The sequence below is a fragment of the Lissotriton vulgaris genome, chromosome 11 (genome assembly GCF_964263255.1).
Source record: "Lissotriton vulgaris chromosome 11, aLisVul1.2, whole genome shotgun sequence".
NCBI lineage: Eukaryota > Metazoa > Chordata > Amphibia > Caudata > Salamandridae > Lissotriton > Lissotriton vulgaris.
Window position 1 is genome coordinate 265028624 of NC_141699.1, and position 72089 is coordinate 265100712.

Genomic DNA, 72089 nt, shown 5'->3' on the forward strand with positions numbered 1-72089 from the left:
TCGACGCACTCTTAAATAAAGTTCACATTGTTAGTTCAATGATAGTCTTAACAGGTATTTGTAGAAATTTCAATTGTTTTTATTTTCTTTAGTTCATTTTATACCTTCATAAAACGTTTCAAAGACATACGTTCATAGTCATTCTGCCCAATGCATTTCGGGCTTTAGCCCTTCGTCAGGGGACTTGAAAGTCCTGCAAAATAATACAAGAGCATGTGGTTCCGGGTTTCTAATGTTAGCGTAAAACGTAAATTACCATGTCATTCGGTCATGCAAACCTTATTCTGTTGTAACAACAAGTGGTTCAGGGAGATGGTATCAGAAAGACGGCATGGTTTAAAGAAAATGACCCATGTGTTTCACGGTTCGTGCCAGGTAGGTGAGTGGGTTGGTAAAGCTTCAATTGTGAATATTCATAAAAAAACGGGTTCTCGTGATTGATACCGTGACTTCGCAAGTAAAGTGAAACAGCATGCGTGCCGTACGTGTACGATATGGGTGAGTTACCGCTTCTCTAGGAATGTGCAACATGCAAGGGTGGGATAGTTATTGCGTTTTATTTCTGACCTGAAAAGAACGTTTTCTCCATGCGTTAAGTGGAGCTGTACGGAGAGAAGTATAACAATGTTGAAGTATAACAATATTACAGTTAGCGTTCTCCACTATACTTAGTGAAATTGTTTGTGCAAAGTCGAGCGGTCTGTTAGAGCTTACCGTTGAATGTGTGAATGTAGGCGTGGGTCTCAAACTCTCTCGGGGTCGGTGAAAAGGTGGTTCCGGGACGGCCTATGTATATGTGTGTCGGATTGGTGCTGAGTTAGTCACGTGTATGCCGATGTTAGTAACGTGAATCGTGATTCGCGGATCAGGCGTCTCGTAGCGTCGACGATGATTGGTGGTTGCTAGGCAACAAATAGGTTTACGCGTGTGTGTCTGGGGTGAACGGAAATGTGAACCCGGTGTAAATGTATGTAATGGTTCGGTCATTTTCAAAACAAAATATGGATCAAAATAAATAAACAATGAAGTTAACAAGTTAGCAGTTACAATTTAGACACAAAGGTATAGCACTGTACAATTGCTGATTTATCGTGAATACGAAATTTCAGAACTTGAGAATCTTTAAAGGTAACAACTAAATTCTAAGCGTTCATTAAGTCCCTTGGGTTGGACTGTATTTAAACGGTCTATCCAGTGTAATTCACGTCTAAGCAGGTATTGGGTATTGTCTCTACCTGGTAATGCAGAGATTATCTCTAGGATACAAAATTTCAGTTGGCTGGGATTGTGATTCAATTCGTTGAAATGTGTGGCCACTGTTGATTTGGTAGTTTTGGTGCGTATGTTACTTTTGTGCTCTGTGAGTCTTGTTTTGATTTTTCTGAATGTTTGGCCCACGTAGGACAAGCCACATGGGCATTTCAAATGTAAATGAGGTTGGAACTGTCACATGTCCCATTTACTCTAAGTTTGATTTTGGTTCCTCTGGTTGGATGGTTTATTTCGTTCCCTTTAATAATTGCATTACAATTTCCGCAATTGTGACAGGGCAATGTGCCCTTGAATTCTTTGATGGGTGATGTTGTCCTCGGTTTCAATCGTTCTTTGATATTTTTAGTTCTTTCGTACGCAAAGATTGGTTGCTGTGAAAAAAGTCCCTTAAAGTCTTCTTCCACTTCCAGCAGTGACCAGTGTTTTAAGATCACTTTTTTGATTTGGTAACTTCTGGTGGAGTATTTGGAGATAAAGACATTCTTTCTTTTGTCCTCCCTGACTGTTGATTTCAACAATTGTTCTCTGTTTAGAACCTGTACTCTGTTGGCCGCCAGTACCAATGTTTTCTCGGGATATCCTCGGTTTTTTAATTTAGTCAAGGTTACAGTTTCCTGTTCATGATATGTGCTTTCAGATGATGCGATTCTTTTAATGCGAAGCAATTGTGAGAATGGTAGATGTCTTTTTAAAGAGGGTTGATTGAAACTGTGAAAGTGAAGGAGATTGTTTCTATCCGTAGGTTTTTGATATACGGTTGTTTGAATGTTGCCGTGATTATTGGTCACTAGTACGTCCAAGAATGATATTTGTGTTTCACTTAGGTTGTGAGTAAATTGAATGCGTTCGTTAACAGAATTGAGTTCTTGAATGGCTGTCTCCAATTCGGTATTTGATCCCCTCCATAAGATGAAGATATCATCGATGTATCATTTGTATGTGATGAGGTTGTCTTTCCATTTTTGTTGACTTAGGATGTGGTCTGTTTCGAACTGGTGCATGAAGATGTTAGCATAGGCCGGTGCTGCACAATTGCCCATGGAAGTTCCTGAGTTTTGACTGTAGAATTTGTTGTCCCATTGGAAATAGCTGTGATACAGTGTGAAATGCATTAATTTTAGGAGTACCAATTTCAAATTTTCATCTTTGTCACTGTTGATTAGTGTTGTTTCCAAAGCTGATAGTCCAAGGTTATGTGGAATGGAAGTGTAAAGGGCCTTTACATCAATTGTGCACAAGATCATGTTGGGGGTAAATGCTGCTTTCTGTTCTTCCAAAATGTTCAAAAAGTGTGTTGTGTCCTTCACGTAGGTCGGTATCTTCTGAACTAGTGGTTGTAGTTGTTTGTCGATGAATTTTCCAATTGGTTCATGAATGGAATTGACGGTGGAAAGTATCGGACGGAATGGGGGTTGGTTGGGTGTTTGTGGATTTTTGGGATCATGTACAGATATGGTATGGATGGATGGATGTGACTTGATTAGAAATTCCTTATCTTTGTTGGTGAAAACGTCATTCTCAATTGCTTCTTCCACGATTTTGGTGAGGATTCTGATGAATTCTTTTGTGGGATCCCCTCCCATTTTCATGTAGGTGTTTTTGTCGTTCACATGTTCATTTACGTTCCTTGTGTAGAAATCTGTATCCATGATTATGAGCGCTCCACCCTTGTCTGCCTGTTTTATGGTTATGTCCTTGTTGGTTGCCAATTTTTGTAAAGCCTGTCTTTCTTTCTGTGTCATGTTGTTGGATTTGCTTTGTTGTGATTTGTAAATCCTTATTATGTCTTTATTTACCACTTTCTCAAAGGCATCTAAAACTTTGTGACTAATGGAGGTACGTATTTGTTGGGGTTTCTCAGTCCCATGAGATTGTCTGGCTTGTTTTCTTCTTCCATAGAGGATTTTTCAATGACATTTGTGAAGAAGTGTTTTAATCGTAAGCTTCTCATGAATTTGTATATGTTCACTTGTACTTCTAATAACTTAGGATGGTATGTAGGAACAAACGAGGTCCCTTTTTGTAAAGTTTTTGTTTGGAACAGTGAGATTTGGTGTTTCGAGATGTTAATTATGAGATTCTCTGACTCCTCGTGTTCTTGGCTACTGATTCTGTGGAGGGTCCCGCTCTTCCTTCTGCTCTTGCTCCTCCTGGTTCTTCTTGTAATCCCCGGCCTCTTTCTAAAAAAGGAACGGCGGATGGTTGTTTGGAGTGTCTTTCTATGCTTCTGTCATCTTGTATTGTTCTTTCGTCTCTTCTGTCATCTTCTTGTGACCTTTCATTTCTTCTATCACCTTGTGTTGGTCTCTCACTTCTTTGATATGTTGGACCTCTCCTCTGTTGTTGTGAGTCATCTGATGATGTTTCATCTGTTGATTTATATGTTGTGGGTCTTTGTTGACGTCGTCAAGCATAAATGTCAGCCCAATTATAGACTTCACCTGTGAGGTAACCTGTGGTGTCCCTTTTGAACTTTTGAAGTTTGCGATCATTGATTTCTTTCGTGTATGTATCAAGTTGAATGTTGATATCTTTGAAAGCCTCATCCCATTCTTCTTTTGTCATCATTTTGTTTAGTTCGTCTTTGAGTAATAGCGCGTCTTTATTCAGGTCTTCTATGAGTTTGGATAGCTCTTCTATTATTAGCAATATGAGGTCTAACGAGCACTTGTTTAGACTGGCGAACCACTTTTCTGTAAATCTCGCATTGTTTTTGCACAAGGTGGATTTGAGTGATATCCTGAGGCCACGAGGGATACTTTGGGCTTTATGATACTTTATAAGAGTACTAGCGTGTAGTTTTTGGTTTATGATTCTTTTAGACATGTATATCAATTGTTTTATGTTGGCTTGGGTGGAACCTGTGCTGGTGGTGGCGGTGTCTTCATCCTCTTGTATTAGTGCATAAATTCTTTCTGAGTCCTCTGCTGTGAATGCTAAGGGTTCCGCTCTTTGATCGGTTGTGTATGCGATATCTTCGTATTGCATGTTTGTGATTTGATGTTCGATGGTTGGTGCTGATACGACTTTTGGCACAGTTGGGAACTATATGACTTGTTGTGGTAGTCGAAATCGCACTCAATGTACTTATTGGTAAACACGGTTCATCCTAGTGGGTGGTGCAGTCGAAGTGAAGCTCACTGTGCTCTGAGCTGAATAACATCCAAGGTGCGGCACTTCCCTCAGGAGTGTAGTCTCCTCCACGCACTCTTAAACAAAGTTCACGTTGTTAGTTCAATGATAGTCTTAACAGGTATTTGTAGAAATTTCAATTGTTTTGATTTTCTTTAGTTCATTTTATTCCTTCATAAAACGTTGCAAAGACATACGTTCATAGTCATTCTGCCCAATGCAATGCACCTGTTAAGACTATCATTGAACTTTATTTAAGAGTGCGTCGAGGAGACGACACTCCTGAGGGAAGTGCCGCACCTTGGATGTTATTCAGCTCAGAGCACAGTGAGCTTCACTTCGACTGCACCACCCACAAGGATGAACCGTGTTTACCAATAAGTACATTCAGTGCGATTTCGACTACCACAACAAGTCATATAGTTCCCAACTGTGCCAAAAGTCGTATCAGCACCAACCATCTAACATCAAATCACAAACATGCAATCCGAAGATATCGCATTCACAACCGATCAAAGAGCGGAAACCTTAGCATTCACAGCAGAGGACTCAGAAAGAATTTATGCACTAATACAAGAGGATGAAGACACCGCCACCACCAGCACAGGTTCCACCCAAGCCAACATAAAACAATTTATATACATGTCTAAAAGAATCATAAACCAAAAACTACACGCTAGTACTCTTATAAAGTATCATAAAGCCCAACGTATCCCTCGTGGCCTCAGGATATCACTCAAATCCACCTTGTGCAAAAACAACGCGAGATTTACAGAAAAGTGGTTCGCCATACTAAACAAGTGCTCGTTAGACCTCATATTGCTAATAATAGAAGAGCTATCCAAACTCATAGAAGACCTGAATAAAGAAGCGCTATTACTCAAAGACGAACTAAACAAAATGATGACAAAAGAAGAATGGGATGAGGCTTTCAAAGATATCAACATTCAACTTGATACATACACGAAAGAAATCAATGATCGCAAACTTCGAAAGTTCAAAAGGGACACCACAGATTACCGCACAGGTGAAGTCTATAATTGTGCTGACATTTATGCTCGACCACGTCAACAAAGACCCACAACATATAAATCAACAGATGAAACATCATCAGATGACTCACAACAACAGAGGAGAGGTCCAACATATCAAAGAAGTGAGAGACCAACACAAGGTGATAGAAGAAATGAAAGGTCACAAGAAGATGACAGAAGAGACAAAAGAACAATACAAGATGACAGAAGCACAGAAAGACACTCCAAACAACCATCCGCGGTTCCTTTTTTAGAAAGAGGCCGGGGATTACAAGAAGAACCAGGAGGAGCAAGAGCAGAAGGTAGAGCGGGACCCTCCACAGAATCAGTAGCCAAGAACACGAGGAGTCGGAGAATCTCATAATTAACATCTCGAAACACCAAATCTCACCGTTCCAAACAAAAACTTTACAAAAAGGGACCTCGTTTGTTCCTACATACCATCCTAATTTATTAGAAGTACAAGTGAACATATTCAAATTCATGAGAAGCTTACGATTAAAACACTTCTTCACAAATGTCATTGAAAAACCCTCTATGGAAGAAGAAAACAAGCCAGACAATCTCATGGGACTGAGAAACCCCAACAAATACGTACCTCCCATTAGTCACAAAGTTTTAGATGCCTTAGAGAAAGTGGTAAATAAAGACATAATAAGGATTTACAAATTACAACAAAGCAAATCCATCAACATGACACAGAAAGAAAGACAGGCTTTACAATATTTGGCAACCAACAAGGACATAACCATAACACAGGCAGACAAGGGCGGAGCGCTCATAATTATGGATACAGATTTCTACACAAGAAACGTAAATGAATATGTGAACGACAAAAACACCTACATGAAAATGGGAGGGGATCCCACAAAAGAATTCATCAGAATCCTCACCAAAATCGTGGAAGAAGCAATTGAGAATGACGTTTTCACCAACAAAGATAAGGAATTTCTAATCAAGTCACATCCATCCATCCATACCATATCTGTACATGATCCCAAAAATCCACAAACACCCAACCAACCCCCCATTCCGTCCGATAGTTTCCACCGTCAATTCCATTCATGAACCAATTGGAAAATTCATCGACAAACAACTACAACCATTAGTTCAGAAGATACCGACCTACGTGAAGGACACAACACACTTTTTGAACATTTTGGAAGAACAGAAAGCAGCATTTACCCCCAACATGATCTTGTGCACAATTGATGTAAAGGCCCTTTACACTTCCATTCCACATAACCTTGGACTATCAGCTTTGGAAACAACACTAATCAACAGTGACAGAGAAGAACATTTGAAATTGGTACTCCTAAAATTAATGCATTTCACACTGTATCACAGCTATTTCCAATGGGACAACGAATTCTACAGTCAAAACTCAGGAACTTCCATGGGCAATTGTGCAGCACCGGCCTACGCTAACATCTTCATGCACCAGTTCGAAACAGACCACATCCTAAGTCAACAAAAATGGAAAGACAACCTCATCACATACAAATGATACATCGATGATATCTTCATCTTATGGAGGGGATCAAATACCGAATTGGAGACAGCCATTCAAGAACTCAATTCTGTTAACGAACGGATTCAATTTACTCACAACCTAAGTGAAACACAAATATCATTCTTGGACGTACTAGTGACCAATAATCACGGCAACATTCAAACAACTGTATATCAAAAACCTACGGATAGAAACAATCTCCTTCACTTTCACAGTTTCCATCAACCCTCTTTAAAAATACATCTACTATTCTCACAATTGCTTCGCATTAAAAGAATCGCATCATCTGAAAGCACATATCATGAACAGGAAACTGTAACCTTGAATAAATTCAAAAAACGAGGATATCCCGAGAAAACATTGGTACAGGCGGCCAACAGAGTACAGGTCCTAAACAGAGAACAATTGTTGAAATCAACAGTCGGGGAGGACAAAAGAAAGACGGTCTTTATCTCCAAATACTCCACCAGAAGTTACCAAATCAAAAAAGTGATCTTAAAACACTGGTCACTGCTGGAAGTGGAAGAAGACTTTAAGGGACTTTTTTCACAGCAACCAATCTTTGCGTACGAAAGAACTAAAAATATCAAAGAACTATTGAAACCGAGGACAACATCACCCATCAAAGAATTCAAGGGCACATTGCCCTGTCACAATTGCGGAAATTGTAATGCAATTATTAAAGGGAACGAAATAAACCATCCAACCAGAGGAACCAAAATCAAACTTAGAGTAAATGGGACATGTGACAGTTCCAACCTCATTTACATTTGAAATGCCCATGTGGCTTGTCCTACGTGGGCCAAACATCCAGAAAAATCAAAACAAGACTCACAGAGAACAAAAGTAACATACGCACCGAAACTACCAAATCAACAGTGGCCACACATTTCAACGAATTGAATCACAATCCCAGCCAACTGAAATTTTGTATCCTAGAGATAATCTCTGCATTACCAGGTAGAGACAATACCCAATACCTGCTTAGACGTGAATTACACTGGATAGACCGTTTAAATACAGTCCAACCCAAGGGACTTAATGAACGCTTAGAATTTAGTTGTTACCTTTAAAGATTCGCAAGTTCTGAAATTTCGTATTCACGATAAATCAGCAATTGTACAGTGCTATACCTTTGTGTCTAAATTGTAACCGCTAACTTGTTAACTTCATTGTTTATTTATTTTGTTTTGAAAATGACCGAACCATTACATACATTTACACCGGGTTCACATTCCCGTTCACCCCAGACACACACGCGTAAACCTATTTGTTGCCTAGCAACCACCAATCATCGTCGACTCTACGAGACGCCAGAGCCGCGAATCACCATTCACGTTACTAACACCGGCATACACGTGACTAACTCAGCACCAATCCGACCCACATATACATAGGCCGTCCCGGAACCACCTTTTCACCGACCCCGAGAGAGTTTGAGACCCACGCCTACATTCACACGTTCAACTGTAAGCTCTAACAGACCGCTCGACTTTGCACAAACAATTTCACTAAGCATAGTGGAGAACGCTAACTGTAATATTGTTATACTTCAACATTGTTATACTTCTCTCCGTACAGCTCCACTTAACGCATGGAGAAAACGTTCTTTTAAGGTCAGAAACAAATGTCATAACTATCCCACCCTTGCATGTTGCACATTCCTAGAGAAGCGGTAACTCACCCATATTGTACACGTACGGCATGCATGCTGTTTCACTTTAGTTGTGAAGTCACGGTATCAATCACAAGAACCCGTTTTTTAATGAATATTCACAATTGAAGCTTTACCAATCTGTACACTTATCTTCCTTTTCTGCTCCTTGCACTTCACTTTCCTGCGGTGTCCCCCAAGGTTCTGCTTTATCGCCCCTTCTGTTCAATCTTTATATGCAGCCTCTGTTGGTCTCCCTCCGTCACTCTTCTGTTACCACTTTTAATTATGCAGATGATCTGCAACTTATTTTCCCTATCCACTCCTCTCCTCTCTCCTGCTCTAAATTCCAAACCACCATGCTCTCCATCTACGAGTGGATGAACTTCAGCCAGCTGAAGCTCAATCCTAGCAAGACAGAGCTGGTCCTGATCGGTGGGCCTTCACATCCTTGGACTTCCAACTTCTGGCCCCCTGCCCTCGGCCCCCCCCCCTGCCCAGTTGACTCCGTGAAGAGCCTAGGTGTCGTCATCTCCAGCGACCTCTCGATGCGGCCGCATATCAATGCTGTTACCTCGGCCTGCTTTTTCCACCTCCGCAGGATCGGTAAGATCCGAAGGTACCTCTCTCCAGAGGCTCTTATTCTTGTCATCTTGGCCCTGGTTACCTCACGTTTAGACTATGCCAACTGTCTATACGTGGGGATCCCAGCTTACCATCTTCAACGGCTTCAACTGGTGCAAAACCAGGCAGCCAGATTATTCTTCCAGCAACCCAAACATCAACATGTCTCCCCGCTGTTAAAAACCTTGCACTGGCTCCCGGTTGCGCAACGCTGCATTTTCAAACTTGCTTGCACTGTTTTTAAATCTCTTTTTGTTTCTGCTCCAGCTTTCATTTCTTTCTGCCTTCACCCTTATGTTCCCCCTCGACACCTCAGATCCTCTGCCCACAACCTGTTGGTCACTCCCAGGTTTAGACGCAAGAAGCACGGCGGTGCTGCTTTTTCCTTTCTTGCCCCATCCACTTGGAACTCCCTTCCCCTCCCTATTCGTCTCATCTCTGACTACCCCTCCTTCCGTAAATTTTTAAAAACTCACTTGTTTCGTCTTGCTCACGGCTAGCTGCCTACACCCCCCCACGCCATAGCCCACTGTCTTTGAGCGCCAAGAAACCAATTGGTGTATGTGCGCGGTATTAAATTCTTATTAACATAACATAACATAACATACCAACCCACTCACCTACCTGGCACGAACCGTGAAACACATGGGTCATTTTCTTTAAATCATGCCGTCTTTCTGATACCATCTCCCTGAACCACTTGTTGTTACCCCAGAATAAGGTTTGCGTGACCGAATGACATGGTAATTTACGTTTTACGCTAACATTAGAAACCCGGAACCACATGCTCTTGTATTATTTTGCAGGACTTTCAAGTCCCCTGACGAAGGGCTAAAGCCCGAAATGCATTGGGCAGAATGACTATGAACGTATGTCTTTGAAACGTTTTATGAAGGAATAAAATGAACTAAAGAAAATAAAAACTATAGAAATTTCTACAAATACCTGTTAAGACTGTCATTGAACTAACAATGTGAACTTTATTTAAGAGTGCGTCGAGGAGACGACACTCCTGAGGGAAGTGCCGCACCTTGGAAGAACGTGAAAGTAATCAAGACCCCACAACAATACCAAAATGGGACACCGACATAAGATGGATCTCAAGAACTATAAACAACAGGGGAACAGATTGACGACTTAGAGGGAAAAGAGAAAGATCAGTCATAATGGGGTCTCTACGGATATGCTCCTGGAATGTGAATGGCCTGGCAAGCAAACTGTTGGATGCGGATTTCATTGAATATATAAGGGACTTCGACATCGTGGCTCTACAAGAGACCTGGCTGAGAGAACCCCCACACTTGCAAGGATTTCTGCGCTTCTATATAAGTGCACTGGCTGAGGCAAAATACGGCCATTTACAGGGGGGCTTGGCCACATATGTTGCATGTGGAATCAATCTCAATGTCCACGATCTAGGCTTTTCTTCATCTGCAGGTCTTGCTTTAAACTTAAACTGCCCGGGTTCAATACTAGCAACGGACCTCAACATCAGAATAATTAATGTCTATATCCAACCTAAGCGAAAAGGTAAATTAATATAAGAAATGTGCAAGTTGGTAGAAAAGTATATTATTGAAGGACCATCGGCGGAGCTCATTCTTACAGGTGATCTAAACCTAAATCTAATGGGGTCCTCTGCGGACACTGAAATGTCAATACAAAACACAATCTGGAACATCCCAACGTAAGGGGAGCCACCTTCTAGCAAGCAAACAAAAGCAGGACTGTCGGCCTTGGAAGAACTGGAACACTTACATTTAAGAGCACTAAATGCTAGATCAAGAGGAGACAATCCCCCTGTAGCAACATACTGCTCATCCAGGAACAATACTATTCTGGATTACACTTTTGTCTCCCTGGACCTTTTTCAATATATTACTCTATTTCGTTTAGGGGACAAAGGGGATAGTGATCACCGGCCACAGGAAATTGAGTTTAGAACAACAGTCCAAGTGTTTGAGCACTGCCGGACCACCGAAGGTGCAGACTATACTATTAATCTTAAAAGAATCAAATTTGGGGCAGAGGCACATTGCAGAATGGTTGGAGTAGCTAAGGAGCACTTTGAACGGAGAGCCGGATCAGATGAAGTCAAAAAGTGGGAAAGCTTCACCAAAACCATGGCAGCTTATACTACGATCATTAAGCAAAAAACCCTAACAAAGAACTGGTGTAGTGAAATCGATATCTCAACTTGCGCTGAAAGAAATAAGGCACATCAAGAGAGTTATCTACCGCATATTGAGACAGCTACGGTGGAACCCCCAAGATTTAACACTACAAAACTCATTACGAAGGCAAAAGGCTCAGTTAAAAAAAATAAAAAAGGATGCAAAAAGAGACCAAGAGAATGCAATGTGGGCAAAACTATATGCTGATATAAAGCAAAACAACAGCGCACATTTTTGGAGAACCATAAACAGTTTTGTCCATCCAAATAACCAGGGAACTACCTCTAACATTTCTGAGGCAGTCTGGTCAAAATATCTCGGGTTTCACTTCCATGAAGCTATGGAGTCAGGAATAAAAGGGGAATACTCCTCGGGTACTTCCCACAATGCTTTTCTCAGTGCTGCACATGCAGGAATTACCCTGATCATACAAAACAAAACTAATAATGATAGCTTAACTGCCAATACTTCAACTATTCGAACTATGATCATAAAAAAGCAAATAGGCAAGGGAAGGAGGGAAGGGGCCCCTGGCCCAAATGGCATACCGCCTGTGCTTTATAAGCAAGAGCCAACTTTTTGGGCAGAAGGATTAGAACCACTGTTTTGGGAAATAAGGATGACAAATATTCTGCCAGAGTCATGGAGGGGATCCATCATTGCACCAATCCACAAGGCAGGGGATAGGTCAGAGCCGCAGAACTATCGGTTAGTGTCATTATAGGATAATGAGGCAAAATGTTTTGAGGGAACACTCCTGGAAGAACTACAGGCCTGGGCAGAAGCAAAATCTATCATCCCCTTGAATAAGACTGGTTTTGCAAAGAATGTAAATGTACCACAAATATAATAACAATGGCAATGCTTTTCGACAGAGGGGAAACGACTGGGAGCTCCCAACATTTGTGCTTTATTGACTATAAAGCAGCTTTCGACCATGTAAAACGCAACAGATTGTGGTCCAAACTTTACAACTGGGGGCTCCCCAACCCCTTCTAAACCTCCTGATAAGCCTGCATACTAACACCTGGGTCCAGATTAAGCTGGGCGATGGAACACACTTGTCGAGATGCATTCTAACGGACAAAGGGCTTAAGCAAGGTTGCGTTCTGGCCCCCACACTTTTCAACCTGTTTGTAGCTGACCTTGTACTGAGACTAAACGCCTGCAACTCGCACGCCCCAAAACTGGGAGATATCTTAGTACCGTGTCTCCTATATGCAGACGATATAGTCTTGATCAGTAAAACGAGAGTAGGCCTTCAACATCTTATAAATGCAACTCATGATTATTCAAAGGAAAATGGCCTAACAATAAATCTCAACAAAACTAAAACCATCACTGTGAGTAAAAAAAGGGAAAAGTCCTCAACTTGGTACTGGGGTAATACCCGTATAGAGAGTACCACAGAATACAAATATCTGGGTGTAAAGATAGATAAAGGAGGTCAATTCCTTGCACAAAGAAACAGTATCAGGTGTAAAGGTATTGCTTTGGCAATCTCTTTAAAAACTTTGAACTCCAAATTAACTGGCCCGTCGATTCTGCCTATAGTCGAGGTGATTGGTGCAAAGTTATTGCCTGCAATAACTTATGGAAGTGAAGCCCAGAAAGGAAGAGATGCCAAATTACTGGACTCCACAGTTACAAACACGATTAGTATTATATTTGGACTGCCCAAATACATGTCCCCCTCGCAAATAAGGCTTCAGTTTGGTATCCAGAAGCAATCACTGGCAAGACATGGGGCATATATCATAACGTGGGACAAAATACGAAGAGCCGCTCCAGGGACATTAAATGCACAGCTGTGGAAAGAGATAAGCAGATATATTACCTTACCTGCAGCGAAATATCTCAAAGAAGGACTAAAAAAACTGGGACTGAACCAGCTGTGGGAAACTCCCACTAGCCCCGGTATACTCAAGAAATTAACCTGGAAATCGGTCAAATATCTATTGTGGTTAGAGGATAAAGATTCACTTGCAAAAAGGTCTCACGGCTGGATGACTTTGAATACGTACTGTGAGCCAGCAGTCCAGAAGTACTTTAACACAGGTTACGCCAAGCATACAAAAAATAGGTTTATGAAGTTTAGACTTGGCTTGTTGCCCGGTACTCAACATTCTCCTCCCTGGCTGAAGGAGAAGGCGGACCCTACATGCGGCCTATGTGGGTTAGCATCAGAAGACCTGTTGCATCTATTATGCTCCTGTAAACAACTCTCGCAAGAACGTCAACAAATATTAAAAGCAAAATTCAACCAGCAGGGAATTTGAACAAGGAGACAAGCAGTTCTGGCATGCCTTGCTCCAAGTGATCCTCAACTAAACTGTGCCCTGGTAAAAATTTTGACAGCATGCACTAAGAAATTGCCTGAAATTAAAAATACTGACTGAAAACAAACTTTTAATATTTATCTATGCATTTATAAACAAACTATTATATCCAAGAATTACTGTGGTGTAAATAATTGCGATATGCATTTCAGGATATAACCTGCCTGATCAAGTGTTTGCCTATATCCGAACTTTTAATGTACAGTCTTTTTAATAGAATGTTTTACCTTTTTATAATTATGGAGATTTTATGGGTTTGTAATGAAATGTTTTTGTGTTGCAATGGTTTTAACAAACTATGCAAAAATAAATAAACTTGAAACTTGAAACCTCTTCCTTGTCAGAGGAGAAAAAGCAGCTGAGTATCATCAGCGTAAAATATAACTTTTGCCCCCAAGGCTTCTGCAATCTGGGCAAGAGGAGTGATGTACACGTTAAATAGTGTTGGGCGCAGAGCTGAGCCCTGGGTAACTCCCACTGTCAACTCAGATGCTTTGAGGAGAAAGGGGGAATCCAAACCTGTTGCCTCCTGCCTCCCAGAGGCAAGTTAGTCTAAGACTTGACCCCTTTTGCCGATGTTTGAAGACGCGCTAGAAGTCTGGAGTGCAGGACCAAATCAAAGGCTGCTGATAGATCTAAGAAAATCAGCACTGCCTTCCCCCAAGCGTATAAGGTGCCTTTGATGTATTCTGTTACCTCCATTAGTGCTGTCTCTGTACTAAAGTGGAGTCTAAAGCCCGACTGGCTTGAATGGAGCAGGTTGTTGGTTTCCAAGTAAAAAGAAAGCTGCTGATTAACCTGTTTTCCAGTACTGTAGACAGGGCCGCTAATAAAGAAATCAGTCTATAATTAGACTGGATTCCTGGTCCACCAACGGGTTCTATGGGAGGGCCAGAAGTTTGCAGAGTAGAGTGGAGTGGCTTTATGTTGCGTGGAGTGGCATGCTCTAAAGTACTTCAACACCTCATGAGGTGTAGTAAGTGCCATATAAATGCAATTACCCTTGAGTGGAATGGGCTGGCATTGTGTGTAGTGGAGTGGCATTGTGTGTAGTGGTATTGTGTGGAGAGGAGTGGCATTGTGTGGGATTTAGTGAAGGGGAATTGAGTGGAGTGGCATTATGTGGCGTGGAAGGAAGTTGCATAGTGTAGCGTGGAAGAGGCATTGAATGGGATGGTATTGAATGGAGTGGAGTTTTCACATGAAACACTTGTCGGGCTTGTCCTCTCCTGAACCGAAGTCCAGTATGTAGTGGGGAGGAGCGCACGGTCTATAAAGGGGCATGCTGCACCACAGTAAGCTGCTAGCCGTTCTTGTCTTTTCAGCCCGCAGCTTCCTACCGTCGCGACACACCTCCCTGATTTCCGGTTTCTCTCGTGGTCATCGGCTTCCTCCGTTGGTGTCTCTCATCAGGTCGGGCGTCTTACGAAGGCATTGGCTACTGCATCTCTGGTGTTCATTCACTTCACAAACAAAAGCTGCACACGAAGTTGTTTGGGTAACTCGCTAGAGTGCTTATGAATATATGTATATTGTGAACAGTAAATATCAGTACGCATCTGACTCGTGCCTGCACTGCAGCTCATGTGTGCCCTGAAGGTAAATGTGTGGCTATTCTTATCTGTCGGAGCACAAAGGATACAAGACAATACAAGATACATTTAAGTACTGGGCATTTTAGCCTTATATGTTTCTGAGCTCTGTGTGTGCCTAATCTGTTACAAGGTATAGAAAAAGGGGTAGAACCAAACCAGCCACTGGGACCTGAGTATAGAACAGCACAATAGGGAAGTAGTCCCAGTAAAACAATCCTGAACTCGCACACACACTTAAAACACAATCGGCATTAACACGCTAGTATTCCATAATTGGTAGACCAATGTTATTTAATCACATTGAACAGATGGTCATATATCAATGGAGAATACAAATTTGTACCAAACAAGTGCTCCCCCAGAATGAGCATGGATAACCTGTCGGCTGGAATTCCACACCTTTCAGGAAATTAGATCTGCCCGGTCACTGCCTCTGGCTGTTGCTGCTGGCGGAGGACGTAGAGTCCTCACCGCCAGGGAGGTGTAGATGGTTGAAGGAGCACCAAAGGGAATAGTAGGCACAGGATGGTTGACTGGCAATGCTGGCTGGCAAGTAGCCATTTGGCGGGATGCTGGTGCTAGAGCCGATGGCCAGGCTCATGTGTATATAGTCCCCGCAGGGTAGCCTGGGATCACCATCTTCAAGGACAGTTGTGCACCGCAGCCAAGGGGGAGCAACTGTCATGAGAAGATAACACCATATAGCCGCAGGCATTGGAGTGGGATGGCGAGCTATCGGGATCGGTTACAAGGCATTCATGCTGGTGGGGTTCATCGGCATGTAATCACCGGCTGGGGGGGCACCACCCCTGGTCGTTATGAGCACATATCCGTCATACCACGAGCTCCATCGGGTAACAGTGTGGGGGCCGGAAGACAGGCAGACAGCAGAGCTGTATCACAGAAGTGTAGCCCTCGGTGCAGGTCAGGCACAGGGGTCGCTGTTGGCCGGTGGGACTCTGCGCCCCATGCAGATATAGGTTAGCCCGTAGGCAGGCTGAGTGTGGTGGAGGGGGCTCAGTGTCAAGCTGAGAATGGAGCCCTCTTGCTGGGGCTGAATCCCATAGTGAACAACATTACTCTGTAGAAAAAAAAGCGCGACACCCGTCACAAGAGTGAAAGTGTTTTTGAATACAAGCCACGCCGTGCACGACAAGAGAAAGACGCGTCGCCATATTTTAAGAAAAGTAGTTCTCTGCTCTGCCAAAAACGGGAGTTACGTTCCATTAAGTGAACCACTTAGGACGCTGCAACCAAGACACTGCATTGAATCAATTACAAGCAGCAGGCGGGATTCAGGTCTTCCAGACAGCGCATGCGCGCTGCCTAGGCTCGACCTAAAAATAGGACATAGTTTTATCTGTAAAACAACATCAAACAAAAAAAATCCAATATAACCTGAGATATGATTTTTTAAAGAATAAACACTTTCTAGCACTTAGTTATCTTATGGAGTTTATTTCCCAAAGTTGTTCCAAATGTTTCCAAACTTCTGGAACTGTGGGACTGCTTCCTAAAGTTCCTCTTGAGGGTCCAAAGGGTCCAAAACACATTCCATGGGTCTGAAAGCTCCAGGATGGTCCTGGAAAGTTTGGGACCACAATTCCCACAATGCACCTGGCCAAAACCCTTCAAAATTCACTTGATGCACTCCTGGCAGAGGACTCTTGGTGGAGTTGACCCAGGTAAGCTCTGTTAACCTGTAGCTTACACAGAGCCCACTCTTTATTACTCTTGAAACAAGGTACATCCAAAGGGCTGTAGTTCCAGATGATACAGCAGGCGCAGTCAGTCAGAATGCAGGGCCTGATGGTGCAAAGTTTCCAGCTTGGCATTCCTTCTTCTCTCAGTTTTAAGCAGGAGAGCCTCAGCTCTGCCCCTCTCAGGGGGCAGGGGTGCTGCTACTGCTCGAACAGCCAGGTCTTGAGGAGTCTCCTGAAGGCCAGCAGGACCTGGGTCTGTCGTAGGGGGATGGGGAGGGTGTTTCAGGTTTTTGCGGCGAGGTGGTAGAACGATCTGCCACCGGCGGTTGCTCGATGGATGCAGGGGACGGTGGCAAGGGAAAGGTCAGTGGAGCAAAGCTGGCGGTTCGGGGTGTAGAAGGTGAGTCATTCATTGAGGTACGCTGGCCCGGTGTTGTGGAGAGCTTTGTGAGTGTGGGTGAGGAGCTTGAAGGTGATCCTCTTGTTGACGGGGAGGCAGTGTAGGTCTTTCAGGGGGGCTGTGATGTGGCTGTGGCGGGGGTTGTCGAGAATGAGGCGTGCGGAGGCGTTCTGTATGCGTTGTGGTCGTTTCTGGAGTTTGGCTGATGTTCCTGCGTAGAGAAGGTTGCCGTAGTCCAGTCTGGGCCTGGGCCTGGGTGACTTACCTTCTGGTACAGGTAGGGATCCATCTGTACATTCAGAGGGTTTTGAAGCAGGAGGAAGAGACAGCGTTCACTGGCTGGGTCAATAATAATGAGGAATCCAGGATGACTCCCAGGTTGCGTGCGTGGTTAGTGGGCGTCAGTGCAGCTCCCCAGTGCGGCCGGCATCAAAGAGTCATCCCAGGCGGAGGGGGTGGACCCGATGATGAGGACCTCCGTCTTGTCCGAGTTCAGTTTCAGGTGGTTGATCATCATCCAATCGGGGATGGCCTTAATTTCTTCTTGGAGGTTGGAATTGGAGCCGATGTTGTGGTCGTGCGATCTGGCGATGTTGGCGAGTGGTAAAGAAGGGGCAAAATTGCACCGGGCTCAGTCATTAGCTTTAAGTTTTCTCTCTCTAATACAACAGGCACAAAACCTGGTGCAATTTTGCCCCTTCTTTACCCCAAGTGTCGTTTCCTTGCCAGGGTTCATCCCATGAGGCAGGGGCCCCTTTCTTTCAAAAAATGATGTTGGCGAGTGGTGCCATGTAGATGTTGAAGAGTGTCAGGCTGAGGGACGATCCTTGGCGTACGCCGCAGATGATCTTGATGTCTTTAGAGTGGAATGGAGGGAGACAGCCACTCTGAGTTCTGCTGGTGAGGAAGGAGGTGGTCCAGTCCAGTGCTTTGCCATGGATCACTGCGTTGTGGAGGCGTGTGCGTAGAGTGTGGTGGCAGACAGTGTCGAAGGCGGCCGAGAGGTCCAGGAGGATGAGGGCGCAGTTTCTCCGTTGTCCATCATGGCCCTGATGTCATCGGTTGCGGTGATGAGGGCTGTTTCGGTGCTGTGGTTGCTGCGGAAGCCGGATTGGGACAGGTCCAGGATGTTGTTCTTTTCGAGGAAGGAGGTCAGTTGCCTGTTGACGATCTTCTTGATGACTTTCGTCAGGAATGGGAGGAGGGAGATGGGCTGGAAGTTCTTGAGGTCCTTTGGGTCAGCTTTGGGCTTTTTGAGTAGGGCGTTGATCTCCGTGTGCTTCCAGCTCTCCGGGAAGGTGGCGGTCTCGAAGGAGCTGTTGATGATTTTGCGGAGATAGGGTGCGATAGTGGAGCTTGCTTTGCTGAAGATGTGGTGCGGGCAGGGGTTGGATGGTAAACCAGAGTGGATGGTGTTCATGATTTTGATGGTCAATGTTGATGTGGCTGGGGGGCGGTGAGTCTGGGTGTCTGTGTCAGTCAGGGAGGCCTGGTTGCTGAAGCTGTCATGGATGTCTGCGATCTTGCTGTGGAAGAAGGTGGCTAGGGAGTCGCAGAGGTCTTGTGATGGCGGGATGTCCTTGGAGTTAGAGCTGGGGTTGGAGAGTTCCTTCACAATGTTCTCTGATCACTAGCGCCGAGACACCCGTATGGGTATTTGCGCGCTTTAAAAATAGCAAAAAATAAATAAAATAAATAAATAAACAATGTTGAAGAGCTCTTTGCTGTTGTGTGTATTGTTGTAAATGCGCTCTTTCAAGGATGTCCTTTTGGCGTTACGGATGAGTTAGTGGTGTCTGCGGATGGCGCTCTTGTAGGCTGTGTTGCTGTCTGGTGTCTGTTCGTGGTGCTACTTCTTCTCAGGCCTACAGCAAGTCTGCTTAGATGCCTGGAGGTCAGCGGTGAACCAGATGGCTTTTCTGTCAGATCGTCTGTTCGAGGGTTTCTTGATCGAGGCGAGTGTTGGCGCAGTCGTCAATCCATTGCCTGAGGTTAAGGATGGCGGAGTCGGTGTTGGTAATGTCCGTTGGTGGGTTTCGGATGAGGGTGGTGACTAGCTGGTCTTCGTGACTTTGCTCCAGCTGCGATGGGGGGGGGGGCGTTGTGTGTGGTGGTGCATGGTGGGCTTCTCAAAGGTGAAGTGGACGCAGCAGTGTTTGGTCCAGTGGAGTTCGGTGGTGTGGCTGAAGGTGACATGGCTGCTGGCTGAGAAGATGGGGTTCGAGCGTGTGTTCAGCAGAGTGGGTGGGAGTCGTGACAAGCTGTTTAAGTCCAAGGCTGGCAAGGTTGTTGAGCAGGGTGGTGGAGTTGCTGTCGTTGGTGTTCTCGAGGTGGACGTTCAGGTCTCCGAGGAGGATGTAGTCCGTGGACGCAAGGACGTGCGTGCTGACGAAGTCGGCGATGGAGTCGCTGAACAGTGGCCGGGGACCAGGTGGTCTGTAGATGAGGGTTCCACTGGGGGTGGTGTTGGGGTCGGTGTGGATCTGGAAGTGCAGGTGTTCGGCAGTGATAAGCGAGTCGTCGATGCTGGTCGAGATTCTGAGGGTGTTTCTGTGGACGATGGTGATTCCTCCTCCTGTTCCGTTGGTGCAGTCCCTGTGGGTGAACTTGTAGCCATCAGGGATGGCTATGGCGATGTCGGGTGCCGAGGAGGGGTTCATCCAGGTCTCCGTCAGGAAGGCGATGTCTGGGAGGTGTAGTCTAGTAGGTCCCAGAGTTCGATGGCGTGTTTGGGGGTGGAGCGGGTGTTGAGTAGAAGGCATCGGAGGCTGTTGCAACCTACCCCGGTGGGCGTGGTGGTGGGTTGGAGGCTGGTGTAGCGGCAGTTCCAGCAGAAGGGTAAGAGGGCCTGCTTCGGGGTGGCCTAGAAGCAGGTGTGTGATCGGCCGGCATTGAGTACATGGAGGCTGCTGGCGTTGTAGTGGTGTCGGGTGTCGTGGTGTACGCAGGGGCCAGGGGGTCTGGCGCTGGTCACGGTCTGGGCGCGGATGGGCGCAGATGGGTTTGCCTTAGGCGCGGCTGCACAGCGGCCGCCATTATTAGGGGAGGTGGGAGAGAGGAGCAACTGGGAGGCGGGAGGACGAATGGGCAAGCAGGGGGGCGGGGCCTCAGGGGACTCATCGGTGGTAAAAAATGGGCGAAAATAACGGACGCACAGAGAGCAAAAGGGCACCAGCGGGGGCAAGGTGAGGGGCACAAAAGGCAAAGGCAAGAGGGACACAGAGGCCAAAAGGGGGCAGAAACAGGAGACAACAAAAATCAACAAAATAACAATTTACAGTGAATAACACAACTCAGGCAGAGGGGCCTAGAGCCTACGGCGGTGGCAGAGAGCAGAGGGACACAGGCACACAGGTGGTGCTGTGTGGCGTGGGGAAGCAACCTACCTAAAATGCATGGCCATTTCCTCCAAAGTGTGGCACTATGGTATCCCCGAAAACACTATTCTTCTCAAATTCAATATGGCTGAATTCTCAGCAGTTAGGCAAGAGCTAGCAAAACCAACTTCCAAGATGACTAATTTCCACTGCTCCCCTCCCTCCTTCAGCTGCAAATTCCTTCCTTAAGCCTGCCATCTGCTGGGTTCAGAGTGGAGGGGGTAAATGGACCTTGCTGTCTCTTTTTACCTTTGAAGGTGGTGCTTTACAACCCCCCCTGCTCTGACATTGCTGTGGAGCAGGGTCCTCTTACAAAAGATAGCCTTTTCTTCCTGGGTGCTACTTATGACTTCAATAAAGCAGTCTGGCTAATCCATTTAACTCTGACCAATCAAGACAGGCCACTAGAAGGCTGAATTTCGGCTCACAGATAATAAAGTCTTATAACTTCTTCTCTGTACATTTTAGGATAAATTCAACAACAGCATATTGTTGGATTTATCAATACCATTCTACCAAGTCATTAAATGATATTTTTCGGTTGTCCATTGTGGTAGTTATGAATTCATAAACTATTGTAATGTTGTAATGTTAACGTTTGTGGCTAGGGATCTACAATGGGGAAAATTAAATGTCCAATTTCTCCAACACCTAGGCCTACAAAACTGCTTTTATAAGGACCCTGCTTATGGTACACCTAGGGGAGACTTTAGGGGTTGAGAATTTACAAATATAATGTAGATCCGTAGCACAAAAGTAGATTATGGGAAGCACTTTACTACAATGACGGAAATGAAATGAAATGTGCAATTTCTCTATCACCAGGGCATATAAAACTCCTTTTATAAGGGTTCTACTTATAAGTACCTGACCCTCCACCCCCGGGACTCCTAGGGGAGACCCTGGGGGTACCTAATCTGCAGAAATGTTGTAGTTTTTCAATTTGTAAGTACCCCCAACACCAAAGCCGAGTTTGGTCACAATTTACATTTAAAAGCAGTTCTGCAACACAGGGCTACTTCCAAAATGTCCCCAGGCTCACAGCAGTGCACACATGCAAGTGCAGAAAGGGCTGCTGGCCTCTAAACTATCATGCTGTATTATATACTAGATATTTAAAGGTAGTTTTAACCCACCTGCCCTATTATGTACTAGGGATTTATAGAGGAGGCCATGCCAAACATAAGGGTACTTTAACCCATAATGTACCTGAGTGTGTGAGGTGTTTTCACTGTATTTTAGGTGTTTTCATCATAGCACTTGCCCTGGGCCTAGTTAGGCAGAGCCCAGGGACAGTCAGAGTCTTTCTCCATAAAAAATACTTTATTGTTCAATTAATAAAAATCATTACAATGGCAATCGTCAATGCATTGATTCACACACTCGGTTAAAAGGAGAGATATATATCAATAAATACATAAAATTAAGAAAGTCTCTAAAATAATATCGATTTTAAAATCCATACTACTTGTGTTAAGCTGGATTTGCGGGTGGCATGACTTACTGCAAACCTTAATCCCTTGGTTGGTTCTCAATTTGGGGACAATAATAAGCAGGGGTGCACCACAATAAAGAAATGTGCAAACTAAATCTCAAGTTTGTACACAGGAAATATCAAAAATCACATTCAAAACGATTTTTTTCCAAAAAAGACTTTTCTTTATTCACTCCAAATGTCAAAGGACACAGCCGACGCGTTTCGTCCCTAAGGGGACTTCTTCAGGGCAAAATTAGTCGTGGAGGCTCCTTGATTGAGATGGTATTTACTTTGTGGATGAAAAGAAGCAAGGACGATAACTGGATTATATGCAGTCTCAGGGTATAAGTGGTTGATCTTTTATAATGAACAGGGGGACCCAATTCCTTTGGGAAATACATCCATGAGTAGATTTAAAAATTCGGATGCGCGTTTGTAGCATCCAAAGAAGCCAATTCGTGATCAACCACTTATACCCTGAGACTGCATATAATCCAGTTATCGTCCTTGCTTCTTTTCATCCACAAAGTAAATACCATCTCAATCAAGGAGCCTCCACGACTAATTTTGCCCTGAAGAAGTCCCCTTAGGGACGAAACGCGTCGGCTGTGTCCTTTGACATTTGGAGTGAATAAAGAAAAGTCTTTTTTGGAAAAAAATAGTTTTGAATGTGATTTTTGATATTTCTTGTGTACAAACTTGAGATTTAGTTTGCACATTTCTTTATTGTGGTGCACCTTTGCTTAAAAATCCAATTTGTATTCCAAGTTCTGTATAGAACTGCCATTGTGATGGTGGGTGGTTTTCAGTGTGCACACTGTTCCCTTCTTCGTACATAAAGGGAAAATACTAATTTGACTATTGTGGTCAGAGGCTCCGCTAAAGAAGGTTCCACCATCCGACTTGCTTCTTTGGACAATAATAAGCAATTGAGCTTCAATATGATTACCAATGAAAAAACACAAGTGACTGTTTATGAGAATCCTATTAGCCATTCCCCTGGCTTTGTCAAAACATTTTATAAATAGGAGAAAACAATACAAAAAATAGAAGTGCTGTTAGATCACAAAGAATGCAAGCCTCTAGGTGAAAAGCTGCTAACTATGGGGGCAATGGGCTATACGGCTTGTCATCTTATCGAAATGCTGGTTAGGAAGAGCCCAGTTCAGGATTACAGGTGTCAACAAGTTAGTCCTTCAACTGGCTGAACCTTTTTGCTGGTGAACCGTATATTAAGCACCGTATTGTCCAGGTTCAAGGACGCGATGATGGCCTGTAGACAGGAGCGGACACTGAATTTGTTCCCTTCTCCCGAAAGTGAGGCCTACGTTCTTTGAGCAGTGCTGGGCAGAGGCATACCACATGTTCAAGTGATGCCTTACGTGACCCACAATACCATGCACATTGTATTGTCATTTAGACCATGCCAACTGGGTAGATGGTAAAGAATAAGCCACTCTCCCAACCTGAGGGACATAAATATTTTTTCCAGAATACTGCACAGGTGCAAGACAAGAAAAGGTGCCATAATACCTGGCTTAAACCTGGTTATGATCGACCTGGCGTGTTTGCGTTTTGCCAATTGTGCTCTGTCCGAATTGAATGAACAGAGGCGTACGCTCTTCTTAATGTATGTTTTGAGGACCTGCTGAAGTGGATTGGTGACCGAAAATGATTTTGCTTCTAAAAGTTGCGAGAGTATTCTAGATGTCTGCAATATTTTTGCCCCAGTTGACTAGTGGTTATTTACCATCACAGCATTTCCTCCAAGCTGGCTGCTCTGGACACTTGTAATTTGTTGCATAGTTTGAGAAAGGCACTGGTCCTGCAACCTGCTGGTCTAGGAGGCCGAGCTCAATCTGGTCTAGGCAGGAGATGAGGATTTCAGTAAACTCAGTGCTTGCTTTATACATTTTTGCAGTTAGTTTGTTCATCAGACTGGAGTATTTTCCCAGCATAATCTCTTGTGAATAATATGGGGACATTTTTGCCTTCATAGCTGTTATTAGTGGGGATAGGGTTTGCTAGCTGCTTTGCAAGCTTTGTCAATGCCACCTGCAACATCAATTCTTCAGCTCTAACCTGTTCCCTTTTTTTTGCAAAATCACACCTTGTTTCTCTGTGGACCCCTAGGTATTTATAGAAGGATCCGCTTTCAATGCTTTTACCATTGTAGAGCCATCCTCCTCCTTGGTATTTTCTTCTCCTTTAAGTTACTGCCCTTGTTTTTGTCAGGTTTAACTCCAGGTTGTTTGTATAAGTGTAGGTGTAAAGTTGGTCAAGTAGCCACTGTAAGCCTACCCATGTGTGATCAAATAAAACTAGGTCATCAGCATACAGCAGGTTGCTGACCTGAATATGCCACTCATTTTTGGGGGGGTGCAATTAATGATGTTGAAGGATTGTGATAAATCCGAGAGGAAGAGGTTAAAAAGTAGGGGGGCCAGTACACTCCCTTTTTACTCCACGCAATGCTTGTAATTCCCTTGAGATGTGAGCTCCCTCACCCAGTTTTATATGAATCCATGTATTTGTGTCGAGCTGGATGATGGCCTCCAGTAGAGGACGTGGAGTCCCCCTGTGAGAAGTTGGCATGGTATATGGTGTTCACTATTCTAGTGAGCACCTTGCACCAGTCCACATGACCCTTATGGTGATTGGTTGTAAGTCAACCTTATAGACCAGCTATCCTAATGGTAGCGTGGACAAAGCAGTCTTAGGCTAAACTCAAGAGGGCATGTGAAGCCAGCTGTTTTACCATATGCAATCCCTTTTAATACCAAATGAAAGGACACCACACAAGTTATATATTACAAAATATATGTATTTATTTCTAGAATAATCCCTTAACTCTTTATGAGCAAAGGAGCACAAGCGTTAAACAAAGAACACAGTATAATATACAATAAGCTGCACAATTATGGATAGGCCGGGTGGCCACTCAAACCATATATTAAGAAAGTCGTATAAGTACCACGTCACGAACAATAAACAGGCCTAGGGCCTTGGGAATCGCTGGGCTTACACTAGACTAACAAAGGTTAGGTCGGGAGAGGCCCACAGGATACGGGTGCAGAGTCTATAGGCAACCGCGTTTACCATATAAGTTAATGGTGCGTAAAAATCTGAAAGTTATAGGTTTCGGAGACTTCCGACTGGACTAGAATTTAGCCACTTAGAACTAGGACACTAGAGGTGTAATCCACTATAGGAGCACCGGAGTTAGATTGTTACCTCACCCACAGGAAGCGGGTGCATAGGTGCAAAAGTGTGTCGGGTTTCTTCGTGAAGTTCTATGCAGGGCCGGACTGGGAACCAAAACCGGCCCTGGCAAAGTGCTAGGCCGGCCCCCCCTCCCCACTCGGGGGGTGTTGGAGGTGCCGCCGAGCGCTTTGCTAGGGCCGGTTTTCAGCCAATTTTGTTGCAGGGCCGATTTTGCAGCTATGCTGCAAAAACGGCCCTGTAACAAAATCAGCCCCCAGGGGCTCAAAACCGGCCACCACCCTTGCGGCCCACCGGGGGATTGCCCAGTGCCCGCTATGGCCAGTCCGGGCCTGGTTCTATGGAGCCTGGAGATGAAGATGCTGCAGGCGGCCAGGAGAGAAGAGTCCGGTTGGATCCAAGGGTGGATCGAAGATGTAGAGTACCTGAAAGCAGAGGGGACAGAGTTCAGGTCACTAGCCAGTGACCATCGAGGAACCAGGAAGGAACCAGGCGATGTTGGGTTGCAATCAGGTGATGTCGAGGTGTTTGTCTCCGCTGCCACGTAGACCAGGAAGGATCGAGGATGACCAGCTGGTAAACACGAGCTGTCCCACAAAGGCTCTTGCTGTCGGCGGTGTCGGTACTCGATTCGGAGTCACCAAGCCTTGGTAAAGGCAACCCACGCAGGATTCGAAGATGTCTTCTTGATCGGACCGGGAAGGTCAGATCGATGGCTCCTTTTCAGGGGAGGTGGGGCCAGTCTGGAGCAACCAGACCAGCAGTGTAGTTTTGATGTTTCATCGTCACAGAGGCCACTAACCAAGGGGTAAGCGACCGGACTATGCGTCGAGCAGTAAAAGTGCAAAAGGGTCCCACGCAGCACTCGGAAAGTGTGGAGAGGTGATCTTTGGAGCACAGGCTGCTCGGGGCTGGGGCTTCTCAAACCCCAAAGCACAGCGTCGAGGAAACCTCGGGAGCTGCACAGGAAGCACTTCATCGACTTTTCAAGATGGCCGGTCCCACGTCTCTGGTCGCCTCTACGGGTCTAAGCTTTGCTAGGACTGTGGATCGGGCTGTTTGAAGTCTGGGAGTCCAGGTCTTGTCGGTCTCTGTCGTTCGAGCTCCGGCTGGAGCAACGGCAAAGAAAGTCTTGTCGTGCTGATGGTGCCTGCTTGCACAGGGTGGCCACTCCTTGACCACAAGGGAGATTCTTCAGTCTTCTACATTGAGTAGGATGTCGAAGGGTCCAGAGTTTTGTTTCAAAGTTTCAGTCAGGATGATCTAAATTGCATTGGCACAGCTCCTACCTTTATTCCAAATCAAGGGGCTGGATCACCTGCTAGGTTCCTCCTATGGGTGGGACCCAGGAAGGGGGTGGTTACACCCCTTTCCCTTTGTCCAGTTTCATGCCAGAGCTGGGGCTGGAGTGCCCCAGCACTGGTTTGAACTGGGCTATGCATGGGACGCCTTGTGAGCCCTAGGCAGTGTCTAGTTTCATTCAACCCTCCCTGCTACAATCCACTATCTCCTGTCTGGGGTGGTGTAACACCTCCCTGTGACAGGATACCATTTGTCCAGGCCTCCCCTGCCAGAGTTTCGGTCAGCAGCAGGAGGCCAGACTTGTGTCTGTGGCAGCAGCATCCATTTTGTGATGCTGGGGCTCTGGTTAGATTTAAACGCGTTTAAGCAAAGTAACATGTCTTCTCCCTCTAGAAGGGTAGAATGCTACCCCCGTAACCAGAACTGGCGAGGGGGTAGTATTCCACCTTACACGACATGTTTTGATAAAGCCAAACCAAAGTTAGCAAGTAACCGCGAGGATTATAATGCACTTAAGAGTATATGGTATGGCAATATCCCAGAACAGCTAAGGGAGTTGGTCCCGAAAGCTGCAGACAGGCTCAGCTCATGCTAGAGCACCATCTCACATAAAACCAAGCACTCTGCCTCCAGGATTGATAAGGCCTGCCATAGGAGTGACTTATAGGTGTATATGTGTCCAGATATAGGTTTAGATATAGGCATACTATATCTAAGCAAGGGGTGATTACACGACCTTGCCCCAGCTGAGTGATCAGCCAGTTGTGTCAGTTTGGATAGCCAGCCAGGTGTGGCAAAAGATATGCTGCAGCCCCTTGTAGGCCTTGGATGCACCTATGCCCTGGGTACCTATAGTACACTGTACAGGGGTTGATAAGGTGACCCAATGTCCAATTGGTTATTCACCTAAAGTACATGGATGTGAATTTAGAGAGAGAACAGCAGGCTGTGGGTCTGATTAGCAGGCCCATAGCCACATTAAGTCGAAAACCAGTGAAGCAAAAAGCAAAAAAATGGGGTGAGCATAGGAAAGCAGACCCTACTCTCCTACATAACCCCCCCCCCCCGCCAAACGCAGGGACACCAAACTTAATCTTGACCAGATAAGTCTTCATGTTCTCAGTGGAAATACCTGGAGAGACCATCTGCATTACCATGGTCAGTCCCTGGTCTGTGTTCCACTGTAAAGTCCATCCCCTGTAGGGAAATGGGCCACCTGAGCAGTTTGGGATTTTCACCCTTAATCTGATTTAGCCACAAGAGGGGCTTATGGTCTGTCTGAATTCGGAAGTGAGTGCCAAACAAGTATGGTCTCAGCTTCTTCAGGGCCCAAACCACAGCAAAGGCCTGTCGTGTCTGTTAGGAGGATGTCTCGGAAACACCATGAAGTTGAAGCTCTTTCCTGACCTCCCCCACACCGGTTCACTCTACACCAATGATATATATATACTTGGTGAGAAGAGTAGATGCCAGTGCAAGGGACACAGGGGAACAAAACAAGGAAAGATGGGGAAGACACAGGAATCCGAAATCCAGGATGCAAAGAGAACTGGTCAACACTCACTGTCTCTTCTGAACCCCTCCTGTGGATAAAGAGAGAGTGATTAGGAATATGAGGTGTATGTCTGTAATTGTGTATGCTATAAAGCAGAGAGGTATGGTACCTGGCGATTAATTGCAGTGCTTCTACCTGTAATCAATCTTCCTTCTGTTGACCTCACAGTAAGATAGGTAGGGTGATGCATAAAAAAAGAATATTCCTAAAAATAGGGGTAATTGGTTATCAATAAGGGAGATTCCATATAATGCCTATATGTATAATAATAGGGGACTGAGTATACCTAATGTTTCCAGTGCCTTTATGAATATTGACTCCCTGTTCTCCACAAAAGTAACTCCTGCATCAAGTAAATAATTCCCTGCAAATATAAAGGATATTATCAGTAATCCTAAACAACGTCTAAGGCATCTATATATCTTTAGGGTATCGCCTGTACCTGTTTTGTCTTATCAAATGAAGTTAGAAATCACTTCAGGAGCTCCAAGTACTAATTTCGGATGCTCCGCTAAACCAAAGAGATAAACCTCACCGAGGTAAAATAAAGCGCTAACAATAAGTTCTGTAACAAGTGTCTGCAAACGAAGACGTCCCCGTGTAAACTCTACACAGAGTAGAAAACACTAACGAGTGTTAACTCCAGAAACAATAATCCACTCTCGAACTTATCTCATCAGTAGGAGAGCGCTCACAACCGTAGACTGTCACCGAGCCAAGAAGAAATCCGCCGGAGCCCGAACGCCACCACCGTGACCCGGAAGCGATGCAGGAAACCCGAAGGGAACGCAAAGCGTCATAGGAACGGAAAGGGGAAACTATATAGCGTTATCGCGCATGCACGAGACTTGCGCATGCGCTTTCCTGACACACTCTCTTCCGCCAACCATGTCTTTGCCAACCACGGCTACCGTGGATCGGCAGGCATGACAGTACGCCCCTCCCAAACTGCCCCCAACAGGTTTGGGCTTTCTAGGATGGCGTCGATGAAACAAACGCACCAATCTAGGTGCATGTATCTGACTTGCAGGTTCCCAACTGTGCTCCTCTATGCCATACCCTTTCCAATGTATGAGGTACTGCAGTCTGCCTCTACTCCTACGGGAGTCAATAATACTGGCCACCTCGTATTCCTCATCTGAATTCACTATAACAGGTGGCGGGCTCACAGGTAACCGAGTACCCGGTACCACTGGCTTCAGGAGCGAGACATGAAATACAGGGTGTATCTTCATGGACACAGGGAGGTCAAGTTTCATGGCAACTGGGTTGATAACCTTAGAGACAAGGAAAGGGCCAATGTATTTAGGTTGGAATTTGCATGCACCTCTCAATGCAATGTATTTGGAGGACAACCATACTTTATCCCCTGCCTTATACACTGGTTCAGGTGTCCTATGTGCATCTGCCCCCTTCTTATACTGTATCTTGGCTTTGTCTAAATTGTCTGAAACGGAATTGTGGACAGTCTGTAGATGTTGCACCAAAGCAGATACAGAGGGAGTGTTGCAAGTGCTAGAAAGGGGTATAGGTAACACTCGAGGATGAAACCCATGAGAGCCATAGAAAGGAGTGAATAAGGTGGAAAAGTGGTGACTGTTATTATATGTCAACTCTGCTAACCAGATGACTTCGTCCCACTCTTTCGTAGACTGGAGACATTGACATCTAATTAGTTGTTCTAAACTCTGGTTGACCCGTTCGGTTTGTCCATCCGTTTGAGGGTGGTGACTGGAGGACAACCGTACATCCACTTGTAATAGCTCACATAATTGTCTCCAAAATCGGGAGACAAATTGGGTACCCCTATCCGTGATCAAAACAAAGGGTATGCCATGCAACCTAACAACGTGCTGTAAAAACACTTGAGCAAGCTTCATTGAAGTAGGTAAACCAGGCAAAGGAATGAAATGGGCAGTCTTCGTAAACAAATCCACTACCACTAATACAGCAGTATTCCCTGTACTGGTACGAGGCAGTTCCACAATAAAATCCATAGAGACTGTATGCCATGGACCTGGAGGAGTTGGAATCGGATTTAACAGACCCACAGGTTTGGTGTGTGTTGCTTTACCTTGTGCACATACATGACATGTCTTCACGAAGTCCTGTACATCTTGTGAAATACTAGGCCACCAACAATACCGTTTTACCAGTTCTACAGTTCTCTTGCATCCAGGATGTCCTGCTAAACCTTGAGTATGACACAACTGCAATACCTTTTGTCTCAAGGGTTCTGTGGGAATATATAAACCTCCTTGTACATATCCTAGCCCATCTTTCCATTGGATTTCCTGATCTCCCAAATACTCCAGGGTCTGGGGGTTCTGCTGTGAGTCTTTTACATCCTTCAAGAATCTCTCTTCCATACTGATTGCCCCTATGATTTTCTTGGAATCCAGGATAGAAGGTGGTATTTCCATAGTGGGCAAGGGATCAAAACCTAATCTAGAAAGGGTATCAGCTTTCCCATTCTTCCGTCCTGATCTGAAATGTATCTCAAAGTCATACCCACTGAAAAATTGAGTCCACCTTAACTGTCTCATAGAAAGGGCTTTAGTAGTCTTTAGATATTGGAGGTTTCTATGGTCAGTGATGATGGTAACCGTATATCTAGAGCCTAACAAATAAGGTCTCCACTCTTCTAGTACCTTCTTTATCGCGAGCAGCTCCCTTTCTCCTACTGCATAATTGACTTCGGGTGCGGTGAGCTTGTGAGAATAGTAAGCCACCGGATATAATTCTCCCGTGTCAGGATGAACTTGGGACAACACACCCCCTACCGCTACTTGGGAAGCATCCACTTCCACCACGAAAGGGCTGTTTTGGTCAGGATGTCTCAGGACAGGAGCACTAGTGATAGCATTCTTTAATCTCTGAAACGCTTCTTCTGCCTCAACCGTCCAGATGAAGGGAATACCCTTCCTCAATAATCTGGTAATGGGTGTCACGATGTCCGAGAAGTGATTAATGAAGCGTCTGTAGAAGTTGGCAAAACCAATGAACTGTTGCACCTCTTTCACAGAGGTGGGTGCAGTCCATTGCACTACCGCTCGTACCTTATTGGGATCCATTTCCAATCCCTGAGAGGAAATGATATATCCTAGAAAGGATACTCGTGACCTATGGAAAAAACATTTATTAGTTTGCAGAACAGGTAATTGTCTCGTAACCTCTTTAGGACAGACTGGACATGAAGGATGTGTTCCTGCAGTGTACTTGAATATATCAGTAAGTCATCGATGTAGGCAATGACACATTGATCTAGAATGTCTCTCAGTATGTCATTTATGAAATATTGGAAGGCAGAGGGAGCGTTGCATAAGCCAAACGGCATAACTAAATATTCAAAAAGGCCATATTTAGTACGAAAAGCCGTTTTCCATTCATCCCCCTCCTTAACTCTTACTAGGTGGTAAGCACCTCTTAGGTCCAATTTGGTAAAGAAATTGGCTGTCTTTACTTGATCCAATAAGGAGGAAATGAGAGGTAGCGGGTATCGATTTTTGATAGTAACAGCGTTGAGAGAGCGATAATCAATACAACACCACAAACCCCCTTCTCGTTTCGGTATAAAAAAAAGGGCTGAAGAAGCGGGGGATCTAGACACCCTAATGAAACCCAAGTCCAACATCTTGTCTAGATATTCTCTCAAGTAGACATTTTCTTTTTCGGTTAACGCATAGACCCTACTAGTAGGAATGCGAGCACCTGCTTGTAAGTCTATTCTACAATCATATACCCTGTGTGGGGGTAAACAAGTGGCCTCCTTGGCATCAGAAATAGATGAAAAAGGTAAATAGACTGCAGGCAGGAAAGTGTCTGGCTCATCGATTTGCATTTCTGTATGTGTAGTAACACTACAACCTATATGCATTATCTCCTGATCTTGATACGAAGAAGAAGGTTCTTCTATCTTTTTCTGAAAGTCTTGTGACTCCAATGGTTTGATATGATCACTACACACCTTGGAATTGAATTCTATAATGCTCTTCTGCCAATCAATCGAGGGATTGTGGGTTCTTAACCAAGGTAGACCTAATACTACAGGAAACTGCGGTGACTGTATAAGATCAAATAACAAGTTCTCTGTGTGAACATCCAGTAAGGTGACTAGGATGGTATCAGTGGTTTGTGTGATAGGTCCTGATTTAAGCGTGCTGCCATCAATGGTACAAACTTCTTCTATGGTGTCCTTTGAGGCTACAGGAATCTTATGTTGTTGAGCCCATTCTTGATCCATAAAATTACCAGAGGCTCCGGAATCAAGCATGATGGGTATTTGTGTCTTAGACTGTTGCCACTGCAATAAAGAAGGTACTAAGAAATGACTCTGACTGTGAGAGGTTGAAGAGACTATAGATCCTGAATGACCCGATGCCTCAGTCTCTTTTGGCTTAGGGTCTGCTAGTTTTCCGACCTTTTATTTTGTTTAGGTTTGATAGGGCACTCTCTTAAGAAATGCCCTGCTTTACCACAATATAAGCATAGCTTATGGTCTCGTCTTCTCTGCCTTTCTGCTTCACTGATTGGCCCCTTAACACTCCCTATTTGCATGGGTTCAACACCTTCCGAGGGGGAGCCTGTAGAAGATTCAGATTCTGTCTTTTTCTCTCTATAATATGTTTTACTATAATCATATCTATTTTTATCTTTTCTGCGTTCACCCAAACGGTGATCCAACTTGACCACCAGATCTATCAACTCAGGGCATGTATCAGGGGGATCTACCACATGTGCCAAGGCATCCTTTAGCTCATCACGGAGCCCTTTATAAAATAAAGCACTACGTTTGTCCTGTGGCCAACTAGCTTCTGCCACTAAGCGATTAAAGGTGGCTATATAAGTAGGCAAATCCCTAGTTCCCTGTTTCAACAGAAGCAGTTCTGAATCTGCAGCGTGGGTGAAGGTGTGTTTGTCAAATAGTTTACGAAGTTCGCCCTTGAACCTATCATAATCTAAAAGTAATGGATCATCTCTTTCAATCAATGGTATAGCCCAATTGGAAGCTGATCCACCCAAGTATGAAATCATGAATGCCACCTTGGCCTGATCAGTCGGAAAACATGTGGGTTTGCACATAAAATGCAATTGACACTGACTGATAAAGGCAGCACATCTCGTAGGTTCTCCTGAAAATCGTTCCGGGGGAGCAAGAGGCAAAGGGGGAGCAGGGGTAACTACCTGTATAACTGGTGTTTGTGAACCCGAGGCTGTCCCCGCTCCATCCCTATCCATTCTATCTAGCCTTGTAGCTAAGGCCTGGGTTTCCAGCTGGAGATTACCCATCATATTAGCTAAATCAGCTAGTGTCACATCCATGGTGTTTAGGCGACAAATATGTTAATATGGCTTTGCGTTCTGTCGTGCCTGTTAGGAGGATGTCTCGGAAACACCATGAAGTTGAAGCTCTTTCCTGACCTACCCCACACCGGTTCACTCTACACCAATGATATATATATACTTGGTGAGAAGAGTAGATGCCAGTGCAAGGGACACAGGGGAACAAAACAAGGAAAGATGGGGAAGACACAGGAATCCGAAATCCAGGATGCAAAGAGAACTGGTCAACACTCACTGTCTCTTCTGAACCCCTCCTGTGGATAAAGAGAGAGTGATTAGGAATATGAGGTGTATGTCTGTAATTGTGTATGCTATAAAGCAGAGAGGTATGGTACCTGGCGATTACTTGCAGTGCTTCTACCTGTAATCAATATTCCTTCTGTTGACCTCACAGTAAGATAGGTAGGGTGATGCATAAAAAATGAATATTCCTAAAAATAGGGGTAATTGGTTATCAATAAGGGAGATTCCATATAATGCCTATATGTATAATAATAGGGGACTGAGTATACCTAATGTTTCCAGTGCCTTTATGAATATTGACTCCCTGTTCTCCACAAAAGTAACTCCCGCATCAAATAAATAATTCCCTGCAAATACAAAGGATATTATCAGTAATCCTAAACAACGTCTAAGGCATCTATATATCTTTAGGGTATCGCCTGTACCTGTTTTGTCTTATCAAATGAAGTTAGAAATCACTTCAGGAGCTCCAAGTACTAATTTCGATTGCTCCGCTAAACCAAAGAGATAAACCTCGCCGAGGTAAAATAAAGCGCTAACAATAAGTTCTGTAACAAGTGTCTGCAAACGAAGACGTCCCCCTGTAAACTCTACACAGAGTAGAAAACACTAACGAGTGTTAACTCCAGAAACAATAATCCACTCTCGAACTTATCTCATCAGTAGGAGAGCGCTCACAACCGTAGACTCTCACCGAGCCAAGAAGAAATCCGCCGGAGCCCGAACGCCACCACCGTGACCCGGAAGCGATGCAGGAAACCCGAAGGGAACGCAAAGCGTCATAGGAACGGAAAGGGGAAACTATATAGCGTTATCGCGCATGCGCGAGACTTGCGCATGCGCTTTCCTGACACACTCTCTTCCGCCAAACATGTCTTTGCCAACCACGGCTACCGTGGATCGGCAGGCATGACAAGGCCTCCCTTTCAATGGCTGACCAACGTTTTTCTCTAGGGGTCAGCCTTCTGCTAATGAAAGCAATGGGCTGGTCTTGACCATCTACATTAAGTTGTGAAAGCACAGCTCCCACCCCCAACTCAGAAGCATCTGTTTGGACAATGAACTCTTTGGAGTAGTCAGGACTCTTTAGGATAGGTGCAGAGCACATGGCCTTCTTCAGGTCATCAAATGCCTTTTGACAGCTAACTGTCCACTGAACCTTCTTTGGCATCTTCTTGGATGTCAGATCATTTAATGGTGTCACAATGGACCCATAGTTCTTTACAAATTTCCTGTAATACCCAGTCAGGCCCAAGAAAGCTCTGACCTGTGTCTCGGTGGTTGGAGGAGCCCAGTCCTGTATGGTCTGGATCTTACTCTCCAGTGGTTGAACCTGACCCCCACCTACCAGGTGGCCCAGGTACACAACCTTACTCTGCCCTATCTGGCACTTGGTAGCCTTGATAGTCAGGCCTGCCTTTTGCAGGGCCTCCAGAACTTTCTTCAGGTGGATCAGGTGATCCTCCCAGGTGCAGCTGAAGACAGCAATATCATCTAGATATGCTGCACAAAAGTCATCCAACCCAGCAAGGACTTGATTCACCAACCTTTGGAAAGTGGCAGGTGCATTCTTCAAATCAAAGGGCATTAACACAAACTGATAATGTCCACTGGGGGTTGAGAATGCTGTTTTGGCCTGTGAATCCTCAGCTAACCTGATTTGCCAATAGCCAGTTGTCAGATCAAATGTGCTCAGAAATTTGGCAGAAGCCAACTTATCTATGAGCTCATCTGCCCTTGGAATAGGATGAGCATCTGTCCTACTGACAGCATTGAAACCTCTATAGTCCACACAGAACCTCATTTCTCTCTTTCCATCTTTGATATGAGGTTTTGGCACAAGGACTACTGGGCTGGCCCCGGGGCTCTCTGATGGCTCAATTACTCCAAGTTCAAGCATTTTCTGCACCTCAGCCTTTATACAATCCCTGACATGGTCAGGTTGCCTGTAGATTTTACTCTTCACAGGCAGACTGTCGCCAGTGTCCACCTAATGGGTGCACTAGTTAGTTTGACTGGGTGTTAGTGAAAACATGTGTCTGAAAGACTGTAGAACGTGTCTGCAGTCTTGTTGCTGCTGGCCAGTGAGGCTGCCATCTAAGGCCACACCATCAACTGAACCATCATCAGGGTTATGGGATAACAAGTCTGGGAGAGGTGTGGAAAATTAGTACTGATTCAATGAACATTATCTGCGCCATCTTCCCTTTGCCCCGATGCCACACTCCTTGTCGCACACACCCACCACTTTAGCTACCTTGATCAGAACCACCCTCTGCACACCCCTGGCCCCCAGCACGGCTCTTTGCCCTCACAAGCACCCCCACGCACTAATCACTCCCGCTCTCACATGCCTTGCGCGTAAGCGGCAGCCATTTCGAGCACCATGGCCCCTCTGCCCCTCGCTGATAGCCAGCGCGTCTCTCTCTCTCTCTCTCTCTCTCTCTCTCAGCCCCGCAGGCATCCCCCGCATGCTGACAACCCCCTCGCTCTCATATGTCTCGGGTCATAAACCCCTCTTCAGCGCAGCGCTGCTTCGGAATCCCATCCTGTTCCCAGCGCGACACCTCCTTCGCCCCTTTCATGGTCCCAAGTCCTTTGATACAAACCCCCCTTTCCTGTGTGTCCGTCTGTCTCCCTTGTTCCCATGCCACCACCTGGCCCTGCGGATACTGTTTATTACCCCGTACAGTAGGAAACCTCCCCTCCCCATCAAAAGACCCTCGAGCCGATCAAAGGCCCCCACCCTACGAGATCCGATCAAACTCCACACATTCCGTGAATCGGCGGAATGTCCAGCTGCGCGATAATTATCACCTGTTGTGACCAGGGTGGGGAATCCAACTGTAAATGTATGTGGGAATGGGCCTGAAGGGGAGATTCCGAGGATGTTCTTTCACATATCAAAGTGTTGCAAGAATGTGTTACATGCAATAAAGATCATAAACCTATGTATAAGAGGCCAGGCCTCAGAGATGCGGTTAGAGCACCTCGTGACGATACTTGCTGTCCGAATTGACGTGTTCTCCTCCGGAGAGAATAAACCCTTGTTTCCTGCCTTTCAGTCTCCAGCGCCTGCTTCTTCATAGATTAATACTTTGTGGGTAATAGAGGCGACACCGCCGGGCAACACAAAAGGGTCTGTGGTCACTGGTTGTCTTTGAACCCTTTTACAATTGGCGTCCCAAGCGTGGGGCCCATCAGCGACTCGTGGATCCAGTGGGAGAGGTCCTGACGACAGAGTGAACGACTGCAACGATCGGAAGGTACCCTGTCCGATAGACCCTCGTCTGACAGCCGATCATCCGAACTTCACTGGTTCCGAACAGACCTCTCTCGAGTGATCTACGGTCCTGACTGGGAACCATCAGGAGTGCCGCGAGGATTACGAAGAAAAGAGGACGATCGGGCGCTGGATTCGGAAGACAAGAAACTGTCCATGCGGTCCGGGTAAGGTCGTGTAAACACGACAAATTGCGAAATGATTGATAATTGATGAAAAATACTAGTATTACTTTTTGTTAATTTATTTGGAGTTTCGCTGTCGGCAAACGGAGAAACAACCGGCTCTCTCTTTGCAAGCAGTGAAGGATAGGTAACGCACCCGTCGTACCTATCTTTCTCCCCCACTGATCAATTGCCCCTCCCCATTGATTAACTGTTACGGATCGTTTTCTGGAGATTCTCTGTCTGCAAACAGGAAAGAATAGGTCCCCCTCTTTGCAGATAGTGAAAGGGTAGGTGACGCAGACCTTTGCGGGCCTACTTATTCTCCCCATTGACCATTTTTTATTTTTTATTTATTGACCAAACACTGATTGCCCGATATTGGTTCTTGAGGTATTCACTGCCTGCAAACAACGTAGAATAGAAATATTCTGTCTAGTCTTTGCACGCAGTGATAAGATAGGTAGTGCTGACTATTATCCCCATTGTGATCCGTCATGCCTGTCTTCTCCCCACTGATGGATAGCTGGTTCAGCCCGGACCGTTTATTAGAGGTGGACCATCTAGCCCCGCTGGAAGGCACCCCTAATAAAGACATGTTCACAAAGTATGGATTAATTACCATAGCCTATAGTAAGCTATGGCACAAGTATACCAAAGCAAACCAAGAGAAACAGTGGCCACTGATAGGATCCTTCGATTTAGACAAAATAGAAACGGTAGAAATAGCCCTTTGTAATAATAAGACAACGCCTATTATGCTCGATAGTCTCGGTATGTGGCGCAAAGAAGCTACGCAACGAAAGGAAAGAGACGAAGTCAGAGTAGGTAAAGAAACGCGGCAGACAACCCTCCAAACGTCTGGTAGGCAAAAGGAAGGGCCAGCGACGACACAGTTCCGAGGTTTAGACACAAAAAGGGAACGGTGTAAAGGGATGTGCCGACAGGACAACCCCGAGACACAACGACCCAAAAGTAATCCCCCGACACTATGCACAGGACGAACAGATTTAAGGCAAAACCAATGTGCTTTTTGTAAATGTCTCGGGCACTGGAAAGCCCAATGCCCGACTCTACAGAACATAGGTAAGAGCGGAGGGTCGACAGAAATAACAGGCCGGCAGAAAGGGAAAAGACGCGAGATAAAAACAAATCAGACTAACACGGACAGGACGGATAGAACCACCACGTTTGATTATGCTCGATGGCACAGATTTCGTCAGACCAATTTCAACGACATGTCTGAGTTCTGGGACTGATTGCTCCCTGTTGCCCCCCCCCACTCTGAAAAACAAAAGCAATTACAGGCCTGCGTAGACAATCCCCCGTTAGAAAAAGGACTCAAGGAAGCCAAGCATCTGTTATATAATTTAGGATTTAATTACGATAAAGATAACACACAACCAACGATAAATAGAAAAACTAGTAAAACATTCTTTAAAGTAAACTGTACTAGTAGGAACAATACAAAACATATTACGCTCACTCCGGAAGTTCTCAAAATGTAACAAGTCAACGGTCCCGCCCATCCGGAAGGTGAAACACACAGCACGTGTGGGGCGGGGCCAGCCATCAGCCATAGACCAAAAGAAATCGCCGACGAGAAGGTACAGGAGGCTCCATGGGCCGACATGAAATGGTCTTCCCATACTCTCCTTCCTGGGGTGACGTCCCCTGGGCCACGAGTAGGGAGGGGGCGGATGCAGATGACCCCCTCCCTCGTATCTCCTGGTCCGGCCATCACGAATTCCTCCATCGAACTGGTGCAGGGGGACTGGGAGGGAGAGGCGACGCGGACGAGCCTCTCCCACCTCCACAGGTAGGAGGTTTCCCAGCCCCGGCCCGGCGCCGAAATCCTCCAGCCGGGCCACGGATATACTTGTGCAACACAAAACGTACAATGTCCGACGGATCTATTTTCGCAGCACCAGACATACAATGGTCCCCCAAGAGTCGGAGTCAGGGGTGTAGGGTGGTCATCATGTGCACCCCTGATTCGAAGGGACGGCATGGGATGTGCTGGGAGAGGGAGGCGGCGCGAACGAGCCTCCCTCACCTCCCCAGGTGAAGGCTCCACAGCTGCACCCTGACGCCCCGAACCAAATGTCCTGCTCCAACAGCATGGTGTTCTGTCTTTGTCGCCACAAGAAGTTTCTTCCACTCCTGAAAGACACGACGAAGGGCGGCGGCTGCAGGGTCTCAAAATGGCGTCTGGGCCCTTCGGAAGGCGGGTCTAGGCCGCTGGAGTAACTTTGTCCGGTATTGCAACTCGGGCGCTTGCCCGCCTGGGCACGAGCCCCCACCTCCGACAACATCCCCACAGCTTTGAAGATTCTACCAGAGTCCCAGAAGCCCTCGGCCCCTACAGGCTTCCGGTAGGGAACAACTGCCTTGATCACAAATGAAACGACCACGACATAGCCACAAGATGGTGGTGCTCTCGTGTCTGCACCAGCTTCAGTCTGAACCATCCGGGAACATTGTGGGCTAACGAATTCGAGTAAGTTCCGGCTGAACCTCAACGTGACCTGGTAGGGAAGATTCTACCTCCCTCCCCTTTTGATTGACGGTTCACATTACCAGCCCCTCTGTTAGCACAGGTTTTTTTGAACTGCCGAAGGGGATTCTGGTGCAACCAACCCGGCATCGCCCAAAATGGCGCCGGTATCAATAGGAACTTACGGACACCTCGTGGTGTTCTTTGACTAACAAGACTTGATGTTCTGAGTTATGTATGTGAACCTTTGTACACTTGACGAAAAAGGGAGGAGGGTTCACTTGGCGAACATTTGAAAGGATCCCGTTAAAATGTTGATTTCAATGTACGATTTATTATGATATTTATTGTAACCGATACATAACGTAGCTTGCGACGCACGCCCACGGTATACATCTAGGAAATGTGATTGCAATTAGTCTGACTGTGTTTCAATTTATGAAATAAATACCCTCTGATCCCTCAATTATTAAAAGACGTTTTTAGTTTCTTGCAAAATAACTAAGTAGACGTTTTTCAATGTTTTTAAATACTGCAAAATAGCCCCCCTACTGTATGTGCTTCAGCCATTGCCGTGTCCGACCAAATACGATTGCATTCACATATTTACTTACTGAACGATTATGCAAATAAAGGTTTTCCAAACTATGAACAGGTATCGCATACTTTTGTAAATGTGGGAATCGGCGGGAGGGCTATTTTGTGCGCAACCGTTTTGCTTTCTTTTTAAGGTTATTAGAAAAATGGCTGTTCGACCCCGGATTGATGATCGAATCTAAGGTATGATACGCTGCCTCCAAATATGCGACTAAGCTCAGGAACTAACGCATGAAGAAGGACCTCGACTTCGGAGAATGGGTAAAAGCAAAACGGTATGAATGTTAGAATATCATAAGGGTATGATGATCGAAGGTACTAAGGGACAGGGTTAGCCGAAGAACTGATATGCCTTAGAACATCACAGCGTTGGGAGTGATTTAAGGATCCCAATAGCTGGATACATCTACAAACCAGATACCTCGCGCTAGGCACCTCTGATTTCTTTTTAGCGTTTCCCTACACACAATCTATAACGCCACACTCAGACCCCCCCCCCCCCCCCCCTCTGACTTCGGAAACTAAGACCCTAGGGATTCTATCCCGAGGAGATAAGACGAGTATGTGGTAAGTAAAGAACTTTCGTACCCATACCTTTGATATGCTTGAATGTTGTTCCCCCTCCCTTTCCTCCATTTTTCTCCCTCTACAGGTTACATTGGAATCACGACTAGAGTATAGTAGAGATCTGGAGCCACGCCATGCCCGATACATGAAGCGGACCTACGCTGCAAGATGGCACCTAAAGACACCCGACTCAATGCATGTCCTTATGTACCCGGCCTAATGCTCTTCCGTCCCAAACTGCATGCTTTCTACATTCTAACACAAACCCAAAATGTCTCATGTTGGGTAATGCACTGAATAGCCTAAATAGTACATGGCCACTCTCCATGTCACACGTGTACTATTTAGCCTATTGTTGATCTCTCTCTCCCCCTCTCTATCTGTCTCTCTCTCTCTTTCTCTCTCTATCTGTCTCTCTCTATCTCTCTCTCTCTCTCACTCCTCCACTCTTTCACTCTTCCTAGCGACTGGCACCTAATTGGCGAACCACTACCCCTGGTGCACCACCTGATTGGCTCCAAATACCACAAGTATTTGCACAAATTTGTCTCAAATAAAAAATTACGTCGATACCACGTTACTACCTCTCCCTTTCTGCTAAATACTGATGAAACCTAGATTGGCCGATAAGAAAGGGACAGGTAAGACGACTAAGGTTCCCTAATCTGACCCATTTTGAGGGAACTGCTTGTCAGTGGCATCCATGATAAAAATATCTCTGGTAAACGCGACCTTCCCTGTCCCGAAATTATCTCAATACCCAAACAGAAAAAAGTGATCGAGACATCCCCGTTTTCCCAGAATGCCCCCAGTTTTGTATCAGCTGCCCTGGACGAAAGTTTGAAAAATGTCCCTTGCCTCAGTTCGTTATATTCCTAGTTGTTTTCCGTTAGACCTCGCTCACCCCAAGGATGGGTTGAACAGTCAACACAAGTCCGAGTTTTTAATAAAGTAGCCAGGTTGTAAGAAACTATGTAGAATTTAGAATGATGTTTACAAAGTTAAAATTAGATCGAAAAATGAAAGAACTTGTTGCAGTAAACCTTGTTAAAAAAAAATAAGATGTTTAGCTAAAGGATAAGACGCATTGATGTAATGGAGAATCATTTAGCCTATGATCATTCCTCAGGAGGATGCCTATCAGACTATGGTGAATAACACGTTGCACTTTTCCGTAAAATACAAAGCCCTGAAGACCGGTCTAGCTTTGCAAGACTCGTACTAGGGAAATGGGTCTCTACCAAGAGAACTGACATGACTGTAATAAACGAATGCAATGAATGGGTATCAGACCTCGTACCACGACAAATGAATGTAATAACCAACAAAACGCCAAAGAAATAGCCACAAAGGGGAGTTGTTGGGAATCCAGCAAACCCATCATCAATTGTTTATACGTTGGCTGCAAACCTCAATGTAGCGGATGTTTACCCCAGTTGCTTGGTGTTGGGAGAGAAATAGATTTACGTAATTACCTTCCTCTGCAAAATCTCTAAAGACTGTCTTTTCAAACTCATTTAAGGGTACCACTGTCGGAGGAGAAAAGAGACCGGATGTGGGAGCACGCGGCCTGACTGCAGATCGTGGAACCTCAGCGACGGAGGCCAAGGCGAGACCACAACAGTAAGGAGTCGCAGGACGAGGCACTGTTTCCGACAAAGCTAAAGGAAAGGGCTGACCTGAGGCCCCTGCTCTATGATCGACGTGTGCCGAAAAGTCCCCGCTCTCTGAACCTGGTTATGGACCCGCCTGTCAAAATTTTCCGTCCCCCTGATCTGTTCCCGATCTGGCCCTGCTCCATCCCCTCCTCCTCCGACCTACCATAAGGACTATTCATACACCCCCCTCCCTCCACCTGAACTTCCAAAATCCTCTAAATACTACTGTACCATCCAGAGAAGGGTATTTCCTGCGCCAAAAGGAAGGGAGCTGCGACTAAGTAGACCACGAACTGTGTTAAATCTCATAATAAGTGACCTAAAAACACCACCAAGGGTCGCCCCGAAGAGAAGCTAAACGAAGTCTGTGGTTCTGCCCGCTACCGAGCACCTTGAAGATGATGGAAGCAACAGGAAATACCCACTACAGAGACCTAAGGACAGACAGACTCCACAGCTCAAAGACAATTGCACTCTTCATCACAACCCCTTTTTTCTGTCTCCTCCTAATGACCATACTCTGGGTTATGGAAGAAAATGCACCTGCTCCTAAACCGTAACGCATTTCTCCCACGAGGTCTGGCGAAACAAAGCAAAGGCACACTCCTGCCCGCCGACCTCCAACGGCTCAACCTACATGGACATTCCGACTAAAGAACGAATTATAATGCAGGTGCTCAGTAATGCCAACAGAAGACGACAAAGAATGCTGAGGACTTACTAATAATGGTCCACGACCATAAGACACTGGAAACCCAGATTATTGTTTTTACTATGTCTCATTTCTCTCCCAACCACCATTGAATTGACTATGCTCCAACCGAGTACAAAAAGAACTTACTTACGTGGTAACCTATCAGTTCCTATTCCAAATGACTACAAGCATCTAAGATCTGTACCCAACGCTCTCACTACATAATTTTTTGTCTGATATTTCTTTACTATGACTTTCCTGCAACGAGCTTAACGATGAGCCCGCCCATTAAGATGAATAGATTTTAAAAATGTGATGTTTATGTACAGTTCCTTCACCTGGGTTATCACTTCCTTACTTATGACCACCACAGTAGACATAGATAGGAAATAGGCCGGCAAGATGTCTTAGAAATGTTAAAGGGAGGACTGTGGAAAATTAGTACTGATTCAATGAACATTATCTGCGCCATCTTCCCTTTGCCCCGATGCCACACTCCTTGTCGCACACACCCACCACTTTAGCTACCTTGATCAGAACCACCCTCTGCACACCCCTGGCCCCCAGCACGGCTCTTCGCCCTCACAAGCACCCCCACGCACTAATCACTCCCGCTCTCACATGCCTTGCGCGTAAGCGGCAGCCATTTCGAGCACCATGGCCCCTCTGCCCCTCGCTGATAGCCAGCGCGTCTCTCTCTCTCTCTCTCTCTCTCTCTCTCTCAGCCCCGCAGGCATCCCCCGCATGCTGACAACCCCCTCGCTCTCATATGTCTCGGGTCATAAACCCCTCTTCAGCGCAGCGCTGCTTCGGAATCCCATCCTGTTCCCAGCGCGACACCTCCTTCGCCCCTTTCATGGTCCCAAGTCCTTTGATACAAACCCCCTTTTCCTGTGTGTCCGTCTGTCTCCCTTGTTCCCATGCCACCACCTGGCCCTGCGGATACTGTTTATTACCCCGTACAGTAGGAAACCTCCCCTCCCCATCAAAAGACCCTCGAGCCGATCAAAGGCCCCCACCCTACGAGATCCGATCAAACTCCACACATTCCGTGAATCGGCGGAATGTCCAGCTGCGCGATAATTATCACCTGTTGTGACCAGGGTGGGGAATCCAACTGTAAATGTATGTGGGAATGGGCCTGAAGGGGAGATTCCGAGGATGTTCTTTCACATATCAAAGTGTTGCAAGAATGTGTTACATGCAATAAAGATCATAAACCTATGTATAAGAGGCCAGGCCTCAGAGATGCGGTTAGAGCACCTCGTGACGATACTTGCTGTCCGAATTGACGTGTTCTCCTCCGGAGAGAATAAACCCTCGTTTCCTGCCTTTCAGTCTCCAGCGCCTGCTTCTTCATAGATTAATACTTTGTGGGTAATAGAGGCGACACCGCCGGGCAACACAAAAGGGTCTGTGGTCACTGGTTGTCTTTGAACCCTTTTACAGAGGGTCACTCTCTTCCTCTTGCTCCCCATCTGTAGCCATGAGCAAGCCCATGTCTGCTCTGTCAACAAATGCTTTTAATCTGTTTACATGGAGCACCCTGTGGGGGCTCCTAGGGGTGCCAAGGTCCACCAAGTAGGTGACCTCTCCCTTTTTCTCAATGATGGTGTAGGGTCCAGACCATTTGTCTTGGAGAGCTGCTGGGGCCACTGGCTCCTACACCCACACCTTCTGTCCTGGCTGGTACTCAGTCAGCACAGCCTTTTGGTCATGCCAAGCTTTTTGGAGTTCTTGGCTAGCCTCAAGGTTTATGGATGCTTTCTCCATGTATTCAGCCATCCTGGAGCGGAGACCAAGTACATAATCCACTATGTCAAGTTTAGGCTTTTTGAGAGGTAACTCCCATCCTTCCTTCACAAGACACAAGAGACCCCTTACAGGATGCCCAAACAAAAGCTCAAAAGGGCTGTAGCCAACCCCCTTTTGTGGGACCTCTCTGTAAGCAAAGAGAAGGCGGGGTAAAAGGATGTCCCATCTTCGCCTAAGCTTTTCAGGTAACCCTTTTATCATCCCTTTTAGGGTCCTGTTGAATCTTTCAACAAGCCCATTGCACTGTGGATGGTAGGGTGTAGTGAATTTGTAGTTAACACCACACTCCTTCCACATTGCCTTTAGATATCCAGACATGAAGTTGGTACCTCTGTCTGAAAGAACCACCTTTGGAAAGCCCACTCTGGAGAAAACTCCAAGTAGGGCCTTTGCCACAACAGGAGCTGTTGTGGTCCTCAGGGGAATTGCCTTTGGATACCTGGTGGCATGATCCACTACCACCAGTATAAATCTGTGCCCAGATGCTGTTTGGGGGTCCATTGGTCCAACAATGTCTATCCCCACTCTTTCAAAGGGTACCCCCACCACAGGTAGTGGAATGAGGGGGGCCTTTGTGGTGCCACCTGATTTGCCACTGGCTTGGCAGGTGACACAGGAGCGACAAAACTCCTTGGTATCTTCTGACATGTGAGGCCAGTGAAAGTGAGGGGCAAGCCTGTCCCAAGTCTTGTTCTGGCCTAAGTGTCCTGCTAAAGGAATATCATGTGGCAAGGTTAGAAGGAATCCCCTAAATTGCAGAGGTATGACCAACCTCCTGGCAGCACCAGGCTTGGGGTCTCTAGCCTCTGAATAAAGGAGCCCATCATCCCAATACACTCTATAGGTACCTTGAGCATTCCCAGCCTCCTCAGCAGCAGCCTGCTGTCTGAGGGGTTCAAGAGAAGGGCAAGTTAATTAAGCCTGTCCAGGTCTGCCCTTGAGGGTCCCCCTGTCCCCAGAAACTCAACCTGATCAGGTTCAAGCTCTTCAGGGACAGTCTCCTCTTGGATCACAGAATCAGCCTCCTGTGAGGTCTGATCCTCAACCTGGGGCAAGTGGGAAGGCACTGCCTTAACCCTCTTGCTCTTTCTCTTGGGTTGTGCTTAATCTATTGTTCCAAGATCCAGCACAGGTTCAGGTAAGCACTTTTTGGCCTGTGACCTGGTCACAGCAAGGACATGTGCTGAAATACCTAGCATCTCTGCATGAGTCCTGTACTCCACTTCTGACCACAGTGAATCCTCTAGATCATTGCCCAAAAGACAGTCAACTGGGAGGTCTGCACTTACCACAACTCTCTTGAGCCCATTTACCCCTCCCCAGGAGAAGTTAACAACTGCCAATCTATGGGGAGTTGTGACATTGCTAGCATTGGTCACCAGGTAATTATCACCCAGTATAAATTGTCCAGGGTCCACAAAGTTAGGTGTCACCATTGTGACACTGGCACATGTGTCCCTGTAGGCCTGACCCACTTTACCATTAATCAAAGACGTCTGCCTGTACTTGCCCAGAGTACTGGGACTCATAGCAAGGGACATGTCCATGTCCCCCTCACAGATCAAGACTGCCTGAGTAGGAACTCCGACTAGGCCAGGCTCTATCTCAGTACCCATGGTTAAACCCACTATAGCTTTAGTTTGGGGACCACCACTGCTGACTGTACTAGGGGGTGCAGTTGCCTTAGGGGCTGCAGTGGCAGTGGCTCCACCTTTCTTAGTGCACTCACTAAACCAGTGAGAAACTGACTTTCAGTAATTACACCAAGGTTTCTTTGGACAATCATTCTTCTTCTTCTTTCTATTTTGGGGGCCTGAAGAAGACTTCTGGTCTTTTTGTTTCTGATCTCCACCCTTCTGGTCTGCCTTCTTCTGATCACCACCTTGGTTCTGGGGTTTCTGCTTAACCCTGGTTCTGACCCATTTGTCTGCCTTCTTTCCCAATTCTTGGGGAGAGGTCAGATCTGAGTCAATCAGGTGCTGATGCTACAACTAGTTCTGGCAATTATTAAGGATCTGTTCTCTCATTATTAGATTGTACAATCCTGTATAGTCTGTAACTTTACTTCCCAGCAACTAACCTTCCAGAGCCTTAGTGGCACAATCAACAAAGTCAGTCCAGTCCTGAGTCTGAGTCTTTTGGGTATCTCTGAACAACAACCTGTATTGCTCAGTGGTTAGGCCAAACCCTTCAATCGTAGCACTTTTCAGGACAGAGTAGTTTTTAGCATCCTCAGGTCTAACAGTGAGGAGCTTGTCTCTTTCTTTTTCTGAAAAGGAGAGCCACAAGATTGCTGCCCACTGATCCTGAGGAGCCTGCTGTACCATGCTGGCTCTCTCAAGAGCAGCTATCTATTTGTGGATGTCATCCCCATCTCTGTAGGGGGGCACAATCTTACTCAGGTTTCTATGATCACAGGACCTGTCTTTATCCTTGGGGATAATGCTGCCACCAGTAGAATCTAATCCACTTAATTTTTGCTCCCTTGCTAAAGCAAGTTTAGCTTGGGCCAGGGCTACCTCTTCCTTTTCAATCTGGAGCTGGACAGCTCTCATCCTATCCTCATGTTCTTTTCTCTGGGGGGAAGTCATTCCCCTTTGAGATCCTCTAGAGGCATTAGACTATTTAGATTCCCTGGAAGGAGATCTAACCCTTCTATTGCCAAGGTTAAGTCTACTATTGGGCCTGGAAAGGTGGACACCTTCTCCGTTCCCATGTAGGCTTAAGTTGGCCTGGTTCAATATTCTAACTTGAACCTGGTCATCCTCCCCCTGATCCTCTGACTCATTTCCATCCTCATCCTCGTCTACCTCTTCAGGGTCAACTTCTGGGGCATCAGTATTATCAGGTGGGTTTCCCTCTCCTATCTTACTTGAAGGACCTGAAGCAGATTCCTTCTCAAGATCAGCTTTCTCTAGGATTGCTATGAGGATAGGGATGGGGGGGGGGGGTGTGACCCCTTTTCAGCCCCCTTGAAGTGCATAGGGCACTCAAGTCCTTGTGGCTGAGTTTTTCATAAGTGGATGGTGCTTTTTGAGAGTCACCCACAGGTAGAGAACTGGAGGGTTCACCTGTGCCAGGCATGACTAGTGAGGTGCAAGTGGTGCACTTACCTACACTATTTGTTTTCCTACTGGAACCTCTCTAGGGGTTGTAGTCAGGGTGTGCTAAGCCCTTTGGTCTACAACAACTAAGTTCAGTAGAACTTAAGTATGCTAAGCTTTGTTTATATGTACCTAGGTACTTGATGTGATCTTTCAAATGATATTGTCAAAGATTACAATTGGTAAAACAACAGCAAGCTCAAATCCCACCCGCTGCACACCAATGTGAGAAGTTGGCCTGGCATCTGGTGTTAACTATTCTAGTGAGCACCTTGCACCAGTCCACACGACCCTTATGGTGATTGGTTGTAAGTCAACCTTATAGACCAGCTATCCTAATGGTAGCGTGGACAAAGAACTCTTAGGCTAAACTCAAGAGGGCATGTGAAGCCAGCTGTTTTACCATATGCAATCCATTTTAATACCAAACGAAAGGACACCACACAAGTTATATATTACAAAATATATGTATTTATTTCTAGAATAATCCCCTTAACTCTTTATGGGCACAGGAGCACAAGCGTTAAACAAAGAACACAGTATAACATAAAATAAGCTGCACAATTATGGATAGGCCGGGTGGCCACTCAAACCATATATTAAGAAAGTCGCATAAGTACCACGTCACGAACAATGAACAGGCCTAGGGCCTTGGGAATCGCTGGGCCTACACTGGACTAACGAAGGTTAGGTCGGGAGAAGCCCATAGGGTACGGGTGCAGAGTCTATAGGCAACCGCGTTTACCAAACAAGTCAATGGTGCGTAAAAATCAGAAAGTTATAGGTTTCAAAGACTTCCGACTGGACTAGAACTTAGCCACTTAAAACTAGGACACTAGAGGTGTAATCCACTATAGGAGCACCAAAGTTAGATCGTTACCTCACCCACAGGAAGCGGGTGCATAGGTGCCAAAGTGTGTCTGGTTTCGGCGTGAAGTTCTATGGAACCTGGAGATGAAGATGCTGCAGGCGGCAAGGAGAGAAGAGTCCGGTTGAATCCAAGGGTGGATCAAAGATGTAGAGTACCTGAAAGCAGAGGGGAAAGAGTTCAGGTCACTAGCCAGTGACCAGCGAGGAACCAGGCGATGTCGGGTTGCAATCAGGTGATGTCGAGGGGTTTGTCTCCACTGCCACGTGGACCAGGAAGGATCGAGGATGACCAGCTGGTGAACACGAGCTGTCCCACAAAGGCTCTTGCTGTCGGCGGTGTCAGTACTCGATTCGGAGTCACCAAGCCTTGGCAAAGGCAACCCACGCAGGATTCGAAGATGTCTTCTTGATCGGACCGGGAAGGTCAGATCGATGGCTCCTTTTCAGGGGAGCTGGGGCCAGTCTGGAGCAAACAGACCAGCAGTATAGTTTCGATGTTTCGTCGTCACAGAGGCCACTAGCCAACGGGCAAGCGACCGGACAACGCGTCGAGCAGGAAAAGTGCCAAAGGGCCCCACGCAGCACTCGGAGAGTGTGGAGAGGTGATCTTTGGAGCACAGGCTGCTCGGGGTGGGGCTTCTCAAACCCCAAAGCACAGTGTCAAGGGAACCTCGGGAGCTGCACAGGAAGCACTTTGTCGACTTTTCAAGCTGGCCGGTCCCACGTCTCTCGTCGCCTCCACGGGTCTAAGCTTTGCTAGGACTGTGGATCGGGCTGTTGGAAATCTGGGAGTCCAGGTCTTGTCAGTCTCTGTCGTTCGAGCTCCGGCGGGAGCAACGGCAAAGAAAGTCTTGTCGTGCTGATGGTGCCTGCTTGCACAGGGTGGCCACTCCTTGACCACAAGGGAGATTCTTCAGTCTTCTACGTTGAGTAGGATGTCGAAGGGTCCAGAGTTTCGTTTCAAAGTTTCAGTCAGGATGATCTAAATTGCATTGGCACAGCTCCCACCTATATTCCAAATCAAGGGGCTGGATCACCTGCTAGGTCCCTCCTATGGGTGGGACCCAGGAAGGGGGTGGTTACACCCCTTTCCCTTCGTCCAGTTTCGCACCAGAGCTGGGGCTGGAGTGCCCCAGCACCGGTTTGAACTGGGCTATGCATGGGATGCCTTGTGCTCCCCAGGCAGTGTCTAGTTTCATTCAACCCTCCCTGCTACATTCCACTATCTCCGGTCGGGGGTGGTGTAACACCTCCCTGTGACAGGATACCATTTGTCCAGGCCTCCCCTGCTGGAGCTTTGGTCAGCAGCAGGAGGCCAGACTTGTGTCTGTGGCAGCAGCATCCATTTTGTGATGCTGGGGCTCTGGTTAGATTTAACCGCGTTTAAGCAAAGTAACATGTCTTCTCCCTCTAGAAGGGTGGAATGCTACCCCCATCACCAGAACTGGCGAGGGAGTAGTATTCCAAAGCGTATGACACCTTACACGACATGTTTTGATAAAGCCAAACCAAAGTTAGCAAGTAACCGCGAGGATTATAATACACATAAGAGTATATGGTATGCCAATATCCCAGAACAGCTAAGGGAGTTGGTCCCGAAAGCTGCAGACAGGCTCAGCTCATGTTAGAGCACCATCTCACATAAAACCAAGCACTCTGCCTCCAGGATTGATAAGGCCTGCCATAGGAGTGACTTATAGGTGTATATGTGTCCAGATATAGGTTTAGATATAGGCATACTATATCTAAGCAAGGGGTGATTACACGACCTTGCCCCAGCTGAGTGATCAGCCAGTTGTGTCAGTTTGGATAGCCAGCCAGGGGTGGCAAAAGATGTGCTGCAGCCCCTGGTAGGCCTTGGATGCACCTATGCCCTGGCTACCTATAGTACACTGTACAGGGGCTGATAAGGTGACCCCAATGTCCAATTGGTTATGTACCTAAAGTACATGGATGTGAATTTAGAGAGAGAACAGCAGGCTGTGGGTCTGATTAGCAGTCCCACAGGCACATTAAGTTGAAAACCAGTGAAGCAAAAAGCAAAGAAATGGGGTGACCATAGGAAAGCAGACCCTACTCTCCTACACCCCCATTTCTGTAGCTTGGACCACAATATTTCCCCTGTCATGCGGTCAAACGCCGCTTTAAAATAAAAAAAGCAGCAGTGAATTAAAAATCTTGAGGCTGCTGCTTTGTCCGTCAAAACTGATATTGCAAGTAGATTGATTAAAGTTCCTGATTTTGCCCCAAATCCTGTCTGATTGAAGGGGAGTAGATGTTTTTGTGTGACCCATAGTGACAGGTCTTCCCACAACATACTGACGTAGTACTTGGCTTCAACCTCCAGGAGGGCTATCAACCTATACTTTTTTGGGTCAGATCTTGTAACACCTTTATAGAGTGGATGTACAATAGCCCCACGCCAGGACTGTGGTATCATTGAAGTGGTCTGGCAATAATCGAATAAGGAGGCTAAATGTTCGGCCCAGAAATCTGTATCTTGTTTGTATAGTGCCTGGGGTAGTCCATTAGGCCCAGGTGCCCCATCAGAGCGGCCTTTGATTATAATTTGTGCCATTCAAATTATCAGTGCTTCTGGGGCTCTGGTGGCCTGTTGATGTGACTCCCATTGTTGGGAGGGCGTTTTGTTGTCTGTTGTTGATAATGTTCGATTTGTCCTGTCCAGGAATTGCTCACTTCCACGGCAGGGATTGTACCCAAGAGGGGCTGCAATTAATTTTTTTGATCGAGGATGCCATTTTTATGAAGTTAACAGATAGATCGTCTTCCTTATCAGTAGCTTCAAAGTGAGTCATTTGGAAAGATGCCCACTCTTCTTCCGAAATGTTTGCACTGCTTTGTACCCTTTGACCATGCATTCTCCCATTCACGAGGGACCAGAATGCCTTCGAAGTCGCGTTTTTGCTTGGATGAACTAATTTTGTCCAGAATTGTTCAGAACGTTTTTGTTTCTCTAAAAACACTGCTTGCCGGAGTGCTTTTTCTGCTTGCTTATAGATGTTGAATGGCAATTCACCCCTTGGGCTCCTTCGAGCTCACCTTAATGCAGAGTTGCTTATGTTCTTAATTTTCTTAATCTCAGCTGTGGTGACAGTATGGTTTCCTCTATAAATTGTGGAGTAGTGTAGGCAAATATTTTAAGCAATTGGCCGGTGAAAGTCACCCCTGTTGTCATTGGTGAGATGTTGTCAATGCTCCTCACACCTAAAGGGGCTCTGCATACTGTAATAATAATCAGTATGGATAAATTTGGCTTTTTTAACCCTTTTAGGTTCTCCCTGTAGATTCCACAGGTTGGCATATTGTGCTATGCAGGAAGCAAAGTAATTACTTGTGGGATATGGTCGCTATCCCCCAGTGTGTTGATGTTATAGTTCTCTATCAAGAGAAACATTTCGCTGTTGCAGATGGTATAGTCAAGGAAAGAGTGGGGATGGCCATTTGTTCTTGTCCATTTCGGTGGTTTTTCCTGGGGAAAGCAACCATTCAGGATTATATAGCCCATACTGGTGAGTTTTAGAACCATATATTCACCAAGCTTTCTATGCTTGTTGCCGCTGGGCTTTGTTTGTTCCGTGATGTATTGATGTCTGCCTGGGCTTGTTTCTTCGCAATCTTCCAGAAGCTTTAGGAAGAGATTTGTATTATAGTCCCCTGAGATCAAACACGCTGTACTACCATGGTCACTTAATAAGTCGCACATGATGCAACTTAAGTGGTCAAACTTAGACCTTTTCTCCCTGGCACTTGGGGTGATATACACGTTTATCAACAGCAGTTGATAATAACATTTTTAACTTCCAATCCTTCCACCAGTGATCCAGTCCTCTTCAAATGATAGCTGGTCAGTTGTGGCCTCTAATGATAGACTTGCCTCGGTCCATATTTCCTGAAGAAGTGTGACCTTGTGGTTCTTTAAGAACATCATCACATTGAGGGACTAGATTTTCGGAGTAAGGGCATTGATGTTCCAAGAGCACACTGATAGTCCGGATGTTTTAGCGTTGACTCCTGTTTGAACGCTATTTCAGTCGTGACTTCTTCTTGATAGGGCTGCTGGCAGCCAGGCCAGGTCATCTTTCGCATGGTTTGGCACCTCTATCGTTTGGGCTTTTCTTCCTGTTACGGCTCGGCCTAGGGCATTTTTAACTATTGAAAAAGGAGAATTACTTATGTTATTAGAGGTAACCAAAGGCTTTGCTAATACTTTCGGATACCCTGGGTCTTTCTGGGCAATTGTTTTTATACCCCACCTGTTAAATTGCTTGGATCTTGATAAAACCTGCTCTTTGATTGCTGTTGATGCCAATGTAATTAGTGTGCGTTCAGTGATTTGTTGGCCTTTAGGGGGTATACATTCTATTGCTTCTATATCGCTGGATTACAGTCTACACAACTTGGGAATACATTTAAACAGCTTAAGGATGTTCCCTCTGTTTGAGATGTCATGCAGACCTTGAGAGGGATACTCTGGAATAAATGGCAATTTGGATGTTTGATTTGTAGTATCCAGATCAATCAATCAATCAATCAGGGAATTTTAACCGTGTTACTCACCCATGAGGGTCTCAAGGCACTGGGGGTGGGGGAGCAGCTACCGTCAGTCAAAGAGCCAGGTCTTGAGGGTCTTCCTGAAGATGTGGCGGGTCGGGGCACGTCTGATGTCAATTGGGAGCTCTTTCCAGGTCTTGGCTGCGATGTAGGAGAAGGTTCTTCCAACAGCTCTTGTTCTGCGGATGCACAGGGTTTCGGCGAGGTAGGCGGTTGGGCGGTTCCATTTGGATACGTGGAAGGAGAGTCTGACGTTGAGATAATGGGGTCCGGTGTTGTGGGGGCATTTGTAGGCATGGGTGAGTAGCCTGAAAGTTACTTTCTTCTCAATGGGGAGCCAGTGGAGGTTGCGCAGGTGTTAGGTGATGTGTTCCTGCCTGGGAATGCCAAGGACGAGTGTGGCTAGGGTATGTATGGTCTGGAGTTTGCGGAGCAGAGACTTGTTGATCCCGGTGTAGAGGGCATTTCCGTAGTCCAATCTGTTTGTTATGAGTGCGTGGGTGACAGTCTTCCTTGATTCGGGGGGGGATCCATTTGAAGGTCTTTCAGAGGATGCAGAGGGTGTTAAAGCAGGTGGAGGCGACTGCGTTGACCTGTCGGGTCAGGGAGAGGGAGGAGTCAAGTACAGTGCTGAGTTTTTGGGCTTGGTCCGTGGGGGTGGGGGGTGACAAGGGCGGTGGGCCACCAGGTGTTGTTCCATGCAGAGGGTGAGGGTCCGAGGACGGGGACCTCTGTCTTCTCTGAGTCAAACTTCAGGCTGCAGCTGCTCATCCAGGATGCAACGTCCTTCATTCCTTCCTGGAATTTGAGTCTGGTGGTGATGGGGTCCTTGGTGAGGCAGAGGATGAGCTGGGTGTCATTGGAGTAGGATACTATGCTGAGTCCGTGCTGTCTGACGATGGGGGCGAGGGGGGCCATGTAGATGTTGAAGAGCATGGGGCTGAGCAATGATCCTGGGGGTTGTCCTCAGTTGGTTTCCGTGGGTTCGAAGAGGATGGGTTACAGTCTGATTCTTTGTGTTCTGCCGGTGAAGAAGGAGCAGAGCCAGTCGACGGTGGTTCCCTGTATGCTGGTATTGTGGAGTCTGGTGGTGAGTTTTTGGTGAGAGACGGTGTCGAACGCAGCAGATAGTTCAAGTAGGATCAGGGCCACGGTGTGTCCTTGGTCGAGGAGGTGCAGATGTCATCTGTAGTGGTGAGTCGAGCGGTCTCGGTGCTGAAGTTGCTGCCGAATCCAGATTGGGACGGGTCGAGATGGAATTTTCCTCGATTCATTTTATTCGTTGGACGTTGATGGTCTTCTCTGTGATTTTGGCCATGTAGGCGAGGAGGGAGATGGGTCTGTAGTTCTTGAGGACTGTAGGATCTGATGAGGGCTTCTTGAGTAGGGGTCTGACTTCTGCGTGCTTCCAGTCATCAGGAAAGATGCGGGTTTCGAAGGTGGAGTTGATGGTGTGTCAAAGCGCCGGAGCAATGGCGGCGGTGGCTCTGTGGAAGATGTGGGGTGGCAGGGGTCCATGGGGGTCCCGGAGTGGCTGCTTTTCATGGTTGTTGCGGTGTATTTGGTGGTGAGTGCAGTCCAGGAGGAGATTGTGGGCTGGCTGGGGTTGCTGGAGGAGGGAGCATTTCCAGAGTCAGGTGTCTGGTCGTTGAAGTTGTCGTGGAGGCCCTTGAATTTCAGATGGAAGTAGGAGCCAAGCTTGTTGCAGAGGTCCTGAGAGGGGGCGATGTCCGTTGTTTTGCTGGGTGGTTTGGTTAATTACTTGATGATGCTGAAGAGTTCCTTGGAGTTGCTGGAGTTGGCGAAGATCTTGTTCTGGATGAAGGTCCTTTTGGTGGATCTGGTATGTTTGTGGTATACCGTCATGGCGTTCTTGTAGGTGGTGCGATCTTATGAGGTTTTGCTGTGTTTTCCAGTTCTTTTTGAGGCATGTGCAGGTACATCTGCAGATCCTGTCCTGGGGCCATGTTGTTGCTCTTTTCCCCTATGTTCACTGGTCCATTCCTGCTTAAGACTGTTGTTACCCCTTGCTTGTGCTTGTAGAAATGACTGTAATGCAGATGAGTCGGCTTATTAGGGCCATCTTTACGTACTTTCTCAGTACCTAGGGCTTTTGCGATTGTTATCCGAATGCTCTTGTTGCCTCCTGACCTTGGATCGTCGCTGTGCTGCTCTGTAGCTACTTTTCTTTGCTTCGCTTTAGTCGCATTTCCTTTGTTTATGTTGAATGCTGAAACTCCTGATCCGCAAGCGGAGGGCATCAGGGATAATGTTGACACAGGTTCATTATTTAGCTCTATTGGGTCTGGGTTCATTGTTTCTCCAGTGGGCCTGCCTCATGTGCGCAGGGGTTTGCCTGGGCTCATTGCAGTGGTCTAATACCTGTGGCATATTGCCTGAATGTTCAACTGCTGCCTTTGAAAGTAACATTATAGTTGGTTGCAGTAAAGAAGAACTGCTTTCACTACCTGTCGAGCCAGTTCGCATTTTGCTTTTATGGATTAAGAGAGAGTCATCATTTGTTTTTAGGGTCATGTGGCTGGCCTTATTATGCTGTTTTCTAAGTCTTTTTTTCCCCTCTTACTCGGGTGTCGTTTTTGCAATGATTCGTTCATAGTTCCATTGCTTGGTCTGACATCCCCATTGCCCAGTGGTGTTATTGTCTTTGACGGGGTCGGTGGTTGATCCCTCAGCTCTGCTTGATCCGAGTAATTTATCTTGAGTTACACAAAATTTCTGCACTTAGGACTTGCTGATTGATGATCAGGTGACAGTGCAACCACTATGACTTCTTTATGGGCTATGTTAGCCCTCAAACCGGGGACTTTATTTCCTGTACTAATTTCTTGCTTTATGTATGTGCTTTTAAGACATTCTGGGCGACTGGGTCAGTTTGATGTAAGTGATGTGACAGTCCCTGTGATCCTACAGGTAATTTCCTGTTTTCTGTCAGGACAATGGTGAGGAATGAGGGAAGAGAAGACAAGCTGTTGATTATTGGGGAATAGCAGCATACTGATTGTGCCAGAAACATTTGATTGCACTTTTGGAATCAATTTGTTAAGGCTTTACTGTCTATCTGTACAGTGTACACTGCAAGTATTTTTAGAAGACCAACTTGAAGATCTAGTTTGTCCGAGTGATAATTTAATGAAGTGACTGTGGATTGTAAGTTTTGCAGGAGTTGGGGCCAGATTGAATTCTGTTCATCCACCTTCATTTCGGATGGAGCCATTTGTCGCTATTGGTACCATTTCCGTGGGCTCTTTGTTGTTTTCCTTATTATGCTTCCTGCGGTATTTCGCTATTTCTTTCCTTAATCTTCCTGACCTCATCATACTGTGGTTGCGGTTTGCTGTAGTTACACCGCCTCTTCCTCATATCAATACTCTTCGGTATGGGTGAGTGGAGGGTACGCATGCACTCCCATTTCTTGCCTGTTCTATAACTCTTTACCACCTGTGGGTGGGAATTCATTTGCCTTCCCACTCGTGGGTGGATTTTCCTCTGCACTACAATATGTATTAATAAATGGGGGCATGGTCTATCTAGGATAGTCCTACAATGCCCGGAGTGTGTTGGATGGTGAGAGGCAGTAGGAGGTTGAGGTAGGCGGGGAATCCGGGCCACCAGCACTGTCCAGACCAGTCTTCTTGCTTCCTACCAGTCTACACCCCTGCCTTTCTGGGGTCCACACAGGCTTGGGCACTCAGTCTTCTTTACTTGGCCTCCTCATGGCCTTGTATCCTTCCAAGTGCTCTCCAGGTGCATGCGCATGCACCCTTCTCAACTGCCTTGCAGCCTGTGCCCTTGATTATCACCTCTATTACCTTTGACCAGTGCCAATTAAGTGCTGACTCACCTTTTAATTCCACGTAGAGCCTTCTGGGGTTAATCGCAGGCAATGCTGGGGTTGAAGGCAGTACGCATGGGTTCCCAGGCTGATGCAGGAGAGAAAGGGGGGCAGGGAGGGGAGGCAGCATACAGAAACAGCACCAGCCTAATGCTGGCCACCTCCATGAACCGCCGGTCCCGCTTGCTGCTTCCTGGAGCTCTTCCTGCCTTGCCCTGTGTGTAAACTGAGGGGCTGGTGTCGCAACAAGCGTAGGGGCTTAGCTGACCTCTCCTGAGTGCCGGCCTGCCCCAGTTCATGGCAAACACCAAGGCGCGGGGGAAGAAAAACAGGCACGGCTCTGGGGCTAAGATGGTCCGCCAACTGCTTTTGGTGTGACTAACCACCACCTGTTTACCCCCTGGTGCTTGCCGTTCTTTGTTAGTTAGTTCGGGTAACGCCAGCAGGCTGACTCCATTGATTCCTTTGGCTCCGCCACTTCGTGCGCTCGGCTGTGCTCTGCCGTGGCTCACAAAGCTTCTTTCTACATAAGTGACTGTTCATAATGCTATGCCTTGCTGCTTGGCTGTGGAAAGCTGTTCCGCTTTATTTCAAAAGGTGGCAACAGCTCAAAAGTCAGAGTCAGTTACCACTAGTACCAGCCAGCAAGAAATGGGGGTGATCAGGGCACAGGATGACTTTGCAACAGAGCCCCCCCAAAAGAAAGGTGATGGATTACTAACCTACACACTGGTAGGCCTCATCCATTTAAGTGGAAAAACCTGGAAAGTCCATCAGCATTGGCGTGGGCAACCCCAGGTCTGTGTTCCACTGTAAAGTACATTCCCTGTAGGGAAATGGACCACCTCAATAGCTTAGAATTCTCCCCTCTCATCTGATTGACCCATCTGAGAGGTCTGTGGTCAGTTTGTCCACAAAAGCGAGTCCCAAACAAATATGGTCTCAGCATTTTCAGGGACCAAACCACAGCAAAAGCCTCTCTCCCAATGGCACTCCACCTCTGCTCTCTGGGAAGAATCTGCCTGCTAATGAAGGCAACTGGCTGAACAAGGCTCTCTTCATTCACCTATGACAACACTGCCCTAGTCCCTTGTTCGGAAGCCTCGGTCTGCACTACAAATTGGCATTGTGTGGCATGGAGTGGAGTGGTATAGAATTGAATGCCCTTGCACGGTGTAAGGTGGAGTGGCATTGCGTGGAGTATAGTAAAATGGAGTGGCATTGTGTGGAGTGGAGAGGTATTGTGTGGTGTGGAGTGGCACTATGTGGCATGGAGGGCATTGTGTAGTGTGGAGTGGCACTGTGTGACATGGAGTGGAGTGGCATTGAGTAGTGTGTAGTGACATTGTGTGGTAGGGAGTGGAGTGACATTATGTAGAGTGGAATTGTGTAGCATCGAGTAGCACTGTGTGACATGGATTGAAGTTGTATTGTGTGAGATGGAGTGGGATTATGTAGCATGGAGGGGCATTCTGTGGTGTGGAGTGCAGTGAAGTGCCATTGTGTGGCATGGAGTTGAATGGCACTGTGTGGAGTTGGGTGGATTGGCATTCTGAGGTGTAGAGTGGCATTGTGTAAATTTGAGTGGCATTGTGTGGAGTGGAGTGGCATTGTTTGGGGTGGAGTGGCTCTATGTGATGTGGAACGGAGTTGTATTATGTGGTGTGGAGTGGCATTGTATGGCATAGAGTGGTGTTGCATTGTGTAGTTTTGTGCCCTATATCGCTTCAAAGCCTTGTGCTATATAAATGCATATAAAGTGCCATTGTGTATGATGAGTGGAGTGGCATTGTGATGGCATGTCTTGGAGTTGAGTGGAGTGAGTGGCACTGTGTGGTGTGGAGTAGAGTTTGAGTGGGGTAGAATGAAGTGGCATTGTGTGAGTGGAAAAGAGTGAAGTGCATTGTGTGGCATGGAGTGGAGTGCAGTGGCATTGTGTGGTGTGAAGTGGCATTGTGTGGCACAGAGTGGAGTGGAGTGCATTGTGTAGCATAGTGTGGTGTGGAGGGCATTGCTATGGGTGGAGTGTAGTGCAGCAAAGTGGCATTGTGAGACATGGGGTGAAGTGGCATTTAGTGGATAGGAGTGGCATTGTGTGGCATGGAGTTGTACTGTGTGGCTTGGAGTGAGTGAAGCAACATTGTGTGGACTGGAGTGCTACTTTGTGGTATGGCATGGAATGGCATTGCTTGGCACAGCATGGAGTGGAGTAGAGTGCCTTTGTGTGGAGTGGATTGGCATTCTGTGGTATGGAGTGGAGTGGCACTGTGTTGATAGGAGTTAGCAAGGTGGTATTGAGTACAGTGAAGTTGTATTGAGTGAAGTGGAGTGACAATGTGTGGCGGGGCTTTGCAGAGAGTGGAGTTAAGTGTCATTGTGTGGTGCATAGTGTAGGTGAGTGGTGTTGTGCAGTGTGGAGTGGAGTAGCATTGTCAGGTGTGGAGTGACATTAAGTGGAGTGGAGTAGCATTGTATAGCGTGGATTGGAGTACAGTGGCATTGTGTGGTGTGAAGTGGCATTGTGTGGCAGGGAGTGGCACTGAGGAGAGTGGAAAAGAGTGGAGTGCATTGTAGAGCATAGCATGGAGTGGATTGGCATTGTGTGGAGTGGAGTGGCACTGTGGGGAGTAGAGTGGCACTGTGTGGATTGGATTTGTATTGTGTGGCATGGAGAGGCGTGGATTGCAGTGGTGCTGTGTGGTGTGAAATGGAGTGACACTCTGTGGCCTGGCGGGAATTGTGTGGTGTAGAGTGTAGTGCAGTGGAGTGGCATTGTTTGACATGGGGTTGAGTGGCACTGTGTGGCACTGTGTGGCTTGGTGTTGCACTGTGTGGCTTGGAGTGGAGCAACATTCCGTGGAGTAGAGTGGAGTGCCATTGTGTGGTATGGCATGAAGTGCCATTGTTTGGCATGGAGTGTAATGGAGTCGCATTGTGTAGAGTGGAGTGGCATTAAGGGGAGTGGAGTTGCATTGAGTTGAGTGGAGTGGCATTCAGTGGAGTAGAGTGTCTTTGTGTGGCATGGAGTGGAGTGGCACTGTGTTGAGAGGAGAGTAGCAGGGGGTTATTGATTACCGTGGAGTGGCATTGAGTGAAGTGGAGTGAAAATAAGTGGTGTGGACTGCCATAGAGTGGAGTGGTGTTGCATTGTGTGGTGCAGAGTGTAGGCAAGTGGTATTTTGCAGTGTGGAGTGGAGTATCATTGTGTAGCATTGAGTGACATTGAGATGAGTGGAATTTTGTGGCATGGATTGGAGCACAGTGGCATTGTGTGGTGTGGATTTGAGTGAAGTGGCATTGTGTCTCATGGATTAGTATTGTGTGGTGTGACATTGTATAGAGTGGAGTGGTGTTGTGTGGAGAGGAGTGGCATTTTGTGGGGTAACATTGTGTGGAGTGGATTTGAGTGAAGTGGAGTGTCATTGTGTGGAGTGGAGTAGAGTTGAGTGCCACTGTGTGGCGTGCAGCAAAGTAACATTGATTGGAGTGGAGAGGAGAGGAGTGGAATTGTTTGTCGTGGATTAGAGTGGAGTGGCATTGTGTGGAGTGGAGTAGCATTGTGTGGCATGGAGTGGCACTGTGCAGAATTGGGTAGAGTGGCCTTATGTGGTGTGGAATGACCTTGTGTGGCATAGAGTGAAGTGCCATTGGCTGGCGTGGAGTGGATTTGCACTGTGTGGCATAGAAAGGAGTGGCATTGTGTGACGTGGAGTGGCTTGTGGGGCGTGGTGTGGAGTAGAGTGCGATTGTGTGGCGTGGAGTGGCACTATGTGGAGTGGAGTTGTATTGTGTGGAGTGGAGTGGCATTGTGTGATATTGAAATTGGACAAAGTTGGCAGGAAATTGCCCTATACCGCTTCAAAGCATAGTGCTATATAAATGCAATTATAATACAATAGGTTTCCAATTATTTCGACCTAAGATCAGTGTGCCCGATTCACAGAACTAACTTAATACAAAATCCTAAACTTACTACCATTTTGGTATTCACAGAAGGCACTTACTCATTTTGGTATTCACAGAAGGCACTTATTCATTTCGGTATTCACTGAAGTTAGGACTCCTTACTTTAGGACTCCTAAATGCCTTCTGTGAATACTGAGGGCCCGATTCACAGAACTAACTTAAGACAAAATCCTAAACTTACTACTTTTGGTATGCACAGAAGTTAGGATTTTGTCTTAAGACAGACTTAAGACAGATTTAAGTTAGGATTCTGTCTTAAGTCTGTCTTAAGTGTGTCTTAAGACAAAATCCTAACTTCTGTGAATACCAAAAGTAGTAAGTTTAGGATTTTGTCTTAAGTTAGTTCTGTGAATCGGGCCCTGAAAGTCTTAAAGTTAGGATTTTTCTCAGTTTGGGAGTAGTAAAGTTAGGGCTTCTAACTAAAGGAAGTAACGCCTGGCACACGCTAGCCAATAACGAAGAGTGACAATGATGCCAATGAATGGTAAGCAATGGGTGGGCTCCATGCCCTTTATAGTAAACATACCCCTTGCAGCAACAGCACTTGCACTGTTTGTTATGTTATGTTATGTTATGTTATGTTATGTTATGTTACATGGGTGTCTTATAGAGCGCACAGCTACTCGGGCAGAGTGTCCCAGCGCTATACAGATCTGTAGAGGCAAGACCAGGAAGATGAAACTATAGGGTTACATCCTAGAAATAGTGGCCCTACTCACTCGGGTGGTCACACTTTGGACCTGATTCTCACTACCCAACCTAATGTCCATTGCTATCCCCCCAAACATATTAATTGGTCGGACCATAAACGGATTGACTTCTCCATACCACATTTATCTAACTCCAAGAACCGCCCAGCTACTCACCCTATTAAACGTAGGCCTTGGCACAAAATTACTCTTCCCAAACTCACTCAAACATGGGAACAGCCTCTACTCACCAATCTCGACAACATCGACACTGCTCTCTCCATGTTTAATTCCACTCTAATGACAGCTATTGACTCCCTAGCCCCTCAGAAAAATGCAAAAAAAACCACCATTGCGAAAAGGGAAACATGGTATACGGAAGACCTTAAAATAGAAAAGAAGAGATGCAGAAAACTGGAAAAATGTTGGAGACGCACGGGCAACAGGGAAGATAAGAGCCGCTACCTGGAGGCTATGTCCTCCTATTACAAAAATATTAAAAAAGCAAGAAAAACAAGTCTGACCACTCAAATTGCAGAGGCTGGCAACTCCACAAGAGAGCTATTTAAAATCATTCATACTTTCACCAGCCCCGAAGTATGTGAAAGCCCTGACACCTTCACCCAAGAACTATGCGACGAAATATCCCAGTTCTTTGAGGATAAAATAGAAGGTATATATAAAAAAATCACTACTGTCTCAGACTCCCTGGAAACTAATGCCCTTGAAACCTCCTCGCAACCGACTTCTGGAGAAACTCTTCTGGATATTCCAGAAATAACCACTAAGGAGCTGACCACACTCATTAACCAAACTAAGTCTGGTTCTCCCGCCGACCTAATACCAGCCAAATTCATCTCCCCGCTAATTGAGATACTAGGTCCTCATATTCAGAAACTTCTCAACCTATCCTTTACCAAAGGTCAGCTCCCACTCGCTTGGAAGGAAGCGGTAGTGAACCCCATACGTAAAAATTCCACCTTGCCCTGGTCTGCACTCTCCAACCTTCGCCCGATTTCTCTCCTTCCTTTCATCAGCAAACTGTCAGAAAAGCACGTTAACACCACTCTTTCCAACTTTATCGAAGCAACAGGGGGCCTGGACCAATCCCAATCTGGATTCAGGCCCAACCACAGCACTGAATCGGCCCTCCTCTCTGTGACAGATCAGATCAAAATGTCACAAGACAAAGGGGGCTCTATGATTCTTGTGCTGTTGGACCTGTCCGCAGCCTTCGATACCGTGTCTCATAACACCCTGCTGAACCGGTTGCAAGGAGTAGGAATCGGAGGCGTAGCACTATCTTGGTTGGAGAGTTTCCTTTCCGGGAAGTCACAATCTATCAGCCTGGGCCCCTTCAGTTCCATCTCAAGGGGGCTCACAAAGGGGGTGCCACAGGGCTCTTGCCTCAGCCCTACATTGTTTAATGTCTATGTGGCCCCCCTTGCTGAGATTGTGCGGAAATATGGGTTCATACCGGTTTCCTACGCCGACGACACCCAGCTCCTCTACCCTTTCAGCTCCCTTGGCCTCAAAACCAAGGAGAATTTTGCTGAGGGTATGAGGGCGGTGTCACACTGGATGGCGAGGAATTGCCTCCAGTGTAATGTAACAAAAACAGAGGTCTTGCTCTTTGGTAAAGCAAGTATCCTTTGGTCCCCTGACTGGTGGCCACTAGATCTTGGCCCAGTACCTGCACCCAAACCTCACGTTAAAAATCTCGGAGTGAAGCTGGATCAAAAACTGACCCTAAAAGATCACACAAACTATATTGCGGGTCTGTGTTTTCACACCATTGGTCTGCTCAGGCGTGTCTTTCCTTTTCTCCCGGCCACATGTAGAAAGACACTTGTACAGGCCTTGGTAACTAGTCGTCTGGACTACTGTAACGGCCTGCTAACATTAGCTAATGCAGATGCTGTAGGCCGCTTGCAGGTAGTCCAGAACACGGCTGCAAGACTGGTCATGGGTGTACCCGCCAGGACTCCTTCTAAGCCCTTGCTGAAAGAACTGCACTGGCTTCCCATACGGCAGCGCATCAATTTTAAGATCTGTTGCACGGTGCATAAATGCCTGTATGGAGCAAGTCCTAAATACCTATCCCAGTCCCTGGAACTGTACCAGCCCAGCAGGTCCCTCCGCTCATGCAATCAAGCCCTACTAAAACCTCCCACCACAAAGAAAATTAGACAAGGAGACCGTGCTTTCTCCTCTGTTGGTCCCGCCCTCTGGAACAGTCTTCCCATTGACCTAAGAACTACCACAAATCACTTGTATTTTAGAAAGGCATTGAAAACCCTTCTCTACCAAGAGGCATTTCTATCCACATAACTTCCCAGGCTGCTCTATCTGAAAAATTCCTCAGCTGGCAAAGCGCGGAGATACCCTCACGGGATCGATTCCTGCGCTATAGAAGAAATTAAAATAAATAAAATAGGCCATAGAGCCAGGTCTTAAGTTCCTTCCGGAAGGACAGCAAATTGTCTAGCTTTCTGAGGGACAAAGGAAGTTTATTCCAGAGTTTTGGGGCCAGCAGGAACGTCCTCCAATGTGAGCACGTTTGATGGTTGGAATAATGGCCAAAGCTTGTGAGGCCGAACGGAGAGATCTAATAGGGAGATAAAACGGAACTCTTTTCCTCAAATACACAGCACCAATGCCATGCAATGATTTGAAAGCCATGATCAGAGCTTTAAAATGAACACGCTTCCGCACCGGCAATCAGTGCAGCGAATCGAGGAGAGCTGAGGTGTGAGCCCTGCAGCTGAGGCCAAAAATGGCCCTCGCTGCTGAATTCTGAACTGTCTGGAGGCGTGCAAGAAGGCACTCCGGAAGACCCAGATACAGAATGTTAGAATAATCAGGTCTGGAGCACATCAATGCCTGGACTGTGATTCTCCTACGGATGTGAGATAGGAGAGGAAGAAATTTCCTAAGGGTACGCAACATGGCAAAACACTGGCCAACTAAGCTGAGAATCTGGGGTTTGAAAGTTAAGCCTGTGTCAATCTTTATTCCTAAGTTTCTTGCCATTAGAGTGGGAGATGCTGGAGGATGCATGTCGGCCGGCCACCAGGATTTCCAATGGACATCAGGGGGACAGCCAAAGAAAATAATCTCAGACTTGTCCGAGTTGCATTTTAACTGGTTCTCTTGAAACCATAGAAAAATTGCCTGTCGGCAGGTGAGACCTAAAAAGAAGAAGTTGGGATCGCTGGCTTCCTGCGTTATTGGAATCATGGGATAGCAGGCAAGAAGGGCAGTAACTTTGGAGGGATGGGAAACGATTTTAGGGTGTTTATCTGGTGATTATTCTGTCCACAGTAGTAGTTGCTCCAGAGGTAAGTAGTGAGACAAGGAAATTGGACAGAGGGTAATAAATATACACCTCAGGTGTAGGCAGGAAGATGGGCAGGTCAGAAAATACTGTGGGTTTATAGGCCACCAACATGTCAGATGGTCTTGGGTGTGACAATGCTGCATTTTAGAAACCAATTCAATTCTGTTTGCTTTAAGTGTTCTCTTGCCACACCACGTGGTGCTGCTGCTGATAGAAAGGTCACACACAATGCACTCTTAGGAAGGTGCTGTTTCATTAGCATTGCAAACTGTAGCCCAGTGGTTACGCAAAGATTTCTTGGGTATCTGCCTTAAACCACTTATCGTTCTCTCTGGTATTGAAACATGTGGCGGAAATATCTCTAGAGTAGATATAGTAACTCTTTTATAGTAGAAAGAGTGATTGGTGCTTATTTTCTAAAGATTATATGAAAGTCTCAGTAATAAGTTTATCAATCCAATGATGTGTTTTACTAGGATTGGATCCCATGACTAGGAGATTACAAGCAAATGTTTGCTCCAGCTACATCAACCCTGAGGCATCTTATTCAAGTTTTACCCTGGAATATGCACACCCTACTACTCATTCTCTGGAAATCCATGACGAGTATCCCGCTAAGTCCTCAGAACCCTGTGCCCACATGCCCACTCTTCTACATATTTACCATCAATTATCATTACCATGGCAGAGATAGTGCCTGTATGCGTGAAAACACTAAAGCTTTCGGGTAAACAATATCTCTAACTATTGACTTTGTCAATGTTTGTTTAGATTACATTTAATGATATATGCGTTACTGAATGTAAAATTGAATAAGAAATCCAAAAAGCCATTAGAAGTTGAAAGAGCAACTAAAAATAGAAAATAAGCGTCGAAATCACAGGCAGAGGAAAAGCACCTCTCAGCAGAAGAGTTGATTTGCGTTTGACTGTGGGGCTCAGGACTGGTTTTCAAGGCCTTAGTGCCAAGGCCAGGATTTCCTGGTCTTTCAGTTCACGCTAAACATCAGCATCCCATACGTGTCTTCACTGTTCTTTCCCTGTGATTACCTTCTTACACAGAGTGAATAATCAGTTCCTGGGATTATATGTATACAATAAAAGCCGCAGCTGACACGTGTTTTGCAGAGGCTTGCTTTCTCAAGGCTTGTTTAACTCTACAAAAGTGTGACGCTAGCGAGGCTGTCACGGTGTAATCTCGGAAGGAATGCCTGTGAAATGGGAGAAAATGTGAGGACATGAATAGAAGTCCGTATATAAATAGGAAGTACATTTATACAGTGAAAAGGAAACTCCAAACTGTCCCTCACCCTCGAAAAAATATGTTTTTGGATAAAATCAATGGATGACACAATTGAAGCCTGGAAATTAAAAAAATATAACAAGCCCTGAGAAAGCTAATCTCCTCGAAATACGTGTCATCTGTGGCTGTTGTTTTATCAATATAATCCTATGAACTGACTGGTGGAGTGCAATTGTAGGTTGCTGTGTCTGAGACAGCAGAGCTACCTACCACGTCACACTGCCGGGTTATGCAACGCTTGTAGATGTCAAGGACACACAGGGGCATATGTACAAGCCCCTAACGCCACCACAACGTCTCTTTTACAGACGTTATGGTGGCGATAGGGGCTGCGCATTATGTACAAGGCAGAGTTAAGCCACTTAATGTGGCTTAATGCTGCCTATTCATAAGGCACCCTTTCATGCTATCGTTAGCGTGAACATGGCGTGCAGTAGATGTTGTGGTGGGCGTTCCACTGCAGGAAAACCCTGATCTTAAGTTGCCTAAATGAGGAGAAATACATTATTTCTCCTCGTTTTTGCTTTTACATGTGTGCTGCCTTGTGCTGCACACATGGAAAAAGCAAAATGGCATGTTTTTTTTAATGTACAGGAAGGTATCCCTTACTGTACATAAATAAACCTTTTTTTTAAAAAATGCCATTTTGTCTCTTTCATGTGTGATGCATGAAGCTGCACACATGAAAGTGACAGAATTGCATTTTAGAATTGTTTATGTGCAGGAAGGGACACCTTCCTACACATAAACAATCTTCCCCTGCACGCAGACACAATTGCACTCTGGTGCAAGGGTGCCTGCATTAGCGCCAAGTTATTAAACTTAGCGCCATTGTGGGGGAAAGGCAAGGCTGCACCACATTCTTGTAAATATGGTGCAGCCTTGCGTTTCAGAAGTGGCGGAACGTGTTGTTAAGCCAAGGAGGCTAACGACACGCTCCGCCACTTCCTTGTACATCCCCCACAGTGTGGCGAGAGAGACACATATTGAGAGAAACTCCTCAGCAGCCCTCAGAACTATCTCTTTTCTGGTAAAAAGAAACAATTTACATTGAAACAGTGGTGGGCAGGCGACACACACAAAAAGTGTCTGGATTATTGATAGATGTTAGAAGAATATAAGAGAGAAAGAGAAAAGATCGGATGTGAGTTCAGAAATGACGAATCATCAGTCACCGGTTTTTGGTTGTTGAAAAGGAAAGTGGTTTAGAAGGTGTATTGTGGTGCGAGAAACACGGGGGTGTAGTGAGGAGACAGAGATTGTGGCCTCCCGCTTCCTTAATAGGGAGGGTGGTTCTTACCACTAAGAAACATGGGGAGAGGGCTAATGCTTAGCATAGCATAGCTCCTCAAGAGGATAGCTTCACAGATATCTACAGGCAAGGGGTGGGCATAGCACAGCCAAGATAGATCTACTAGCGGGGAAAGGCAGAGACACTGGTAGTAAATAGGTCCTATTTACTACTGACACTCCAGCATGTCACCCTTTCTCACTAGGAAGCATGCTTGACTATCAAGCATCCCTTAACGTATAAAGCGACAGGCAGTTCTGTAGCTTGTGTCTGTTCTCAGCCCTTCCAAATTCCGGTAACAGATAATTCCATAAGGAGAGGCCTAGCTCGAAAGAACCAATATTCCAGCCTGGAGCCCCATGAGGGCTGACTGGAAAGGTGCTTATCAGGAGATGACCACAGAGGTAATGGCTGGACATGATGGGAACACGTTGATGGTGATCCTGATTAACAAAACATGTTACTTGAGGCGAAGACACACGTGTCAGAAAACACATACTGCAAGTTCTTCCATAGTCATTTTAACGGTTAGAAGTAACATCTAATAATAAAAATAATTTGTTGCACTAGGTAAGGAGAACTGTCTATCAAGTAAGACACGTTTTAAATGTAGGGATGAAAGTGATACAATCTCCCAAGACTTCAGGTCAAGTGGCGGTGGGTTAAGCAGCATCTTCTTCAGTCACATTGACATCAGCCTTATTAGCTTCTACCTCTTGTGCTTTCACATACCTCCCGCAACTGAGGCGTAGATATCAATAACGAAGCAGGTGCAGTGTTGCTTGGGCCCAGGGAGAGAGGTCCACCACACCTAAAGTATGGCCATCTTTTACCACCGAAGAAGAACAGAAGGTGGGCATGTTTTAATGTAGGTTCCAAGGCATCCTTGCTACACCACTGGCCAGGCTCCAGTTACCAAAACACGACTCTGCAAACTTCTGAAAAGAAGCCTACTGGTCTGGTCTAATCTGATCAGTAAATGGCTGTAGATAAATGTTGAAAATCAATAGGGGTAACTAGAGCTCTGAGCGACCCACAACTAACAGCTGAAATGGAGACATAAAGTGTAAAATACGGAACAACAGGGTTCTACTGAACAGAATGGGATTAAGGGGGTCATCTAGGATTTGGAGGGGTCTACTCTGTTCTGCCAGGTCAGCCAAGCCATGTAGCCCTGGCAGACTACAGGCTGCTATACTTAGGGATCTCAGCCTGCCTGGTGGAAGTCTTTGTGCTTTCAAAGAAACAGCTGCTACAACCGCGCCTCTGAAGGCACTGTATATTCGCTGAGTGGCCACCGTGTTTCATGCAGTCGTTTAGCAAACTTTTTTTTTTTTAAAAGCAAACTTCCAAAGCAGGACTTTGTTTTCCAAAAACAGAAGACCAGTGACCCTGACCCCGTGGGAGTTTTACACCCAAGGTGTGGGGGTCATATTTATTTTTTCCTGTTAGGGACTGCCAGGCTTTCCCTGAGGGTTGGAGATGTGTGCTTCAGCATGAAATCTTGCAGATCGCATGAGACTGGATGCAATTGTCCCAGCAGATACTTTATGGTGGTCTGTATCGGAGGGTACGTAGGTGCTTCAGTGGTGTGGAACAGTGGATGCATACGTAATATATGAAACTACCCAGCAGCAGCTAATTCCAGAGCCCAGGCGGGCACTTGAGGCTCCAGAGAATACTATAAGGAGTTCACCTATGAGTGAGACATGCCCGAGCCGGAAAGGCATGGTTAAGCAACAAAATTATACAATATGTAGCCCACCCAGGAGCAGTAGCAACTATTATGAAGCAGCCATAGTACAATCTCCGGGAAATCCATCCAGGAGAGGCGAGACAGAAACTACAGAAATGGGCACCTTACACCAGGGGCGGCTCTTCCGCTAAGGCGGAGGAGCGTAACCCTCTGCTCTGTGAGCAGTTGACAAAAGGAAAAATAAAACAAATGTTATTATTTTATTCTTCCATCTGTGTCTCACCTGGTTAGGGGGGGTGGGGCTGAATGTCACCAGAAAAGTGGTGGTACTCTCTTTAATTTGCTTGAATGTTTAGCTCAGGCCGGCCAAACATTAAAGCACAATTTGCTTGTTCTTTACCCAGGCTGCATTACAGCCTGGGTGGAGAACCTGCCCAGTCCTCCAGTCCCACTCTGAGTGCCAAACAACGGCACTTAGATCAATCACAACGCTACTGTAAGGAAGCGTCGTGATTGGCTGAAAGAGACTGGGATCCTGGGTGCTTACTGGTTCCTGTTTCCTTCCTGCTCCAGGACTCTAACAAAGAGCTGAAGAGTACGGAGAGGAAGCAGCCGGCCAGCATGCAGGTAAAAGCAATTTTTTTCATAAAACGCTCTTCTCCCGCTCGCGCCTCACCACCCCCGTTAAGTAGCGCCCTCCGCTGCCTTACACCCAGCTGCAAGGTGACAGCCAACCCCTCAATGTAGGTGGTTTTAAGGAAATTAAATATGGAGGGTGCAATCAATGGCTGTGAAAGGAATGCAATTGTGTTACTGAATAAGATTGCATAGGGATCAAGGTAGAATATAAAGTAAGTGAGATATGGTAGAGTCTCTGGTCATAGTCTTAAGACTTTTCTAGGCATGGAAGGCAATGCAGGAAGATTCCATTTGGTCACTTTCAACTTCAGGGGCACAGATGAGTCATCTGCTGTTTTATACACCGGATCAATTAAAATTCCACTTCTCTGGGGTCAGGATTCATTGGACTGTGGGCGACTCTTAAGGAGCCCCAAAGTGAGTGTCATACACCTTAATGTGACTTAATGCTACCTTGAAACACAAAGAGGGAGGTACCCTTAGAGCTAATATAGGACAGGGTAAACACAGTTAAACAAAAAAAACGTCCCTGAGTTTAAGGATATCCCTTACGTCGTGATCTAGCCACCTTGAGATGTTTAGAGGAGGCTATATTCGACCTAAAGACTAACCAAAACAATATAGTTAGAGCTATGAATATCATTAAGTAGTTACTAAACGTCAGTATGGAAACTCTGTGGGAAGTATCTAATACAGTCATGCAACATTTAAAAGCCCTCTAGTATACACCAACAATTTAAAAACAGCAGGTTATTTTTTTATAAAAAATTAATGACATAATCAAATTTCACAGTACATGATAAAGCAACAAATTACAAATAAAAAACCAAGAGTCGACGCGGCGTTTCGGTGTCTTGAGTAGATAGGTACACCTTCTTCAGGACGTTTTTATTTTAAAAGCACTCAAATTATGAGAGATTCAAGGTCATGAACGGTACTTTGACGGAAAAGCTGTTTTTTTTCCTAATGGCAGCATTTCTTGCATTTTTTGTTGATGGAATTTTTAAAAATTGTCCACCTGAATCCAAAATAATGCTGTGGTGGGCATTCCACCGCAGGAAAACCATGGTCTTAAGTTTATTTCTCCTCGTTTTTGCTTTTTCCACGGGTGCTGTCTTGTGCAGCACATGTGGAAGAAGCGAAATGCCATGTTTTTTTGATGTACAGGAAGGTGTCTCTTCCTGTACATAAACAAACCGTAAACTAAATGCCATTTTGTCACGTTCATGTGTGCTGCAAGAAGCAGCACACATGAAAGTAACAGAATTGCATTTTAGGATTGTTTATCCGAAAATCCTTCCTACACATAAACAATCCTCCCCTGCACGCAGACACCCTTGCACTCAGGTGCAAGGGTGCCTGCATGGGCGCTAAGTTGCTAAACTAAGCGTCATTGCAGGGGGAAACGCAAGGCAGCACCACATTCTTGTAAATATTTTGCAGCCTGGCGTATCAGAAGTGGCAGAGTGTGTCGTTGAGCCAAGGAGGCTAACGACAAGCTCTGCCACTTCCTTGTACATATCCCTCACAGTC